Source organism: Macaca thibetana, chromosome 4, assembly GCF_024542745.1.
Source record: "Macaca thibetana thibetana isolate TM-01 chromosome 4, ASM2454274v1, whole genome shotgun sequence".
NCBI lineage: Eukaryota > Metazoa > Chordata > Mammalia > Primates > Cercopithecidae > Macaca > Macaca thibetana.
The window spans coordinates 79,446,585-79,518,673 of NC_065581.1; the positions used below are offsets into that span (position 1 = coordinate 79,446,585).

At 39.0% G+C, this 72,089-nt stretch overlaps 1 pseudogene; it reads right to left on the reverse strand.

Moving 5' to 3' along the window:
* Positions 1-6,613: 6,613 nt before the first annotated feature.
* On the reverse strand, positions 6,614-7,616 carry LOC126953411 (single-stranded DNA-binding protein 2-like; annotated as a pseudogene).
* Between the last annotated feature and the right edge of the window lie 64,473 nt (positions 7,617-72,089).

Below are 72,089 nucleotides of genomic sequence, written 5' to 3' on the forward strand. Positions count from 1 at the left end.
TTTCCTGATTCCTTAGGCCAGGTAAATGGGGTAAACTGATAAGCTTAAACTCGGTTCTGTGTCTCACATTAAAGCTGGAAATTGAATCAATTTCCCTAGAATCACATGGATCTTCAAATGGAAATTAGCTACTGGTAGCTACTGGTAAGGAGGAAATAGATATAATTAACACATGCCCTCCATTTTTATTTAGCTTGGCTGGTAGGTGTTAATAGAAGAAATCAAATAACTCTGTAGAATTCACCAATGAAACTTTATGATCTCCATTGTCTGCAGCATTATTACACTAATTACTCTTCCCTCACTCACTTTTCACTCTCTGCAAGGTATTTTTCCTCAGTTTATTAACTCGATCAAGCATTTCTCTTCATAAAAATGAAAAATAAAGGTCACTAAAACCAATGCCTTTTTTTTTTTTTTTTTTTTTGAGACGGAGTCTTGCTCTGTTGTCCAGGCTAGAGTGCAGTGGCGTGATCTCAGCTCTCTGCAACCTCTGCTTCCCAGGTTTAAGTGATTCTCCTACCTCAGCCTCTTCAGTAGCTAGGATTACAGATGTGTGCCCCCATGCCCGGCTGATTTTTGTATTTTTAGTAGAGATGAGGTTTCACAATGTTGGCCGGGATGATCTCCAACTTTTGACCTCAGCTGATCCATCCGCCTCGGCCTCCCAAAATGCTGGGATTACAGGCATGAGCCACTGTGCCTGGTCACCAATGCCATTTAACTGCTATCCTGTTTACTTCACCTCACAGCCAAGCCCTTGCATTCTATATACAATGTAAACCATGTTAAAGTGAGACAAAAATAAGATCACTGTGCAACCCACAAAACATTGAACAACCTTCTCTCCCAGCTAATGTAAGTGACTGGTACTTCTTTACTAATCCTTCCTCTAGTCTCCCTTTTCTATAGATAAGATTTATTGAAATACTAAATCATAGAATTGCCTTTACTTTTTGATAGTGAGTAACTCTGTTTCCTCAGACTCTCCCCAAAATTATCCAATGGAAGGTCAAACCCTTTAAATAGGTTCTAACATCTTCTAACAGAAATGCCTCTCAGTTCCCCATGATAAGAGTTTTTCCCATTTACAACAGTAATAAAACCAACTTGTTCAACCAAAGGTGTATTCCCGATGGTCTTTGGCTAGAGGGCGTTTGCAGTCCTCACTGTATTTGTCGCAGTATCCATTTAAATCCATTGAAGTATCCTTCATTTCTCTTTGAATTATTCCAGCATCCTCCAAATGGTTTTCCCTGTCACCAGTCTTATTTTCTCCAATTGATTCCCAGACTCCTTGCTAAAGTGATCTTTTCAAAACTCTGATCTGATTATGTCACTCATCGCCCCCATATTCCTAAGAATAAGGTCCAGATACAATAACCTGGCCTGTGACATTCTCCTTGATCTAGTTTCTCAGCTACAGCAGTCTTAACAATCACCACCACCTCCCTAACTCCAGTTCCATGCACCAGCCTTGATGAACTTGCTTGCAGCCCTTCCAAAACATTTGTCTGAACTCTAGAATGTCCTTTGGACCTCTCCTGATGCCTAGAAATTTTCATCTAGCTAACTTTTACTTGTTCTTAAAGACTTAACCTCAAGCATTTCTCACTCAAGCATTGAGAAGCCTTCTAGAACATTCCCAGAAGTCACTAGTTTGTGTGTGATACTCACATTGCACTGTATTTACTTATTTGTTTTTGTTATGAGGTTATCAATTTCTTGAGGTCTAGAATTTTGTTATTCATCCCGATGTTCTCTGGCAGCGGACTCTACTCAAAGTTCTTCTCCTGCAATGTTTGAGAACATAAATTGTGATGTGAGACATTCTTCTGCTATTCCCGGAAATGGAAGTGGCGGTTGGGAGTTAGGATGCTTAGGGATTGAGGACTGCTTTGTGGGTGAAGCCCAGAAATAATAAATGTTTTGCAATATACCGGACAGCTCTGCACAAAGAATTATCTCACCCAAAATGCCAATAGTACATCCATTAAGAAACACCATAGGTTTTCAATAAGTGTTTGCTTAGGAATGAATGAATAAGTAAAATAAAGTAAAAATGAAAGAATACATTAATGAATAACCAAAAGAGGAAAAGCAGCCTGACCATTTACAGATGAAAGTGTACCCTAAGGAGAGACACCGATGGGAAATTCATGCCTTGACAACTTAAAATTTTGTCTTGGTTATATTCTTAGCCTTTCCCCCTAGAGCTGTGAGTGCAAGGTGCAATCTGAATTGAAAGAACTAATTAAAGTGAGGTTGGGCGTGGTGTCTTACGCCTGTAATCCCAGCATTTGGAGAAACCAAGGTGGGCGAATCACTTGAGGTCAGGAGTTCGAGACCAGCCTGGCCAACATGGTGCAACTCTGTCTGTACTAAAAATACAAAAATTAGCTAGGCATGGTTGTAGACACCTGTAATCCCAGCTGCTCGGGAGGCTGAGGCATGAGAATCGCTTGAACCCAGTGTGTGGAGGTTGCAGTGAACTGAGATTGTACCACTGCACTCCAGCCTGGTCAACAGAGCAAGACTCTGTCTGAAAACAAACAAACAACAGAACTAATTAAAGTGAAAAGACCACATGACAATATCTGGGGTGGAGGAAAAATCAGGCTATCTCACTGTGAGAGGGGAGGCATTTCTACAAGGCCTCTGAGACCATTTGGCCTATGACATCTACCTCACCATTTTTAAGACAAGACCTTCCAGTTGTGACTTGAATTTGATGTTCAGTCACTTAACCTAAGGCCCATTACTTGAAGTTTATTGTTGCTGCAAATTAAAATCCACAGGGAGCAGACAGGCACTATGGTTTTATTTGCCAGTGTAAGTACAGTGTGACTCACATCCTCCCTTCAGGGGGATCTTAGCTAGATAAAACTTTTCCAGGGCGCAACTTTTCCTGGAATAGCTTTGTTATTAAAGACATAGGCACTGAATCAAAAGCTAATTGAATCAAAACGGTGGACAATTTAATCTGGAATTTTAGACCCATTTAGTGCATAAATAATTGACATCGAGTGTCTTTCATGCAAGGATGCCAACTGTCTCTGGGTGCCACAGCAATCATTGCCAGTTTTAAAGACAGTGTTTTAAACCTCTTCAATCTGTTTCCACATCCAGCAACATAAATATTTCAATGTAATGCCAACCCATAAATATTAGCTGATGATCATGATCTAAACTGTATTTCAAAAAATAAGAGGCATCCATTAAAAGGGATTCAAAATATTTTACTGACACTTTTCAAGGAAATCTTTTTCTAAACTTCTAATTGCACTAGAGAAAATACCAGTAAAGTCTTCTTGTAAGGATGACCTTCATGAAGGACTTCTGTTCATCTTTATTAAATGTAGACCCAACACATCCCCAACTACAAGTGTTCTACTTCCTCATTTCCTATTTAAAAGAAAGGAAAAAAACTCACTTCCTTTTCTTTACCATTCTTTTGAGACCTATCAAACAGGTAAACTACTCCATACTGATCTATTAATAGCAACTAATGGCTAGTGAGGCACTGTAATTACCTTTTAGTGATGATGCATTAATTCACTAAATTCATTATTAAATCTAGTACTGGAAAGGTTTGCAGGCACTCATAGTAGTTCAAGAGAGAGAGATTTGGAAACAGACCAGATCTAAAGCAAGTATTGCCTGGAGTTCTTCAATTTATATTAATGCTGTGGAATATGATTCTGTGAAAGGAAAATAAATTTTGGGACCCCACCCCCTTCTCCCCAAATCACTAAGCCAAAGGCAAAAGTCAAACTAGGAACTGCTTAGGGCAAACCTGCCTTCCATTCTATTCCTAAAGAAGACAGCTACTAAGAGAAAAAGGTACATACCTCTCTCACAAGAAATTTCCTTGTAGAGAAAGGACAGAGAGAACTGGGTCATCTCTCTGCTCACTGAGATAAGTGCATATCTAATTGCCTCCATTGGAAAGGCTAATCAGAAACTCAAAAGAATGCAACCCTTTGTCTCTTTCCTACTTATGACCCGGAAGCCTCCTCCCCGCGTTGAGTTGTCCCGCCTTTCCACACAGAACCAAGGTACATCTTATACATATTAATTGATGTCTTGTGTCTCTCTAAAATGTATAAAATCAAGCTGTGCCCCGACCACCTTGGGCACATGTCCTCAGGACTTCCTGAAGCTGTGTCATGGGCATATATTCTTAACTTTGGTAAAATAAGCTTCCTAAATTGACTGAGACCTGTTTCAAATAAAGATTGCTCCTCAGATCTTACTTTCCAGGAAGATGCTATCTCTACCTATAATAAGCGAAGCTGATTAAGACTAGTTGAATGCATATAAGAATTACATTAAATCCAATTAAACATATCTATTGAGCATATTATATATGTAGACACTCTGTTAGTTAATGCAGAGGATTCAAGAAAAGCAATTTAAAATCTAGTATGGAGAATAAGGTAGATACATAACTATAACTGATGGTAAAGTGAGACACTGTTATAAAAGAGACAACAGGATTGTGGAGCTACAAAAAGAGAGAGAGACTACAATCAGTTGAAAGGATCAGGGAAAGCTTCTTTTTTTTTTTTTTTTTTTTTTTGAGACGGAGTTTCCCTCTTGTTGCCCAGGGTGGAGTGCAATGGTGTGACCTCGGCTCACTGCAACATCTACCTCCCTGGTTCAGGGATTCTCCTGCCTCAAACTCCCGAGTAGCTGGGATTAAGGCACCTGCCACCACACCTGGCTAATTGAAAGCTTCTAGTGGAGTTACTTGTGAAAGAACTGAGGGATAAATAGGAACATCTGAAGGGAATCTATTTTTTCCATGATTGCTAATGTAGAGAAAAATTATAAAAGACTATGAAATGCATCAAAAAGATTGCTGATGACTTCGATAGAAAATTAGGTGGTTTAGCTGGGGTCATTACACCTTTCATTGTCTCTGAGATATTTTACAACTCTGCAAATTGTAGAAAACGAATAGCAGTGCAAATAGCTTTTATTCACAAACATGCAAATTAATTTTGTCAGGTGGAAATACAACTGATTTCTTTACTTCTATTCCTGTAATAAGCAAGTTTTGTATTTATTTATTTATTTAATATAAACTCTCAAATAAGTGATTTTATTCCTGCCCATGATTGCAGACACTTACAAAAACATAACATCTGAGTTCACCTTAAGAGCTCAGCGGGGCATGGTAGCTCATGCCTGTAGTCCCAGCTACTCGGGAGGTTGAGGCAGGAGAATCACTTGAACCCAGGAGGCACAGATTGCAGTGTGCCCAGATTGTCCCACTGCACTTCAGCCTGGGGTACAGCGAGACTCTGTCAAAAAAAGAAAGAAAGGAAGAAGAAAGAAGGAAAGAAAGAAAGAAAGAGAGAGAGAGAAGAAAGAAAGAAAGAAAGAAAAAGAAAGAAAGAAAGAAAGAAAGAAAGAAAGAAAGAAAGAGAGAGAGAGAGAGAGAGAGAAAGAAAGAAAGAAAGAAAGAAAGAAAGAAAGAAAGAAAGAAAGAAAGAAAGAAAGAAGAAAGAAAGAAAGAAAGAAAGAAAGAAAGAAAGAAAGAAAAAGAAAGGAAGGAAAAGAACTTGCATAAAACAGGGATATAGATAGCACAAAATAGTTCAGGGAGGATGCAGAAGCAACTTTTAGTAATTGAAATGTTAACGTGAATACAAGGATGGAATAAATATCCCTACTTATCTCTACCTAAGATGTTAGGTAATAATATTTTACAATGTCCTGAGGGTCAATGCATGTTTGTGCATATGTCCATGTAATACACATAGATACAGCACATTCTTATTCCCACACATATACATACAAACATAATTATTTGCAGTTCAGTTTAGGGCAACTTTAATATGCCATTTTGTACTTTTTCTTTTCTTTTCTTTTGGGGTCGGGGACAGAGTCTCACTCTGTCACCAAGGCTGGAGTGCAGTGGTGCGATCTTGGCTCACAGCAATCTCTGCCTTCCAGTTGAAGCGATTTTCATGCTTCAGCCTCCTGACTAGCCGGTACTAGACAGGATCTCACTTTTTTGCCCAGGCTGGTCCTGAACTCCTGGGCTCAAGTAATCCTCCCACCTCAGCCTTTCAAACTGCTGGGATTACAGAGGTGAACCACCAGGCCAGGCCACTTTGCACAGTTTTTCCAATTGTGTTTGGACCTGCTTTCTTCACACAACAGGGGAGAGGGCTAGAAATCAAAAGGTTGGTTTGGTATGACTGAGAGTCCTTGTGTGTTTTTTTTAATTTTTATTTTATTTTATTTTTGTGAGATGGATTCTCGCTCTGTTGCCCAGGCTGGAATGCAGTGGTGCGATCTGTGCTCATTGCAACCTCTGCCTCCTGGGTTCAAGCGATTCTCCTGCCTCAGCCTCCCGAGTAGCTGGCATTACAGGCATGTGCCACAACGCCTGGCTAACTTTTATATTTTTAGTAGAGACGGGATTTTGCCATGTTTGCCAGGGTGGTATCAAACTCCCGACCTCAAGTGATTCACCCATCTTGGCCTCCCAAAGTGCTGGGATTACAGGTGTGAGCCACCGCACCCAGACTGATTCCTTTGTTTAAATATACGCTGTGGTGAATCATTTTCCTTTGTGGTAATTCTGTGATGGGCTGGCTCACTGTGGTTTACATGAGGGGACTTGGTAATGAATCACACACTCACTGTTATGAAAGGGAGTAACTCTCTGAAAAGGATTTAAAAAATTTTCCCAAATTTTGCCATCATCCCTGAGCCCAGTTGATTACACAGGCTCATTTTATCAGAAGAATTTTTAGAAATACTGTCCATATTTCCTGAGCATAGAGGCCATTCATGTGATGTGACTCCATTCTTCCCAATCTATCCATGGGACCATCTGACCCAGTCCCACTGGAAAATTAGGTCTGTTAGGTCTAGGACATACTGCATTCATTCATATTTCCAGAGTTGGTTAAATCTGCTAGACTAGACATGACGGGTGTTCCTGTGGACCTCACCTCCTGGAGAGCCCAGGAGATGTTGAGGAGTATGGTACTGAATTGGCATTTGTTGGGTTTGGCCAAGATCTCCCACCCTCCAGACCCATGTTCATTCTAGGCATTGCAGAGCCACCTAAAGCATTCACTGGGCATCTCATTTCTCCTTCATCATTCTGTACTGACAACCAAGGGTCAGACTGTGGCCCTCCGGACACCATTCCTCTTGGAGGAATTGGCCCACCCATACTTAAATGTCCTTGTTGACAAGTTGGATTCCACAGGGGAGTAATGGCTGACTTCCTAGGACACTTCTAAGTGCCTGTTTAGGTATCCTTAATGGGAACCTTGGACCTCCAGGGTACTGAGGTGACATAAAAGGATAATCATGGATGTTTTTTGTTTCATTTGAGCGTTCACATGTTTCCCTTGTCTCTGGAGCTGCAGAGCAGAGATCCCCAAATACACAACACCAGGAATGTAAAAATCCTGGTGGTTCTCCCAATGTGATTTTTTCCCCCATCTTATCTCTGATAAAAATGTTCGGGGTGATTTCTGAACTCCTACATGGAGCAGATATTCATACATGTAAAGTGCTAACTTCAACAAGGTGTGGCTGTCACATGGGTTAATGCTGCTGTTACTCTTACCTTTGCTGTACATGCTTGTGCTGAGAGTAACTCCCACTGTCATGCACCTGTTACCCCCCATAGCCTCCCCAGAAACAGCCCTGTCCCCATGGCGACCCATGTAGCCACCTTCACTATTGGCTGCCCCACATCAACGCCTTTTGCATTTGTTTATACATTTGTTTCCTCATTGCTTATTATATATGAGATATTTTTAATTCTCCTATGAATCAATTGTAGCATGTTACTGCTTCCCTCATTAATTAAAAACTATATAAAATCTTTGACATGTGTGAATTTTATATATGTATAAAAGTTATGATTGTATCCTACTTTTAAAATTATTCTCTTTTCTTTCTTTTTTTTGAGACGGAGTCTTGCTCTGTCACCTAGGCTAGAGTGCAGTGGCGTGATCCTGGCTCACTGCAACCTCTGCCTCCCGGGTTCAAGTGATTCTCCTGCCTCAGCCTCCTGAGTAGCTAGGATTACAGGCGCCCACCACCGCACCTGGCTAATTTTTGTATTTTTAGTAGAGATGGGGTTTCACCATCTTGGCCAAGATTGTCTAGAGCTCCTGACCTTGTGAGCCACCCACCTAGGCCTCCCAAAGTGTTGGAATTACAGGTGTGAGCCACCGTGCCTAGCCAAAAATTATGTTTTAAGACTAACACATTTCATCTACATATAATTTTGAGTAACTCTTTATTAATATACCTTTTTCATTTTTCCCTTTCTTTGACCACTTTAATTATTTTGTTTTATTTTATTTTTTGAGATGGAGTCTTACTCTGTCACCCAGGCTGGAACGTAGTGGCACGATCTTGGCTCACAGCAACCTCCACCTCCCAGGTTCAAGTGATTCTCCTGCCCGAAACTCCCGAGTAGCTGGGATTACAGGCACCCACCACAATGCCTGGCTAATTTTTGTATTTTTAGTAGAGACAAGGTTTCACCATGTTGGCCAGGCTGGTCTTGAACCCCTGACCTCAGGTGATCCCCCCACCTTGGCCTCCCAAAGTACTGGGATTACAGGCATAAGCCACTGTGCCCAGCCTTATTTATTTTTTATTTTTTTAATTAATTTATTTTTTGAAATGCAGTCTGGCTCTGTGGGCCAGGCTGGAGTGCAGCGTCATGATCTGGGCTCACTGCAACCTCTGCCTCCTGGATTTAAGCAATTCTCCTGCCTCAGCCTCCTGAGTAGCTGGGATTATAGGCATACGCCACCAAGCCTGGCTAATTTTTATATTTTTATTAGAGAAGGAGTTTCACCATGTTGGTCAGGCTGGTCTTGAACTCCTGACCTTAGGTGATCCACCTGCCTCAGCCTCCCGAAGTGCTGGAATTACAGACATGAACCACTGAGCCCGTCCTCTTTGAACAGCTTAATACAGACCTAAAACTGTATATTGTATGTATGGGATTATGAAGGTAGAAGTAAAGGATGATATTAAGAATTTTTCTTGTAAAAATCTAGCACTCCTAGAATTTTTCCTACCTCATATGCAAACCAAGGATTACTGAAACAGAAGTTTTGAATCTGGAGGCTGTTCTGTAGTCCTTGGTTCTATATGAAAATAAAGCCTTTACTTGAAAAATACATATTAAATGTAGAATGTATAAATATTTTATATTTTCTTATTCTTTTCTTTTCTTTTCTTTTTGAGATGGAGTCTCACTCTGTTGCCCAGGCTGGAGTGCAGTGGCGCAGTCTTGGCTTACTGCAACCTCTGCCTCCTGGGTTCAAGGGATTCTCTTCCTTCAGCCTCCTGAATAGATGGGATCACAGGTGCATGCCACCACGCTTGGCTAATTTTTGTATTTTTTGTAGAGATGGGGTTTCACCATGTTGGCCAGGCTGGTCTGGAACTCCTTTTTTCTTTTTCTTTTTCTTTTTTTCTTTTCTTTTCTTTCTTTCTTTCTTTCTTTCTTTCTTTCTTTCTTTCTTTCTTTCTTTCTTTCTTTTTTTTTTGAGACAGAGTCTTGCTCTGTTGCACAAGCTGGAGTGCAGTGGCACAATCTCGGCTCACTGCAACTTCCACCTCCTGGGTTCAAGTGATTCTCTTTCCTCAGCCTCCCTAGTAGCTGGGATTACAGGCATATGCCACCATGCCTGGCTAATTTTTGTATTTTTAGTAGAGACAGAGTTTCATCATGTTGACCAGGCTGGTCTTAAACTTCTGACCTCAGGTGATCCACCCGCCTCGGCCTCCCAAAGTGCTGGGATTACAGATGTGAGCCACTGTGCCTGGCCATATTTTAAATTTTCTATAACTAAGTATTTTATATGTATAAATATCTTTATATGTAAATATAAAAAGATAAATATATGTATGTATAGATCTATCTATATACTTCTCTGTTTATTTTTACATATCCCATTAGGGCATAAGTCTTAATTATCATTCAAATACCTCTTCCACTGTGCCAGGACCCTCACTGCTGAGGGTGGCCACATTCTGAGTAGAGAACATCTTTGATGTTTTAGTCTACAGTTGCAGCTGCTGCATTTTTCTTTGATGTCATGTGACCCATTTGTCACTGCTAGTCCTCTGCTGTTCTGCCATTGACACTACATAAGTTTATGGACTCTTCTGGTCCAGCTCCTATTCAAGCCTTTACATACATCTTCCCTCAGACCACTGTCTGCTAGCAGTCTAGTTTCTCCCCACTACCTATGTTCAGCTCAGACAGTTCAATTAGATTCCCCATACCACAGCTCTGGTGCCCAGTTTGTCAGCAGCACTAACATTTCCACACTGAGTTTTCTCCTTGTAGAGGTGTGATGTCCAAGCAGGCTCAGGTCTCTTTCCCGGTGGAACCCATAATATCTGTCCTTCTCAGTTCCTATCAATGTACCTCTCACCCCTGTCCCTAACACGCAGGAATTATTCTGCCCCTATGTTTGAGCACATAGGTTTATTGCTTCTATAGACCTGAATTCTAGATGATAAAATACAAATATCTGTTTATGTTCATCCCTATTAGTTACCTTCTCTTTAGTACCTGAAGCATAAAAAATTTCTTTAAAAATAAGGAGAACTCTAATATGAGAGGTCATTAGTCTCTTAGAGCTCTCGGCAGCATTTGAGTTTATCTTATAAGATGGAATGTCCTTTGGTCTCTTAATTATGTCCATAAAACGAATGAAACTTTAATAAGCAATCTAGATTCCATAAATAGGTTTTGGACATCACAGACATATTTGCTTGTTTGTTTCTAAGTGGGGCAGAGAATAAAGCCCAACCTCCAACATGTATGCCTGCTCTATCTGCATGACATTGACAAGAGCAGAGGCCAGACATCAGTGGACAGATTCCACGAGGAGGTTCCTCTCACGCACAGCTACTCTCCCGTCTTACTGTTGGGTCTCATGCCACTTAAGAGCAACGCAAAATAGTGTCTTACAGGCTACTAGAAAGCCAGAATAAATAAAAGGAGGGCTTTATTAAAAACACCATATTCCCAGGAAAACTCTGGGTTAATACCTACTCAGAAAGGAAGGAAAAAGAGAGATGCCCAAACAGATTATGTATTACTTTAACTGAATCTCTGTATTTGATTTGATTAAGGTTTTTTTTTTTGTTTTGTTTTGTTTTTTTTTTTTTTTTTTTTTTTTTTTTGCCATACTTAAAGTTACAAGAGAGTGTATTCATCACCACTTTATATCATATTATGTTCTAGTTAGGTAATTATAAAATAATTAAATTGCCCTCATAAAATTATATGAAAATTCAATGATTACATTTTAGAAATGAGCCACTTAATCCTGTTCAGTTTCTAACCCACAATAAACTTGGCACCCCTAGAGAGCATTGGAAGTGAGACATAAAGTGAGCATTGCTTGGCATTCTTCCACAAAAATTCCTGCTGTGGAAGATTGGCCCTTTCAGATAACATCAAGTACTAAACTAGTATTTAATTTAAAACTCTTTAATCAACAAAGATCCCAACAACTGCTTAAACTTCACTGCATGCCAATTGTAACTACCAATTATTAAATCACTGCTAATGCCGTCAATAAAATAGGAGCCTTTGAATTGGGGATGAGGAGAGAGTACTGAAACATACAGATTAGGAGATCACTATCTCGTTTCTTAAAGAAAATTCTGTAGTAATGTAGCTGAAATTAAGATCAGAGGTGTTGGCCAGGCGCAGTGGCTCACACCTGTAATCCCAACAGTTTGGGAGGCTGAGGAGGGTAGATCACAAGGTCAGGAGTTCGAGACCAGCCTGACCAACACAGTGAAACTCCATCTCTACTAAACATACAAAAATTAGCCAGGTGTAGTGGTGGGCACCTGTAATCCCAGCTACTCAGGAGGGTGAGGCAGGAGAATCACTTGAAATCGGGAGGTGGCAATTGCAGTGAGCCGAGATGGTGCCACTGAACTCCAGCCTGGGCGACAGAACAAGACTCTATCTCAAAAAAAAAAAAAAAAAAAAAAAAAAAGTTTTAAGTCCTTTTTAACTAAAACTGCTTTAGGCAGGTACATCTCACTCAGTTACTCTTATTCTTATTAACACGGTGAAAGTATAGTGTCCTAAAATCTACCATCCTGAAAAAGTGTTTATTTTTGTTTCTTTTTTTCTTTTCTTTTCTTTTCTTTTTTTTGAAACCATATCTTGCTCTGTCACCCAGGCTGGAGTGCAGTGGCGCAATCTCAGCTCACTGCAACCTCCGCCTCCTGAGTTCTATTCTTGGGGCCTCAGCCTCTGGAGTAGCTGGTAATACAGGTGCCTACCACTATATCCGGCTAACTTTTTGTACTTTTAGTAGAGACGGGGGTTTCACCATGTTGGCCAGGCTGGCCTCAAACTCCTGACCTCAAGTGATTCACCTGCCTCGGCCTCCCAAAGTGCTGGAATTACAGGCGTGAGCCACCATGCCCAGCCTTTCCTATCTTAATGGTGAAAAGATCAAGACCAAAGAAACCCTTTCATAACTAAGCATCAGGCAACCATGAGAAGATCAATGTATTGAAGGGAATCTTCCAAGTGATGGGTGGTATTGGGAAATCAGAGATTTGACCCTTGAATCAGCAGATATATGATATCTCAGCAGACATCAGGTGAGGTTTGAAAGTCATTCATTTAATTACCTCCTATCATTCAAAGCATTTTAGACTTACCCAGCATGTTTTACATTTCAGTTCACTTTCACATCTATTCGTTTAGCTGCAAGATCATGACAATGCACAACAGGAAGAGGTCCTGAGAAAGTCAAGTCCTCTGAGTAAATTTGGTAGGAATCTATCTCTGTCACCAGCTGGGAAGCAGGCAATGATTGACACATGCAGGTTTGATCAGCTTGTCAGTGCCTGTACAGGAGGAGAGCCCCCTAGGGAAGACAGAAGTGCTTTGGAAATAGAGCAGCCGGTGAGTGGGATCAGAATGGAGACCTGATCTTGGAAGTATCTCACAGTCAGAGCAAAGCCAGTCTCAAGTCAGAGATCAGCCTTTAAAAGGACAAGCTGATTCTGGGAAACATGACTCATTTAAGTTAGACAGCAGTTTCTGATTTAGCGATGGTTTTGTAAATTTTTGTTTCTTTCCATATATGTAGGGGTTGTTTATTCATTCTGAACTTTGCTAACAGTGGGCCAACTTCTAAAACTATGATTATTGTTCTCATAGATGTATATTTTTAATATGCATAATTGAAGACATCTTTGTTTTTTCATGTCCATATATTTAAAATTTGAGAAAGATAAATTTGAGTGAGAAGACTTGGAAGATGGGAGCAGTATTATGGTTTAGATGACGTGATCTTTTCCATTTTCTTAGATTATTAACATTTTCCTATACCTAGAGGAATCAATGTTTTATTTTAGTGTGACAGACAGAACTGGGATAGCAAGAAAAAGTTCAAAGTTAAAATACCAATGCAGCAATTCCTCTGGATACTGAGTTCTCATCATTTTTGGCTCTCCACAAAGCAGATTCAAGCTTAAAACTTTCAACAAAAACAAAGAGACCCCAGGATTGAATTATCCCCATAGAAGGTTAAACAAAAAAAAAAAAAAAACCCCAAAAAAAACAAAAACTAGAATTAAACCTAGAGATTCCAAAGCAGACCCCAGTAGCAAGATTTTGTTTTCTGTGGTTAAGTGCAATCACTAAATGATGCAGAGCTTTTTTAGGTATCTGTCGCTAGATGGCACTATATAAACACCTTCATTTTCACTTTTCACATCTTCCCAAAGTAGTCAGGAAGGAGGCAAAGTATCAGGTAAGGCAATCCTTTTAGTCTTCATGAAATTGCTGCTGTTTATTAATTTAACTGAATCTTTAATTATAAACCTAAACACCTTGTAACAGATTTGCCAATACCTTAATCCTCTATCAGCAAGTACAGTTCCATTGACAGGAGATTGGCTCAAAGGCAGCTTTGGGTTTGCTATTTGACAGATAGGAAACTGAATAACAAGAAGGCAAGAAAACTGATAATATGTGAAAGAGAAGACAGGAAAAAGAAATACATTTACAATAAAATGTATCATCTTGAATTTTCTTTGGTTTCCATTAAACTGCCGGTGCCTCAGAAGACTGTCAGTTTGATGTTCTATCAGTAGTACCATAATTTATTCTTTTGTTACACCATGAGGATTGAAGACAAAAAGGCCCATGCTAGCAGGAGGCACAAGAAGAGATTATATATGCAAATAATTCTGTAGCTCTTGTACCAGGAGAGGGTTTGTCTTGTAATATTTCTTTGAAGTCACACATAGAAATCTTTGATTGGTCTCCAAAAAGCAAAATTGTGAGTTTAGAAAGAAGAGGGAGAAAACAAAAGACTATTTGAAAAGAGTATGCAAAGCTATGATAAAAAGTCAGAAGATGGATGATAACTGCAGCATCTTTTTTTTTTTTTTTTTTTTTTTTTTTGAGCTAAGAATGGAGGGGATGAGGGGGTGGGTAAGGCATGCAAAGCAATTTGGAAAAGCAAGGGTAAGTGTGTTCAAGCCTGGGGAATTGAGGACATCTGGTCATATCCGGACAAAATGTTTCATCTGTGTGACTGGCAGTGGGCAGGGGTAACCCAGCTAGCCTGCCTTCCAAGCAGGTCAGCTGCTCCTTGACTCTGCTTCCCAGGAGTGGTGGGCCGTGTTCCATGGATCTGAGGTGCCATATGCTGCTTCCTGCCCCCAGGAAAGAAGCAGACACTGCGGGAGAATTTTAAAGACTTCAAAGAGCCCGAGTGGACTACCACATCCCTGGAGCTGGCAGTCCTATAGCTGGCGGTCCTGCTTGTCCCGTAAGGTTAGGGAGGAATGGAGAGATGCAGGAGTTGGAATATGTGGGTAGGGGTGGGGTTGGGGATGAGTGAAGTGGAAGAGGGCTGGTTAAATGAGCTCTCCTCTTCCAGCACACAGTCATTCAGTAAACGTTCTCCCTTCCTCTGTATTTTAGCTTACAAACATTGGCTCCTCTCTGAAAAGGTCACCCTGCTTTGCAGACAGAATTTGTGACTCTCAGCAGCTGGAAATACCTTGGAAGATAACCTACTAGGAGAGAGAAAAAACAGAGTCATTATTAAGCACCCCCCCAAAAAAAAGAGAAAAGATTCACCTCTAAATTTTAATGACAACAAAAACACACAACATTTCTCTTTGATTCATAACGTTAATAAATTCTACTTATCGTTTGCAATAATTCCAAGGTGTTCTAAAGACACTTTTGTATTAGAAAAGAGTTTCATATTAGTTTGAATTGCTTAGAAAAGAAATGCCTTATTCTACCACTACAAGTTATGGGGAAATCTATAGCAGAACATTTTTTACTCTCACTAATGAAGAAAGAACCCAATAAGGATTGCTGAATTTTGGAGATTAGGGAGTTGTGTTTACACCCACAATAAAATGTTAAGCTACTACATCAGAGAAGGCTTGGTTCATTTATTTTGACACAAGTATTTGAAATAATTTAGTTTCCTTGGTAAATGATCTGTAGACTCTTCCAAGTGTTGTTAGCTAAAAGATTATTAATGTGAATTCATTCAACACACTTCATAATTTTGCTGAGAAATGAGACGTGAACACTGCATGTTATAGTCCCAAGAGCTGGAGGAGGGGAGCAGAGAGAGAAACAAGGATGAACAGTGTGAGTGAATTTATGGGAGTTCAGAATGAGAGACTGGGAGGCACCAGCAATGGAAAAACGAAATCATGAAATTTGAATTTTGCTATTGTAGGAGTGGAAAGGTGTGATACTTTCCTCGCTCATCATAAAGGTCACAGCCGACACTTGATACTCCTAACAAAAAGGCAGGTTAACAAGAGAAAAGCATAACACATTTTTAAAATCAAAGTTTTACATGACACAAGAGCCTTCAGAAATGAAGACCCAAAGACATAGGGGAAGCTGTCTGTTTTTATGCTTAGGTTCTATGAAGAATGAACAGCTACATATATAGGTAACTGGACAAAGGGGTATAACCCAATGGTAACAGATGAAGATGGAAAGCTCAGCAAGGCCTGTCCAGCTTCATCTTGGCCTCACTGTGTAGTAAAATTTCCTCCCTGCCAACAGGGCAGGACCCCTTCTGAAATGAGGATCTTCAAGGAAGGAAAGAGAAGGGAGACAGTAACCTTTCTAGGTGTTATGGCTTGCTTTGAGGGAGAAGGGTTCTAGTTTTTATGACTCACCTTGAAGAAGAAGAATTCTGGTTTCTATGACTCGCTTCAGGGGAGAGAAAAGGACAAGAGAAAGTAGGGTGGGAGACAGTCAGAGAGAGGCTTTGCTTCTGAGGCTATTTCTGAAGCCTTGCAATCTCCTTTAGTTTTATGTGCTCAGCATGCCAAAGCACCATACTTTGGAGTATTGTGTTCTGAGCCCCAACACTATCAATTATCATTCAGTTTCAGCTTGAAAAATGAACTCTGTGGTGAATAAGCACATTGGAGTAGTCAATGAAGTGTCTACATCCTGCTCAACTAAACTGTTAGCATTGTGAAGAAAGCTTTTGGAAAACAAAATATTGATATATTGACTCTAATTACAAAAAATGTATAGCCACAGTCCTACTAACTCCAAATGGGCACATTATTGCAGAGTCCCTGGGAAATATTTTGCGGAAGTAGGGTTTTGAGGGAGAGGCCTGGTGGGGTGGCTCACGCCTGTAATCTCAACACTTTGGGAGGGTGAGGCAGGTGTATCATGAGGTCAGGCATTCAAGACCAGACTGGCCAACATAGTGAAACTCCGTCTCTACTAAAAATACAAAAAATTAGCCAGGTGTGAGGCCAGCGCCTGTAATCCCAGCTACTTGGGAGGCTGAAGTAGGAAAATCACTTGAATCTGGGAGGCAGAGGTTGCAGTGAGCCGAGATTGCACCACTGCACTCCGGCCTGGGTGACAGTGCGAGACTCTGTCTAAAAAAAAAAAAAAAAAAAAAAAAAAAAAAAAAAAAAATTTCAGGGAGAAAAAGTCAAGAAAGCTTGGAATGAGTCACTCCATCCCACAACTTCAACAGTTCTGTCCAGAGCCCGAGGTGCCAGGGGTTTTTTTTGGCTTTGCTTCTGTGCAGGAGCTCTTGCTTCTCCACCTGAGCACCTTCTTTCTCATCCTTCCTGTAATTCTCCTTTGTTCTCCCACACTGTTATTCCGTGAAGTCATTCCTGGACCCTCTAAGACACCCCTGCTCCCAGGCCAGAATAATAACATCCTCTGAATCCCACTATCCTTTATCTGAATTGCTTTCAGGTTGTTCTATAACTTACTTCATAATAATTTGTATATGTAGCTTTATTCTTCATTGAAATATAAGCTCCTCGCAGGCAGTGGCTTTGTCAGAAATACCTTTTCAGGTAACAGACACCCAAATATATTTCAATCACTTAATCTTCATACAGCTCTAGGAGTAACGTTCCACGTGAACTGTGGGCACATTACTAGGATTTTCCCCATCAACCAATGTAATCTAGTTCACATGTGCTAAATGCATTCACTTGATGAATGTTTCTAATGTCTTCATCCATCAGTATTTTATTAAATTTATGCTGGGAATCATTTCTAACATGATTATACTCTTGCCCCCATGCCAGGCTGCATTAGGAGAGCCTACGCTGTGTCCCAGAGCTGTGATGACCAATTGTCCCAATTTGTGCAGAACTAAGGAGTTTTCCAGGATGTGGGATTTTTCAGTGCTAAATTGGAGACAGTACCAGGTAAACTGGGATGATTGGTCACCCTAACATTGCTCCCCAGGCCCCTGAATATTCTAATATTCTTCTGTTAGAGTTCTCATAAATGTAGAGTAATCTTTGATTTTCTTGTTTATGTCTCTCACTAGACTAAGTTTCTTTTATCTCTGTATCTCTAGCATCTAGCACAGTGCCTAGTACTAAACTGGTACCCTATAAATGGCTGTGGAGTGGATAAAGAATGAAAGAATATGTGCATGAAGAAGAAGTAGAAAGGCTGCAGTGAGCCATGATTGCACCACTACACTCCACACTCCAGACTGGGTGACAGAATGAGGCCCTGTCTCAAAGAAAAAAAAAAAAAAAAAAGCAACTACAATTTTTCCTCTTTATTTCCCCACAAGGACAAGAAATGTATCCTTTCTGTGTCTCAATCCTATTGTAGAGGGTTTTCAGAAAAATAGGGCAATGTGAAGAAAGCAGAGTTTCAAACTAAAGCCCAGAGGTTCATGGTAAACCTTGGCATCCTCTTCATAAGGAAGAGGCCCAAGAGACATACCACGAGTAGCCTGCTCCCTCCTCTCTTGTGCAACTCAAATGTTTTCTCTTTTGAGAAGGCTTCTTTCACCCTCCTCCCACTCTGGACAGAGTCATTTGCTTCCCACTCTGGGCTTCTATAGCATCTGTCTTCTCTGCTACTCTGAGGGCATCTTGAACCATCTGTTCCTTATTCATTTTTGGATCACCAGAAGCTGGCATTATATCTGGTCTATAGTAGGTGCTTGTTAAATGAATAAAAGAAAATGTTGAAAGCACAGGGAAATTTATTCACAAGTGTTCCATAAGACAGAGGTAGAAATGAGAGGAGCTTCACTGAACTGAGTTGGGGAAAACATAAAACAAGAGGCCAGGCACCTGTGGCTCACATCTGTAATCCCAGCACTTTGGGAGGCAGAGGCCAGTGGATCGCTTGAGCTCAGGAATTTGAGACCAGCCTGGGCAACATGGTGAAGTCCTGTCTCTACCAAAAATACTAAAAATGAGCCAGACATGGTGGCACATGCACCTGTGGCCCCAGCAACTGGGGAAGCTGAGATAGGAGAATCTCTTGATCCCAGGAGGTGGAAGTTGCAGTGAGCCTAGATCAGCCACTGCACTCCAGCCTGAGTGGATGGAGTGAAACCCTGTCTCAACAAAACAAAACAAAACAAAGAAAACAAAAAACAAAAAATAAAAAGAAAGAAAGAAACAAATGAAAGGGCTAAATTTAAGAAGACTTTCATCACAGCAACTTAGATTGAGTAAGCAGTTTGCATTCATTATTTCATTTAATCCTAACAACAAACCTCTGAACGTTCAAGTTATCCTTATTTTATAAAGGAGGACACTAAAGATCAGAAAGCTTAAATAACAGTCACGGGTCACATACTTCATAAGTGGCACAGACCAAGCTAGTTTCATATTCCATTTCATTTGACTTGTTTTAAGGAGTCTGGGAAAGCAGCTCCAAGCCTACATTAGAGATAGAGAGGGGATGGGCAGGAAATACTGAGGAGGATATTACTAATACTATTTTAAAAGAGTGGTGGAATGACTCACTCCCAAAATTCCCTTTGGAATATGATAAGAACACATGACTTCCTCAAAGCTCTCACTTCCTCAAGTACTATAGATTTTGAGATTTGGAGGAGGACAAGTTAATGCGCAGGGCTTGTAATTTTATATTTATGAGTGAGATGTGACTGAATATGATTATGTGATCTTCAGGGGACGCAAAATTCAGTCTTAGATCACATCTGAAACCCAAAACCCAAAACCCTGGAGGAATGCCACTTATGAAAAGGAGAACCCTTAAAAGAAAGGAAAGTTTGAAAAGGATCCTAGGGCTGAAAGTCATAAATTTTCACAGAAAGTGTGTGTGTGTGTGTGTGTGTGTGTGTGTGTAGGTGGGGAGGTGTTCAAGATTAGATTTAGATATATTAGATGTGCAAAAGAAAAAAAAACCTTCAAAACCTTCTTTACTTCCTATACCTGCAGTGGTGTTAGAGGAAAGTGAAGAAACAAGAGACACTTATTTTTTTAAATTTTGCTAATATACATGTAACACCTTAACCATCTTTAAGTGTATACATTTCAATGACAGAACAACAAAGACTTTAACTTGCCAATTCAAGTAACTTCTGGATTAAACAATTGTGTTCTGATAAATATTTCATCAATTCCAGGGTCATCTCTGTATTAGTCCATTTTCACACTGCTATGAAGATACTACCTGAGACTGGGCAATTTATAAACAAAAGAGGTTTAATTGACTCACAGTTCCACATGGCTGGTGAGGCCTCAGGAAACTCACAATCACGGCAGAAGGCGAAGGAGAAGCAAGTATCTTCTTCACAAGGTGGCAGGAGAGAGAGAGCGTGAGTGCAGTGGAAACTGCCACTTTTAAACCATCAGATCTTGTGAGAACTCCTTCACTATCAGGAGAACAAAATGGGGAAATTGCCTCTGTGATTCAATTGCCTCCCACCAGGTCCCTCCCTCCACACTTGGGGATTACAATTTGAGATGGGATTTGTGTGGGGACACAGAGCCAAACCATATAAGCTCCGTACTGGGGATGTTCGTCCCCTCTTTGTTTATCTACTCAAGTTAGCATTTGTAGGGGAAGTTCTCTCAGCAGTGCAGGCACTGAGCATTCATAAATGATTTTCTATTGGTCTTTGTGACCTGGTGGATAGTTAGAAGGGGTCTCTAGACTAGTATCCACTGAAGTGTAACTGGAAAGTCCATTTTGCCTCTCTGGCTGTTTCTACCAGCATCCTTCCTCAATGCTCCACCCTAAGAGTGGCACATCCAACTTCTGACTATATTTTTCTGGAAGGGGAGAGACGTTGTTTTCTTTCTCTCTGGAAAATACTTCCTTTATATCATATCCTTCTTTTTCCTGGTAGCACTAAGCAGAATGGCTCAGCCTTAATGGTAGATGAGTTATCTTCTCCACATGTTGAAATAAGCTGATTTGCGTTTGCCAGGTATTGCTCTTGATAAGGGCGCCTTAAAAAGAGGAATTACTGTGGACCAAACAAAATATTACTCTTGTCACATATATAAATAAAACTTTGAAATTAAAAACCTTAGATCAGTGATTGTTAAACATCTTCACTAGATTTTATCTAAATTCAATCTTTTTGTTTTTATATTATTATACTTTAAGTTCTGGGACACGTGCAGAATGTGCCATTTTATTACATAGTTATACACGTGCCATAGTGGTTGGCTGCACCCATCAACATATCACCTACTGTCGCTCCTGTGGCCCCTACCCCCAAACAGGCCCCGGTGTGCAATATTCCCCTCCCTGTGTCCATGTAGTCTTATTGTTCAACTCCCACTTATGGGTGAGAACATGTGGTGTTTGGTTTTCTGTTCTTGTGTTAGTTTGCTGAGAATGATGGTTTCAAGCTTCATCCATGTCCCTGCAAAGGACATGAACTCATCCTTTTTTATGGTTGCATAGTATTACATGGTGTATATGTGCCACATTTTCTTTATCCAGTCTATCACTGATGGACATTTGGGTTGGTTCCAAGTCTTTGCTATTGTTAATAGTGCCATAGTAAACATATGTGCGCATGTGTCTTTATAGTAGAATAATTTATAATCCTTTGGGTATATACCCAGTAATGGGATTGCTGGGTCAAGTGGTATTTCTAGTTCTAGATACTTGAGGAATTGCCACACTGTCTTCCACAATGGTTGAACTAATTTACACTCCCACCAACACTGTAAAAGTGTTCCTATTTCTCCACATCCTCTCCAGCATCTGTTGTTTCCTGACTTTTTAATGGTTGCCATTCTAACTGGTGTGAGATGGTATCTCACTGAGGTTTTGATCTGCATTTCTCTAATGACCAGTGATGATGAGCATTTTTTCATGTTTGTTGGCTGCATAAATTTCTTCTTCTGAGAAGTGTCTGTTCATATGCTTTGCCCACTTTTGATGTTTTTTTTCTTCTTGTAAATTTGTTTAAGTTCCATGTAGATTCTGGATATTAGCCATTTGCCAGATAGATAGATAGCAAAAATTTTCTCCCATTCTGTGGGTTGCCTGTTCACTTTGATGATAGTTTCTTTTGTGGTGCAGAAGCTCTTTAGTATAATTAGATCCCATTTGTCTATTTTGACTTTTGTTGCCATTGCTTTTGGTGTTTTAGACATGAAGTCTTTGCCCACGCCTATGTCCTGAATGGTATTGCCTAGGTTTCCTTCTAGGATTTTTATGGTTTTAGGTCTTATATTTAAGTCTTTAATTCATCTTGAGTTAATTTTTGTTTAAGTTGTAAGGAAAAGATCCCATTTCAGTTTTCTGCATACGGCTAGCCAGTTTTCCAAATACCATTTATTAAATAGGAAATCCTTTCCCCATTGCTTGTTTTTGTCAGGTTTGTCAAAGATCAGACGGTTGTGGTGTTATTTATGAGGCCTCTGTTCTGTTCCTTGGTCTGTATATCTGTTTTGGTACCAGTACCATGCTGTTTTGGTTACTGTAGCCTTGTAGTATAGTTTGAAGTCTGGTAGTGTGATGCCTCCAGCTTTATTCTTTTTGCTTAGGATTGTTTTGGCTATGCAGGCTCTTTTCTGGTTCCACATGAAGTTTAAAGTAGTTTTTTCCAATTCTGTAAAGAAAGTCAATGGTAGCTTGATGGGGATAACATTGAATCTATAAATTACTTCGGGCAGTATGGCCATTTTCATGATATTGATTCTTCCTATCAAGAACATGGAGTATTTTTCCAATTGTTTGTGTCCTCTCTTATTTCCTTGAGCAGTGGTTTGTATTTCTCCTTGAAGAGGTCCTTCAAATCCCTTGTAAATTGTATTGCTAGGTATTTTATTCTCTTTGTAGCAATTGTGAATGGGAGTTCACTCATGATTTGGCTCTCTGTTTATTGGCTCTCTGTGTATAGGAATGCCTGTGATTTTGCACATTGATTTTGTATCCTAAGACTTTGCTGAAGTTGCTTAACAGCTTAAGGAGATTTAGGGCTGAGATAATGGGGTTTTCTAAATATACGATCATGTCATCTGCAAACAGAGACAATTTGACTTCCTATTTTCCTATTTGAATACCCTTTATTTCTTTCTCTTGCCTGATTGCCCTGGCCAGAACTTCCAATATCATGTTAAATAGGAGTGGTGAGAGAGGGCATCCTTGTCTTTTACTGGTTTTCAAAGGGAATGCTTCCAGTTTTTGCCCATTCAGTATGATATTGGCTGTGGGTTTGTCATAAATAGCTCTTATTATTTTGAGATACATCCCATCAATACCTAGTTTATTGAAAGTTTTTAGCATGAAGTTGTGTTGAATTTTGTTAAAGACCTTTTCTACATCTATTGAGATAATCATGTGGTTTTCATCATTGATTCTGTTTATGTGATGGATTATTTTTATTGAATTGTGTACATTGAACCAGCCTTGCATCCCAGGGATGAAGCTGACTTCATCGTGGTGGATAAGCTTTTTGATGTGCTGCTGGATTTGGTTTGCCAGTATTTTATTGAGGATTTTTACATCAATGTTCATCAGGGATATTGGCATGAAATTTTCTTTTTTTGTTGTGTCTCTGCCAGGTTTTGGTATTAAGATGATGCTGGCCTCATAAAATGAGTTAGGGAGGATTCTGTCTTTTTCTATTGTTTGGAATAGTTTCAGAAGGAATGGTACTAGCTCCTCTTTGTACCTCTGGTAGAATTTGGCTGTAAATCTGTCTAATCCTGGATTTTTTTGGTTGGTAGGCTATTAATTACTGCCTCAATTTCAGATCTTGTTATTGGTCCATTCAGGGATTCAATTTCTTCCTGCTTTAGACTTGGGTGGGTATATGCATCCAGGAATTCATCCATTTCTTCTAGATTTTCTAGTTTATTTGCATAGAGGTGTTTATAGTATTCTCTGATGGTAGTTTGTATTTCTGTGGGATCAGTGGTGATCTCTTCTTTATCACTTTTTATTGCATCTATTTGATTCTTCTCTCTTTTCTTCTTTATTAGTCTTGCTAGTGGTCTATCAGTTTTGTTGATCTTTCCAAAAACCAAGTCCTGGATTCATTGATTTTTTTGAAGGGTTTTTTTTTTGTGTCTCTATCTCCTTCAGTTCTGCTCTGATCTTAGTTATTTCTTGTCTTCTGCTAGCTTTTGAATTTGTTTGCTCTTGCGTCTCCAGTTCTTTTAATTGTGATGTTAGGGCGTCAATTTTAGATCTTTCCTGCTTTCTCTTGTGGGCATTTAGTGCTATAAATTTCCCTCTGCACACTGCTTTAAATGTGTCTCAGAAATTCTGGTATGTTGTGTCTTTGTTCTCATTGGTTTCAGAGAATATCTTTATTTCTGCTTTAATTTCATTATGTACGCAGTAGTCATTCAGGAGCAGGTTGTCCAGTTTTCATGTAATTGTGCGGTTTTGAGGGAGTTTCTTAATCTTGAGTTCTAATTTGATCGCACTGTGGTCTGAGAGACTGTTTGTTATGATTTCCGTTCTTACTCATTTGCTGAAGAGTGTCTTACCTCCAATTTTACTTTCAATTTTAGAATAAGTGCAACGAGGTGCTGAGAAGAATGTATATTCTATTGATTTAGGGTGGAGAGTTCTGTAGATGTCTTTTGGGTCTGCTTGGTCCAGAGCTGAGTTCAAGTCCCGAATATCCTTGTTAATTTTCTGTCTTGTTGATCTCTCTAATGTTGACAGTGGGGTGTTAAAGTCTCCCAATGTTATTGTGTGAGAGTCTAAGTCTCTTTGTAGGTCTCTAAGGACTTGCTTTATAAATCTGGGTGCTCCTGTATTAGGTGCAGATATACTTAGGATAGTTAGCTCTTCTTGATGCATTGATCCCTTACCATTACGTAATACCCTTCTTTGTCTCTTTTGATCTTTGCTCCTTTAAAGTCTACTTTATCAGAGATTAGGATTGCAACTCCTGCTTTATTTTGCTTTCCATTGCTTGGTAAATATTCCTCCATCCCTTTATTTTGAACCTATGTGTGTCTTTGCATGAGAGATGGGTCTCCTGAATTTAGCCCACTGATAGGTCTTGACTCTTTATCCAATTTGCCAGTCTGTGTTTTTTAATTGGGGCATTTAGCTCTTTTACATTTAAGGTTAATATTGTTATGTGTGAATTTGATCTTGTCATTATGTTGCTAGCTGGTTGTTTTGCCTGTTACTTGATGTAGTTTCTTCATAGTGTCGATGGTCTTTACAATTTGGTATGTTTTTGCAGTGGCTGGTACCAATTGTTCCTTTCCATTATTAGTGCTCCCTTCAGAAGCTCTTGTAAGGCAGGTCTGGTGGTGACAAAATCTCTCAGTATTTGCTTGTCTATAGAAGATTTTATTTCTCCCTCACTTATGAAGCTCAGTCTCGGTTGAAACTTCTTTTCTTTAAGAATGTTGAATATTGGCCCCCATTCTCTTCTGGCTTGTAGGGTTTCTGCAGAGTGGTCTGCTGTTAGTCTCATGGGCTTCCCTTTGTAGGTAACCTGACCTTTCTCTCTGACTGCCCTTAACGTTTTTTCCTTAATTTTAACCTTGGTGAATCTGACGATTATTTGTCTTGGGATTGCTCTTCTCGAGGAGCATCTTTGTGGTGTTCTCTGTATTTCCTGAATTTGAATGTTGGCCTGTCTTGCTAGGTTGGGGAAGTTCTCCTGGACAATCACCTGAAGAGTGTTTTCCAACTTGGTTCCCTTCTCCCCGTCACTTTCAAGTACACCAATCAGACGTAGATTTGATCTTTCACATAGTCCCATATTTCTTGGAGGCTTTGTTCATTCCTTTTTATTCTTTTTTTCCCCTTATGTTTTCTTCTCTTTTTATTTCATTAAGTTGATCTTCAATCTCTGATATCCTTTCTTCCACTTGATCGATTCGGCTATTGATACTTGTGTGTGCTTCACGAAGTTCACGTGCTGTGTTTTTCAGCTCCATCAGGTCATTTATGTTCTTCTTTAAATTGGTTATTTTAGTTAGCAATTTGTTTAACCTCTTTTCAAGGTTCTTAGCTTCCTTGCATTGTGTTAGAACATGCTCCTTTAGCTTGGAGGAGTTGGTTATTACCCACCTTCTGAAGCCTACTTCTGTCAATTTGTCAAACTCATTCTCCATCCAGTTTTGTTCCCTTACTGGCGAGGAGTTGTGATCCTTTGGCGGAGAAGAGGCATAGTGATTTTTGGAATTTTCAGCCTTTTTGTGCCGGTTTCTCCCCATCTTTATGGTTTTATCTACCTTTAGTATTTGATGTTGGTAACCTTTGGATGGGATCTCTGAGTGGACAAGCTACTTTTTTTTTCTATTTGTTAGTTTTCCTTCTAATAGTCAGGCCCGTCTGTCGCAGGTCTGCTGGAGTTTGCTGGAGGTCCACTCCAGACCGTTTGCCTGGGTATCACCAGTGAAGGCTGCAGAACAGCAAAGATTGCTGCCTGTTCTTTCCTCTGGAAGCTTCCTCCCAGAGGGGCACCTGCCAGATGCCAGCCAGAGCTCTCCTGTATGAGGTGTCTGTTGGCCCCTACTGGGAAGTGTCTCCCAGTCAGGATACATCGGGGTCAGGGACCCACTTGAGGAGGCAGTCTGACCCTTAGCAGAGCTCGAACACTGTGCTGGGAAGTCTGCTGCTCTCTTCAGAGCTGTCAGGGAGGGACGCTTAGTCTGCTGAACCTGTGCCCACAACTGCCCCTTTCCCCAGATGCTCTGTCCCAGCGAGATGGGGGTTCTATCTATAAGTTCCTGAATTGGGCTGCTACCTGTTTTTCAGAGATGCCCTGCCCAGAGAGGAGAAATCTGGCAGTCTGGTCAGAGCAGCCTTGCTGAGCTGCCCTGGGCTCTGCCCAGTTTGAAGTTCCCAGCGGCTTTGCTTACACTGTGAGGATAAAACCAGGTACTCAAGCCTCAGTATTGGCGGATGCCCCTCCCCCAGCCAAGCTCCAGCGTCCCAGGTGGATCTCAGACTGCTGCTGTGCTGTCAGCGAGAATTTCAAGCCAGTGGATCCCATCTTGCTGGGCTCCATGGAGGTGGGGCCGGCTGAGCCAGGCACCGGAGGGTATTGCCTGGTCTGCCGATTGTGAAGGCCCTGAGAAAAGTGCAGTATCTGGGCCAGAGTTCACCATTCCTCTAGGTATAGTTTCTCATGGCTTCCCTTGGCTAGGGGAATGAAATCCCTGACCCCTTGTGCTTCCTGGATGAGGTGATACCCTACCCTGTTTCAGCTCGCCCTCCGTGGGCTGGCTGCACCCACTGTCAAGCCAGTCCCAATGAGATGAACTGGGTACCTCAGTTGGAAATGCAGAAATCACCCGCTTTCTGCGTCAATCTCACTGGGAGCTGCAGACCGGAGCTGTTCCCATTCAGCCATCTTGGCCAAACCCCCACTAAATTCAATCTTAAAAAAGAGTAGGAACCCATTCTTTTTTTTTCAGAAAATGAACTGAAGCAAAACAATTCATTTATGTAAATATTTAATGGGTCTCTTCTATGTGCTTGCCATGCAGCTTGTTGGCTATATGTCCAAGAAAAAGATTTAGGAAATCGGGGACACACAATTTGACTTTAAATAACATGTGATGCTCCTACTTTTGACTTTGTTTTAACCAGAGAAGCAATGGAAGGCTATAAGTAAGTCTGTAGGTTTTGATTCAGAACCATAGATTACATGTTCTTTACTTCTGTAAGAAAAACTTTTGAAAGGCAAGGGAAACATTTTACCTCACTAGTCTATAGAATAATTATGGAAGTTTTGTTCATTTCAAAAAGAATATTCAATTATATTTTGAGTCTTTGCCTTCAGAAATTTCCATGAGAGTTTTCGTTGACAATGAATTCATTATGTTCTAAGGTTTTTAAAAATTATTAGCCTTCTATATTTGATAATTACATACTGATATATACTGTATTAAGTATATTAAGAATAAAAGCTCTCTTAATGTTTAATATCCACTTTTGACATTTTTGTCTTTTCTGGAATGAAATCGTGTTAACCAAAGATAGCTATCAATTTAATTAAAACTGCACAATGACTGAGTTTTTAGTATTGAGATTAGTTGGACATTGATATCTCAGGCATAGCTGTTTAATTTTCATTAATACCAGGACAAGAACAATTTTTACAAACGACATTTATATTTTCGGTTTTCCAGAAGTCTTTTAATATGGAAAAGGAAAAATCAAAAGATGATAGAAAGAACATGAGTTCTAACAGAAAGAATTCATCTGAAAAGAACTGAAAATACAAAGACATAGCTAACCCCAGCTACACCAAACCAAATTGAATGGAACAAACGTTAACTGGAACATTGTCTTAACCTTATGCATTTTCTCCTGGTTGCTCTGATTTATTTTGCTGCTGGTATGCTTAATACATCATTTTTATTTAACTTGTTTGTTTTATCCTTATTCAAGTAGAGTACCAATCAGGTAAGGAAATGGGCAGTGCAACTTTCTAAGAACTAGATTAATTTTTATGGTAGTTGCCTGTCAATTTCAAATTAATCTGTATCAAAGAGCTTAAGTGTTCCTCTACTTCCTCACATTCTCTGCCTGATCTTAGTCACTTTACAACAGACCACAGAAAAGGGGGCAAAGTCCCTCATCCTTTTCAAATCTATTTTAGGCTCTTGGATAGGAAGAATCAATATCATGCAAATGGCCATACTGCCCAAGGTAATTTATAGATTTAATGCCATCCCTATCAAGTTACCAATGACTTTCTTCACAGAATTGGAAAAACTACTTTAAAGTTCATATGGAACCAAAAAGGAGCCTGCATTGCCAAGACAATCCTAAGCCAAAGGAACAAAGCTGGAGGCATCACACTACCTGACTTCAAACTATACTACAAGGCTACAGTAACCAAAACAGCATGGTACTGGTACCAAAACAGAGATGTAGACCAATGGAACAGAACAGAGCCCTCATTAAAAAGTCAGGAAACAACGGGCTGGAGAGGACGTGGAGAAATAGGAATGCTTTTACACTGTTGGTGGGACTGTAAACTAGTTCAACCATTGTGGAAGACAGTGTGATGATTCCTCAAGGATCTAGAACTAGAAATAGTATTTGACCCAGCCATCCCATTACTGGGCAGATACCCAAAGGATTATAAGTCATGCTTCTATAAAGACACATACACACGTATGTTTATTGCAGCACTATTCACAATAGCAAAGACTTGGAACCAACCCAAATGTACATCAATGATAGACTGGATTAAGCAAAGGTGGCACATACACACCATGGAATACTATGCAGCCATAAAAAAGGATGAGTTTATGTCCTTTGTAGGGACATGGATGAGGCTGGAAACCATCATTCTCAGCAAACTATTCCAAGGACAAAAAACCAAACACTGCATGTTCTCACTCATAGGTGGGAATTGAACAATGAGAACATTTGGACACAGGAAGGGGAACATCACACACCAGGGCCTGTCATGGGGTGGGGGTAGGGGTAAGGGTTAGCATTAGGAGATATACCTAATGTAAATGACGAGTTAACAGGTGCAGCACACCAACATGGCACATGTATACATATGTAACAAACCTGCACCTTGTGCCCATGTACCCTAGAACTCAAAGTATTAAAAAAAAAAGAATGTGTTTTCCCCTGAATTTTCATAAATGAATGATCTAGCTTAAACATTCTAGTAAACAACCCCTGAAACAGGATAAATAAAATTTGAGTAAAATCCCAAGTATGAAGAGAATATATTCTAATTTACCAAATAGTTTATTTCTACTGTTTAAAAAATGACTGTCTTAAATGATCATCATTTACTTCAGTTTTTTCACTGCCTTTTCAGGAAAACCATTTCCTCATTCATTAGACATAATCACAACCAGCATCTCCGGCTTTGAATATCATGGAAAACAAAAGCTACAGATCCAATATATCAGGTGATGCTATGATTTCAGGGCAATTTTGTACAACCAGTTATCATAATCAGTGCAGATCTCAGTCTGTGCAAACAAGGAACCCAGTGCAAGAAATGTTAACAAAGAAATGCCTTCTTCGGGAGTACCCTTTGCACCTGGATCACTCCCCACTTTCCTCTCCATCTATTTCTTCCTCATCCAAAACTAGGTAGCAATTATCACTGTCGCTCTATTATTGTCCCCTCTTCTAAGGTTTTCCTTTCTTGGTTTTTCAGTTGTTTTCAAACTTTAGAAGAAATAAGGATCATCAAGGAACTCATTAGACATACATATATACACACACCCACATATATATAAACATTATATGTCATTAGACATATAAGTATATCTATTTAATATATATATTTAAATTGACAAGTAATAATTGTATATGTTTATGGGATACAATGTGATTTTTTCCATAACATGTATACATTGTAAAATGATAAAATCCGACTAACATATCTATCAAGTGCTTATCATTTATTTGTAGTGAGAACATTTAAAATCCATTATTTTAGCTATTTTGAAATATACAATATATTATTAACCATAATCACTAGACCACCAGAACCTATTTCTCCTGTCTAACTAAAACTTTGTACCCTTTATCTTAGTCTGTTTTGTGTTACTATAAAGAAATATCTGAGGCTGGGTAATTTAGAAAGAAAAATAGTTTATTTGGCTCACAATTCTCATGGCCAGAAAGTACAACATTGGGCATCTGCACCTGATGAGAGCCTCAAGCTACTTCTGCTCATGGGGGAAGGCAAAGGAGAGCAGTATGCAGCGATCACATGGTGAGAGAGAAAGCAAGCGGGTAGGCAGGAGCCAGGCTCTTTTTTTTTTTTAATTTTTAATTTTGCGTGTACATAGTAGGTGTGTATATTTATGGAGATATTTTGCCACAGGGATACAATGCATAATAATCATATCAGGATATATGGAATATCCATCACCTCAAGCATTTATCCTTTTTTGTGTGTGTTACAAAAATCTACACTCTTTTGGTTAATTAATTAATTAATTTTGAGACAAAGTCTCGCTCTGTCACCAAAGCTGGAGTGCAGTGGCATGATCTTGACTCACTGCAATCTCCACCTCCCTGGTTCAAGTGATTCTCCTGCCTCAGCCTCCTGAGTAGCTGGGATTACAGGTGCATGCCACCAAGCCTGGCTAATTTTTGCATTTTTAGTAGAGATGGGGTTTCACCATGTTGGCCAGACTGATCTCGAACTCCTGACCTCAGGTGATCCGCCTGCCTCTTCCTCCCAAAGTGCTGGCATTACAGGTGTGGGCCACCACTCCTGGCTTCTTTTGTTATTTTAAAATGTGCAATAAATTACTGATGACTGTAGACACCTTCTTGTGCTATCAAATAGTAGCTCTTAGTCATTCTACCTAACTTTATTTTTGTACCATTAACCATGCCGCCTTTCTCTTCACTACCCTTTCCAGTCTCAGTAATCATTGTTCTACTCTCTATCTCCATGAGTTTAATTGCTTTAATTTTTAGCTCCCACCAACACATGAGAACATGTGAAATTTGTCCTTTTATGCCTGACTTATTTTACTTAACATAATGATCTCCAATTCCATCCATGTTGTTACAAATGACTGGATCTCATTCTTTTTTATGGCTATTACTCCATTGTGTATATGTACCACATTTTCTCTATCCATTCATCTGTTGATGAACACTTACGTTGCTTCCAAATCTTGCCTATTGTGAATAGAGCTGCCAAATGGGAGTGCAGGTATCTCTTCTATATATTGATTTCCTTTCTTTTGGTTATATACCTAGCAGTGGAATTGCTGGATCATATGGTAGCTTTATTTTTAGCTTTTTGGGGAACCTCAAACTGTTTTCCATAGCAGTTGTACTAATTTACATTCCCACCAACAGTGTGTGAGGGTTCCCTTTTCTACACATCTTTGCCAGCATTGTGATAGCTTGTATTTGGGTAAAAGCCCTTTTAACTGGAATGAGATGATATCTTCTTGTAGTTTTGATTTGCATTTCTCAGAATATTAATGATGTTGAGCACCTTTTCATACATCTGTTTTCCATTTGCATATCTTCTTTTGATAAATGTCTATTCGGATATTTTGCCACTTGTTTAATTGGATTATTAGATTTTTTTTCTATTGAGTTTTTTGAGCTCTTTATATATTCTGGTTATTAATCCCTTGTCAGATGGATAGTTTGAAAATATTATCTCCCATTCTGTGAGTTGTCTTTTTCACTTTGTTGATTGTTTCTTTTGCTGTGCAGAAGCTTTTTAAGTTGATGTAATACCACGTGTACATGTTAGGCAACCAAGCTAACATTTAGTTGGTTTGGCTTGCTCTTTACTTTTCTAGTTCTATAAGATACATTCTTAGGTTGTTTATTTAAAGTTTTTCTACCTTTTTGATGTAGGCATTTATAGTACTGCTTTTGCTGTATCCTATAGGTTTTGATATGTTGTGTTTCCTTTATAATTTGTTTCAAGAAATTTTTAAATTTTCTTCTTAAGTTCTTCATTGACCTACTGGACATTCAGGAGGATATTGTTTAATTTCCATGTGTTTGTATGGTTTCCAAAATTCCTCCAATTGTTGATTTCTAGTTTTATTATATTGTGGTCAGAGAGGATGTTTGATGTAGTTCCTTTTTTTCAAGAAAATGTTAAGACTTGTTTTGTGGCCTAACATATGGTCTATCCTTGAGAATGATCCATGTGCTAAAGAGAAGAATGTGTATTCTGCAGCCATTGGGTGAAATGTTCATTAAACATCTATTAGATCAATTTGGTCCATAGTGCAGATTTAGTCCAAAGTTCTTTGTTGATTTTCTGTCTGGATAATCTGGTCAATGCTGAAAGTGGGGAGTTGAAGTCTCCAGCTATTATTATATTAGGGTCTCTCTCTCTCTTTAGCTCTATTAATATTTGCTTTGTATGTCTGAGGGCTCCCTTGTTGGATGAATATATATTTAAAATTGTTATATCCTCTCTCTGAATTGACCTTTTGTCATTATATAATGACCTTCTTTGCCTTTTTTAAAATAGATTTTTGTCTTGAAATGTATTTTCTCTGATAAAGTATAGCTATACCTGCTCTTTTTTGGTTTCCTTTTGCATGGAACATCTTTTCCATCTCTTTGTTTTCAGTCTATGTGTGTCTTCATACGTAAAGGATGTTTCTCATAGCAAAGGATCATTGGGCCTTCTTTTTTAATCCATTTAGTCATTCTCTGCCTTTTGATTGGAAGATTTAGTCCATTTATATTCAATGTTACTATTGATAAGTAAAGACTTTCTCCTGACATTTTGTAATTTATTTTCTTTTTTTTTATTATTATTATACTTTAAGTTCTAGGGTACATGTGCATAACGTGCAGGTTTGTTACATATGTATACTTGTGCCATGTTGGTGTGCTGCACCCATCAACTCGTCAGCACCCATCAACTCGTCCTTTACATCAGGTATAACTCCCAGTGCAATCCCTCCCCCCTCCCCCCTCCCCATAATAGGCCCCACTGTGTGATGTTCCCCTTCCTGAGTCCAAGTGATCTCATTGTTCAGTTCCCACCTTCCGGGTGAGAACATGTGGTGTTTGGTTTTCTGTTCTTTGCAATAGTTTGCTGAGAATGATAGTTTCCAATTGCATCCATGTCCCTACAAAGGACACAAACTCATCCTTTTTTACGGCTGCATAGTATTCCATGGTGTATATGTGCCATATTTTCTTAATCCAGTCTGTCACTGATGGACATTTGGGTTGATTCCAAGTCTTTGCTATTGTGAATAGTGCCGCAATGAACATACGTGTGCATGTGTCTTTATAGCAGCATGATTTATAATCCTTTGGGTATATACCCAGTAATGGGATGGTGGGATTGTAAACTAGTTCAACCATTATGGAAAACAGTATGGCGATTCCTCAAGGAGCTAGAACTAGAAGTACCATGTGATTTATTTTCTGATTGTTCTGTAGTCTTCTTTTCTCCTTCTAAAAAGTAAACGTTATTTGCTCTCATGGTATGATTTAATTTCTTGCTTTTTATTTTTTGCATATCTGTTGTATGTTTTTTGATTTTAAGTTGCCATGAGGCTTGCAAATGGTGTTTTATAACCCATTATTTTAAATAGTGACAACTTAATATTCATTGCATAAAACCAAACAAATAAGCAAAGAGAAAACTAACAAAAACTCTACACTTTAACTCTGCCCCCTCTCCCTTTTTAAATTTTTGTTTGTTTGTTTGTTTGTTTGTTTTTGAGATGGAGTCTCCCTCTGTCAACCAGGCTGGAGTGCAGTAGCACAATCTCAGCTCACTGCAACCTCCATCTCCTGGGTTCAAGTGATTCTCTTGCTTCAGTCTCCAGTGTAGCTGGGATTATAGGCACCGGCCACCATGTCCAGCTAATTTTTGTATTTTTAGTAGAGATAGGGTTTCACCATGTTGGCCAGGCAGGTCTCGAACTCCTGACCTCAGGTGATCCACCCACCTTGGCCTCCCAAAGTGCTGGGAATGCAGGCGTGAGCCAAAAGTGGTTGTAGTCATTATTTTTGATTGGTTCATCTTTTAGTTTTTTACTCAAGATATGAGTGGTTCACACACCAAAATTATAATGTTATACTATTCTGCGTTTTTCTATGTACTTACTATTACCAGTGAGTTTTGCACCTTCACATGATTTCTTACTGCTTATTAATGTCCTTTTCTTTTGGGTTGAAGAACCCCTTTAGCATTCCTCGCAGGTCAAATATGGTGTTGATGAAATCCCTCAGCTTTTGTTTGTCTGGGAAAATCTATTTATTCTTCATATTTGAAGGATAGATCATTCTAGGAGAAAATGGGGTTTTCCTTCAGCATTCTCTCCTGTCATGCCACTCTCTCCTGGCTTGTAATGTTTCCACTGAAAAGTCTGCTGTCAGACATAGTGGACCTCCATTATATACTAGTTGTTTCTTTTCTCTTGCTACTTTTAGGATCCTTTATCTTTATGTGAATTTAATTATATAAATACCTTGAGGTAGTCTTCTTTGGGTTAAATCTGCTTGGTGTTCTATAATCTTGTACTTAAATATTGATATCTTTCACTAGTTCTGGAAAGTTCTCTGTTATTACTCCTTTGAATAAACTTTCTACCCCAATCATCCTCTCTGCTCCTCTTTAAGGCCAGTAACTCTTAGATTTGTCCTTTTGAAGCTATTTTCTACACCTTATAGGTATGCTTTATCCTTTTATATTCTTTTTTCTTTTGTCTTCTCTGTCTACTTTGAAACAGCCTGTCTTCAAGTTCATTAATTCTTTCTTCTGCTTGATCAATTCTGTTGTTAATAGACTGATGCATTTGTCAGTATGTCAATTGCATTTTTCAATGGCAGAATTCTTCTTGATTATTTTTAATTACCTCAATCTGTTAAATTTATCAAATAGGATTCTAAATTCATTCTCTCTGTTATCTTGAATTTTGTTGAGTTTCCTCAAAATAGTTATTTTCAGTTTTCTGAAAGGTCACACATCTCTGCCTTAAGAATTGATCCATGATGCCTTATTTAGTTCGTTTGATGTGTTCATATTTTCGTGGATGGTCTTAATGCTTGTAAATGTTCATTAGTGTCTGTGCATTGAAGAGCTAAGTACTTACTGCAGTCTTTGCAGTCTGGGCTTATTTGTACCTGTCCTTGGGACTGCTTTGCAGGTATTTGAAGGGGTCTGAATATTGTAATCTAAGCTTTTGGTCACTGCAGCCATATGTGCATTAGATGCTTCCCAAGCCCAGTAATGCTATGGCTCTTGCAGTCTTGTAGGATTATCACCTTTGTGGTCTTGGATAAGATCTGGAAGAATTTCCTGGATTACCAGGAAGAGACTCTTATTCTCTTCCCTTACTTTCTTCCAAGCAAATGGAATCACTCTCTGAGTTGCCTGGAGCTGGGGGAAGGGTGACACAAGCACCCATGTGGCGACCCCTGTTAGGACTGTGCTGGGTCATATCTGAAATCAGCAACGTACTGGGTCTTACCCAAGGCCCCCATTAACCACTTCTTGGCTACCAGTATATTCATTATATACTACATTGGATATATTATATACTATATTGGATATACTATATACCTTATTGGATACATACCCAGGAGTGGGATTTCTGAGTTATGTGATAATGCTATTTTTAGTTTTTTAAGGAATCTCCATACTGTTTTCCAAAATGTACTAATTTAGAATACTACAACAATGTACAAGGGTTCCCCTTTCTCCACGTCCTCACCAATACTTGTTATCTTTCATTTTTTTATAATAGCCAATCTAATAAGTGTGAGGTAATAACTTATTGTGGTATTAATTTGCATTTCTCTTGAAAATGGTGGATAGGAGTCATGACTAACACGCAGCTCCCACTTGGATGGACGGAACAGTGTGTGGAGACTCATGCTATGAACTTTTGTTCTAAGAACCACCACAGGAACATGCCAGGAAGACTGAAAAAGTTCACAGGTACTGTGGAAGAAGCAGCTCACCACTGAAAACTCTGAGAGGCAGCTGAAAAACTGAGTTCCCAAAGCATGAGAGGGAAAAACCTGCCTCCAAACACACATCTCCAGAGAGGAACCTGAAAATTCACATAATCGGAGAAGGATATAATAGACTTAGGGAGTCAAGCAAAACATTAAAGTAGAAGAAGCAATAGGAAGAGCCTTGTAGGCATGCTCATTTCACAGCTTCAGCCTAGGGAAGCCACCCCTGACTTTATCTCACAGGGCTCCTTGAGGAAGGCAGCCAGTGGAACTAAGGAGAGGTCACAGGGTGAAAGAAGTTTCCAACTGAACTTTGTAATAATTTCAACCAAGCTCAAATTTTCTTGAGCCGAATCCAGGGGGTGAACAGGAAATGCTGCAGATATAAGCACTGGAGCTACAGCCAACATTGTGTGCAGACAGGGAGAGGCAACGCCTGAAAGCCATGATAGCTTTCTCAGCTGGGAGGCTTCTTGCCTGGGGCAAGATCCGAGTCCTGTGCATGGGCTACCTGAATATAAACTATTAGGGAGGCATGGCAAGAGTGAGACCAGCCTTGCTGGCTGTGTGGGAGCTGGGTGAGGCCTGTCACTGTTGGCTTCCCCCAACTTCCCTGGTGACCTGTATGATGCAGCAGAGGCAGCCATACTCCCTTTTGAACATAACTCCGTTGGCTTGAAAACCATGCCCCACTGCCCCCCACAGTGGCTGCTGCAAGTTCTGACCAAGAAGAGTCTGAGCTCAGACCCCACCTAACCCCGCTCCTACCTGATGGTATTTCTCTACCTCTTCTGGTAGCCAAACACAAAAAACATATACTCTTGTTGGGAGCTTTATGGTCCCACCCATTGCCTGAGAAACCTGAATGCTTATCCTGGCCAACTTAGGGCAAGCTTCTGTCCCCCTTCTACTATCACAGCTGGGGCTTTCTTAAAAGTGCCACCTCCTGGATACAGGTCAACCAATTCCAGCCATTAGAGCAACTCATAACAGAATAACCCTGCTCCAAGGAAAGAGAAAACTACAGTTAATTCCACTTCCTGCAACATCCTGACTAAACAGAGATCCTGAGTCTGTCCACGTGACAACTTCACTGCTAACATAACCAGTATTCAAGAAAAGCAGCATATTAAACAAAACTACAACCAAGGACTCTCACAGAGTCTACTTCACTCCCCTGTCACCGCCACCAGATCAGGTGCTGGTATCCATGGCTGAAGATGGATCACATCACAGGACTCTGCAAAAATTCCACAACACCAGCCCAGAGCATGATAGCCCCACTGGGTGGCAGAAGAGCAGTAACAATTACTCCAGTTTGGCTCTCAGGAAGCCACATTCCTAGCATAAGGAGGAGAGCACCACATCAAGGGATCACCCCATGGGACCAAAGAATTTGAACAGCAGTCCTTGAGTTCAAGATCTTTCCACCAAAATAGCCTACCCAAATAGAAGAAATCAGAAAACTAATTCTGGAAATATGAGAAAACAAGATTCTATAACATCCCCCAAAAGATTATACTAGCTCCCCTGCAGTGGATCCAAACCAAGAAGAAATCCCTGAATTGCCAGATAAAGAATTCAGAAGGATGATTATTAAGTTACTCAAGGAGATACCAGAGAAAAGTGAAAACCAACTTAAAGAAATTTAAAAAACATATAGAATATGGACGAAAAATTTTCCAGAGAAATAGACATCATAAAGAAAAAACAATCAAAACTTTTGGAAATGAAAGACATACTTAGAGAAATAAAAAATGCACTGGAAAGTATCAACAATAGACTAGAACAAGTAGAAGAAAGAACTTCTGAGCTTGAAGACAAGGCTTTTGAATTAACCCAATCCAAGAAAGACAAAGAAAAAAAGAATTTTTAAAAAATGAACAAAGCCTCCAAGAAATTGGGATTATGTTAAATGTCCAAATCTAAGAATAATTGATGTTCCTGAGAAAAAAGATAAATCTAAAAGTTTGAAAAACATATTTGAGGGAATAAGCAAGAAAAACTCCCCTGGTCTTGCTAGAGAACTAGACATCCAAATACAAGAAGCTCAAAGAACATCTGGGAAATTCGTTGTGAAAAGATAATCACTTAGGCACATAGTCATCAGATTGTCTCAAGTTAAGACAAAGGAAAGAATCTTAAGAGCTTTGAGGCAAAAACATCAGGTAACCTATAAAGAAAAACCTATCTGATTAATAGCAGATTTCTCAGCAGAAACCCTTCAAGCCAGTTGGGACTGGGGTCCTATCTTTAGCCTCCTCAAACAAAGTAATTATCAGCCAATAATTTTGTATCCAGCAAACCTCCTTAAACATAAATCTCATGCAAGGCCTGTAAAACAATAGCACAATGATAAAAACAAACCAAGGTATTCAGTCAACAATGAGCATGATGAATCGAATGGTACCTCACATCTCAATACTAATATTGAATGTCAATGGCCTAAATGCTCCACTTAAAAGATACAGAATGGCATAATGGATTAAAAAAAACCACCAACCAAGTATTTTCTGTTTTTAAGAGACTCACCTAACACATAAAGACTCACACAAACTTAAAGTAAAGGGATGGAAAAAGATATTCCATACAAATAAAAAACAGAAATGAGCAGAAATGGCTATTCTTATATCAGACAAAACAGATATTAAAAAAACAACAGTTAAAAAACATAAGAAGGAACATTATATAATGCTAAAAAGATAAGTCCAACAGGAAAATATTACAATCCTAAATACATATGCATCTAACACTGGAGCTCCCAAATTTATTAAACCTTACTGCTAGACCTAAGAAATGAGATAGATGGCAACACAATAATAGTGAGGGACTTCAATACTCCACTGACAACACTAGACAGGTCATCAAGACAGAAAGTCAACAAAGAAACAATGGATTTAAACTATACACTATAAGAATTGAACTTAGCAGATATTTATTGGACATTCTACCCAATAACTGCAGAATATACATTGTTTTCATCAGCACATGGAACATTCTGCAAGATAGACCATGTGATAGGCCAAAAAAAGGTCTCAATAAATTTAAGAAAATTGAAATTATATCAAGTACCCTCTCAGACCACAGTGGAATAAAATTGGAAATTAACTCCAAAAAGAACCCTGAAAACTATACAAATACATGGAAATTAAACAATCTGCTCCTGAATGATCTTTGGGTCAATAATGACATCAAAATGAAAATAAAAAATTCTTTCAACTGAATGATAATAGTGACACAACCTATCAAAACCTCTGGGGTACAGCAAAAGCAATGCTAAGAGGAAAGTTTATAGCATTAAATGCCTACATTAAAAAGTCTGAAAGAGCACAAATAGACACTTTAAAGTCACACCTCAAAGAACTAAAGAAACAAGAACAAACCAAACCCAGACACAGCAGAAAAAAGAAATAACAAAGATCACAGCAGAAATTAAATGAAATTAATTGAAATTAAAACAAAAAATACAAAAGATAAATGAAACAAAAAGCTGATTCTTTGAAAAGATAAACAAAATTGATAGACCTTTAGCAAGATTAACCAGGAAAGGAAGAGAGAAGATTTAAAAAGGTCAATTAGAAATGAAACAAGAGATATTACAATTGATACCACAGACATACAAAAGATCATTCAAGGCTACTATAAACAACTTTATGTGCACAAACTAGAAAACCTCAAGGAAATAAATAAATTCCTGGAAATACATAATCCTCCTAGATTAAAACAGGAAGAAACAGAAACTCTGAACAGACCAATAACAAGTAGCAAGATTGAAACAGTAATTTTAAAATTGCCAACAACAACAACAACAACAAAAAAGTCCTGGACCAGATGGATTCACAGCTAAAATCTTGTTTATTTATTTATTTTTTCGGACAGAGTCTTGCTCTGTTGCCCAGACTGGAGTGCAGTGGCGTGATCTTAGCTCACTGCAACCTCCACCTCCTGGGTTCAAGTTATTCTCTTGCTTCAATCTCCTGAGTAGCTGGGATTATAGGCATCCACCACCATGCCTGGCTAATTTTTGTATTTTTAGTAGAGATGAGGTTTCACCACGTTGAGTAGGCTGGTCTCAAACTCCTGACCTCAAGTGATCCACCCTCCTCGACCTCCCAAAGTGCTGGAATTACAGGTGTGAGCCACCATGCCTGGCCTCATAGCTGAATTCTATCAAACATTCAAAGAAGAATTGGTAGCAATCTTACTTAAACTATTCGAAAAGATAGAGAAAAAGGGAAACTCCCTAATTTGTGCTATGAAGCCAGTATCACCCTAAACCAAAACCAGGAAAGGACATAACAAAAACAGAAAACTACACATCAATATCCCTGATGAACATAGATGCTAAATCCTCAACAAAATACTAGCTAACTGAATCCAACAGCATATCAAGAAGATAATACACCATGATCAAGTGGCTTTCATACCAGGGATGCAGGGATGGTTTAACACACGCAAGTCAACAAATGTGATACACCACATACATGGAATTAAAAACAAAAATCATATGATCATCTCAACAGATGCAGAAAAGCATTTGACAACATCTACTATCCGTTTATGATTAAAACTCTCAGCAAAATCGGCACAGAAGAGACATATCTTAACGAATTAAAAGCCATCTATGACAAACCCACAGCCAGCATTATACTGAACAGGGAAAAGTAGAAAGTATTCCCCGTGAGAACTGAAACAAGACAAAGATGTCCACTTTCACCACTTCTATTCAGCATAGTACTGGAAGTCCTAGCCAGAGCAAACAAATAAATAAAAAAGAGATAAAAAGCAACCAGATCAGTAAAGAGAAAGTTAAACTGTCGCCGATGATATGATTGTGTCATCGTATACCTAGAAAACCCTAAAGATTCATTCAAAAAGCTTTTAGATCTGATAAATGAATTCCGTAAAGTTTCAGGATACAGAATCAATGTACACAAATCAGGAGTGCTACTATAAAACAACAAAAACCAAGCTGAGAATCAAATCCAGAATTCAACCCTTTTTACAACAGCTGCAAAAAATAAAATAAAATAAAATAAAATAAAATAAAACAAAACACTTAGGAATATAGCTAACCAAGGAGGAGAAAGGCCTCTACAAGGAAAACTACAAAACACTGTTGAAAGAAATCATTGGTGACACAAACAAATGGAAATACATCTCATGCTCATGGATGGGTAGAATCAATAGTGTGAAAATGACCACACTGCCAAAAGCAATCTACAAATTCAATGCAATTCCTTTCAAAATGCCATCATCATTCTTCACAGAACTACAAAAAAACATTCCTAAAATTCATATGGAATCAAAAAGGAGCCCACATTGCCAAAACAAAATCAAGCAAAAGGAACAAATCCAGAGGCATCACATTACCCAATTTCAAACTATACTACAAGGCTATAGTCACCAAAACAGCATGGTGCCGGTGTAAAAATAAGCACATAGACCAACGTGACAGAATAGAGAACCCAGAAATAAAGCTAAATACCTACAGCCAACTGATCTTCAACAAAGCAAACAGAAACATAAAGTGTGGAAAGGACACTCTATTCAACAAGTGGTGCTGGGATAATTGACAAGCAACATGTAGAAGAATGAAACTGGATCCTCATCTCTCACCTTATACAAAAATCAACTCAAGATGGATCAAAGACTTAAATCTATGACCTAAAATTGTACAAATTCTAGAAGATAACATTGGAAAAACTCTTCTAGATATTGTCTTAGGCAAAGGGTTCATGACCAAGAACCCAAAAGCAAATGCGTCAAAAACAAAGATAGACTTAATTAAACTAAAAAGTTTCTACACAGCAAAAGAAATAATCAGAAGAGTAAACAGACAGCCCACAGAATTGGAGAAAATATTCCAAAACTATGCATCAAAAAGGACTAATATCAGAATCTACAAGGAGCTGAAACCAATCAGTAAGACAAATATCAAATAATCCCATCAAAGAGTGGGCTAAGGACATGAATAGACAATTCTAAAAAATAGATACACAAATGGTCAACAAACATATTAAAAAATACTCAACATCACTAATAATCAGGGAAATGTAAATCAAACCTATTGCAATACCACTTTACTCCTGTACAAATGGACATAATTAAAAAAATCAAAAAAATAATCAATGTTGACGTGGATGTGGTGAAAATGGAACACTTTTACATTGCTGGTGGGAATGTAAACTAGTACAACCAGTATGGAAAACAATATGGAGACTCCTTAAAGAACTAAAAGTAGAAATATCATTTGATCTAGCAATCCCACTACTGGATTTCTATCCAGAGGAAAATAAGTCATTATATGAAAAAGACACTTGCACACACATATTTATTGCAGCACAATTTGCAATTGCAAAAATATGAAACCAGCCTAAATGTTCATCAACCAATGACTGGATAAAGAAAAAATAAATATATACACATACTGTGGAGTACTACACTAGCCATAAGAAAGGAACAAAATGATGGCATTCACAGGAACCTGGATGGAATTGGAGATCATTCCTCTATGTGAAGTAACTCAGGAATGGAAAACTAAACATTTGTATGTTTTTACTTATAAATGGGAGCCAAGCTATGAGGATGCAAAGGCATGAGTTCATTACATACTTCTGGGGAAAGGTGGGAGGCTGGTGAAGAATAAAAGACTACAAATTGGATACAGTGCACACTGCTCAGGTGACAGGTGACACACAATCTCAGAAATCACCATTACACCATTACTAATCCATGTAACCAAAAACCACCTGTTCCCCCAAACTATTGAAATTAAAAAATTTAAAAATAAGATAAAATTTACTTTGTGAGATAGTTGAGATAGTTCTTAAAAATTGTATTTCTCTGATGATTAGCAATGTTGAACATTTGAAAATATATCTGTTGGCCACTTGTTTGTCTTATTTTGAGAAATATTATATATATACATATGTGTGTATACACATATATATACACACATACACATACATACATATATACACACATACACATACATACATATATTCTTGAATCCTCCCTCTCTTCCTAAAGATTTTGGATCTTTAGGCTTGGGCAGGTCCTAGAATCTGCATTTTTAATATAAATTCCAGGTGGGTTCTGTTAAAAGGAAGTTTGAAGACCACAATTTGAAAAACAGTGTTAGTAGCAGTGAAATAATTTTTCAAGAGAGGATCTACATAAAATTTTAGATATATTCAGTGTAGAATGAAGGTTAAACTTGAGAAATGTAGAAATGCAGCATTATGAAATGTTCAGGCAGGGAGGGAAGATCATTCTAGCCTAATGCCTTCATTTCACACATGAGGAAATACGGGCTCTGAGAACTGCCCAAAGGTTATATAATAAGTTTGTGGTGGAATCAGGGCTAAAAATAAGGTCTTAACTCCCCGTTCAAGCTCTTCCCCTCTTCATTTTACATTCTAAAAGGAAATAGCATTCAAAGAATTAATTAGACATGTTCTTGTAGCTTTTTAACATTTTATACGGCTCTAGCGTTTCTCATTGTGTTTCAAACTACAGCTCCGGTCTATTTAAACATTTTGGGAGAATAACAAAGGAGTTGATCTCCACAAAAGTAGAAAAGAGCGTGGAAAAAATACAGCTGGTAGCAGACAAGCTTTTCTCTGTGAAGAGATTTTAAACAATTATTTTATGTTTTAAATACCTGCAATTAGACGCCTGTATATAACCACTCCAGTCTCCTTCTGGCTTTTCCAAAATAAAATCTTTCTTTTTTCTGCACAGGAAGGTCAGATTGTGTCTTGTTGATGCACATCTGATGAGCAAAGTGCATGTATCATGAATGCTAACACCCATTGTTATTATTTTCAAGAACCAGGTATTAAGTGCCTAAGATGCCAACATGGAAAAACAATCCTTTGACAGACTCTTCTTCATTTTTGTTAAACTCTTCTGCATTTCTATAGGATAAAAATCTATTTCAAAGCTGTGCTGCTGGCAGTTTTACATGAAATGTATTTTAAGCATGACCAGTTGTTTTCATGTGGAAGAATACAAACATGACTAACATATAAAATGATTATACAAATTGCACAGGTCTGATTGCTTAGAATATTCACTATTCCAAATGTTCTGTTTCTTAAAGGGAGATATTCATCAGAAAATAAATTGCATATTTAGAACTTGAAATCTGACTTTTTTTAAAAAAAGAAATAAGTTTCTACTTCTTTGCAAAGAAGACAGTGAACATATTGGAGTAGAAAAACACTAATGTTGCAACCAGGTGACAGAAAGTCTAGTGTAGCTGCTCTGAACAAATTTTAACTTCAGTTTGCTCATGTGCAAAATGCAGGTGATATTCCAACCTATCTGACAGACTATTAAAAAGCTCGTACGAATTTATCATTGTGGGATGATTAATAAAAAATTATTATTTAGTAGCGGATATGTTTATTTGCAGTGCAAATAGCATGAAGAATATTATAATGTGATATTAGGAGGAAATGGTCACAATATTTAACATAAATATTACCTATTTCTGGTGAAAGGGCACTACAATCTTTTGCAAGTACAGCATTACAGAAAGCATTTCAGTAATGTTATTCAGTTTGCTTCCCCAGGGTCTTGAAACCAGCTCATAGGTGATGACTTGTTCCAACCTCAAAATCTTCATTCTAGGCAGAAATTAAACCAAGTCAAAGGAGACCGGCATACTGCAGAGAAGGGGGAAATACCAAGAGATAAATGATTATGATATACTCTCTCATAGCCCATCAATTCCTTATATACAAATCTTAGGTGATTCTGATACCCAACTAGGTTTGGAACCAAAGCTGTAGATGGTCTAATCCAGTAATTCTCAATCTCTGATACACATTAAATTCAAGAGGAGAATTTAGAAAAAATATATAGAGGCTTCACACACCCAGATATTTTACTGACTTGAGCATCAGAATTTGTTTTAAAAGTCTCCAGTGATTTTATTAATAATGTGCAACCAGGATCAAGAACAACTGAACTAAGGAATTAAATGAGGAAGAATTATTCCCTTCTGGAGGAGAGGGGCTCAGTTTCCTTAATTCCTTATTCATTGAGGAAACTGAGCTCCTCTCCTCTAGAAGGGAATAATTAAATTTCTATAAGCATGTATAAATATGAACAGTCAATTCAATTCAACAAATCTTTATTGAGGACCCACATGTTTGTGGTATCCATGCCTATTAAAATTGCCTTATTGATTCATAAGAATGAAAGCAATTAAAAATTATACAAGGCAGGCTGGGCATGGTGGCTCATGCCTGTAATCCCAGCACTTTGGGAGGCCGAGGTGGGCGGACCACTTGAGGTCAGGAGTTCAAAACCAGCCTGGCAAATAGGAGGAAACATCGTCTCCACCAAAAATACAAAAATTAGCCGGGCCTGATGTCATGCACTTGTGGTCCCAGCTACTTGGGAGGCTGATGTATGAGAATCACTTGAACCCAGCAGGTGGAGGTTGCAGTGAGCTGAAATTGTTTCACTGCACTCCAGCCTGAGCAATAGAGTGAGACTCTGTCTCAGAAAAACAAAACAATTATTCAAGGCAGAATAAGGTAAATGCCACAGGAAGAAAAGCAAGGTGTGTTGGTACTTCCAAGAGCTGAGAAATCGCTTGAGGTCTTTATCAGAAATATGGTATATAATCTGGTTTTAAAACCAGAAAATGTTGATTTCTGAATCTGTAGAACTGGAGATACTACTATGACATCATACTGCAATTCTACCTCATGCTTCAAAAGTTGCCCTGTGTACCAAAAAACTGTCAAGACTGCTCATTATGGACACTAAAACTACAAAAGCATTTTGAAAGGAATATCGCAATAAATAAGAGTAACCTTGGATTTCTTTTAACTTGTGTTTGTTTTAAATTACAGAATGGTACTCATTATTGCAAAAGTCCTGAAAAATTACTTGAGAATGCCTATTAGTGATGGTTATGGAATATGCAGTCTTTCCTGGATATCTTTTTAGTTACTTTTTTAACTACCAAAATATATTCTAATATGTCACTACTTCTCCAATTTCAGGGATACCCATCCAGTTCAGGGCCTCAGCATCTACCATCTGAATTAGCTCAAAGTCTCCTTTCTGGTTTCTTTTCTTCTAATCTCTTACCTCATGCAATTCATTCTGCACATTGTGAAATCAGTCATTCTGAAACACTATTGTGAAATGTTTTCAATGTCAAGTGTTATCAATTTTGCTATGAATAATTTTATAGTATCCATTTATTTGTTTCCTTTTCAAAGTTTGTTCATCAAAGTACTACATGGAAATAATTTAAGAATCAAAAACTATTATAAGGCTTACAGTTGTCTCTTAAATCATCTCTTCACATTCTTAATTTCTGCTTCCCAGAGGACATCTCTTTCAACTATTTTGGTTAGCTGTTTTCTCCTGGTATTATTTGAATTGATATGTTTATACCACTACTTCTAGATTTCTCAGTATTGGACATTGCCTATTGATTTCTACTATAAAGGAGTGGACATTGCCTATTGATTTTTTCCCTAAAGGGCAAAGATTTTGCTCAGCTATACACTTCGCCTCTTCCTTCCTGCAATAAATGTTGTAGGGACTGGGGCTATACCCGTGAACAAAACAAAGTCCCCAGTACTTGTGAACTTACATTGTGGTATAAGAAGGTAAAAACATAATAACTAAATAACTGAATAACATAATTCCAGAAAAATGACCCATAATATGAAAAAAAGGAAAGAAAGAAAGACAATGAGAAAGGACACAGGTCTTTTTTCCCCCTCTAACCAATATAGTTGTAATAAAACGTTTGATGTTTTCACTGATGTGACTAGATAACTACTTGACACTGAAGCATATATTGTACTATAATTACCTCTCATTTATTGTACAACTATTTCTTTTCTCTCAGACTGTAATTTTCTTTGCCTTTGGTTTGTTTTTCATTTACTGAGAACTAATTCATTCCTACCATTCTGCCAAAACTATAAAACTTCTCTCTATATGGTCAAACACAACAGTTTTGTTTTTCTTTTTTTCTCCTCCTCTTCTTCCTCTCTCATCAGTCCTCCCAGGGACCTCTGTCCTCCTGTCCCCCCCGGGACCTCTGTCCTCCTGCTCCAGCCTTTTTCAGTAACTTTGCAGGCCTGCAGCATAACTGTCATGTGCAAGCCCCGCTTCATTATCTTCCTAGGATTTCCCTCTGCCTCTCCCCTGGGTGCGTCTCCTTTACCAGCTCCCACATCTTCCTGTTTCTTGATTTAGCCCTCCAGTGGACTGCTGAGAAAGGGTGCACAGGAAGTAAATTTCTGCAACCTTGAGTGACTGAAAATGTTTTTATTCTACTCTTACCCTTGATGGGTAGACTGGGTATAGGATTCTAAGTTGGAAATAATTTTTTCTCAGAAATTAGAGACATTGCTTTGTTGCTTTCTGGATTTCAGCATTGGTATTTGGAATTCTGATGTCATTCTTGTTCCCATTCCTTGGAATGTGACCTAGATTTTTTCCACTGGTAGTCTTAGTGTTCTAAAATTTCAAAATAATTTAGCTTGCACAAGGCCTTTTTTTTTAAGGAGAGGCAGAAATGTGTGTGAGGTGTCAATCTGCCCCTACTGGAGGGTTCCTGCCAGTTAGGCTACTTGGGGGTCAGGGACCCGCTTGAGGAGGCAGTCTGTCCCTTCTGAGATCTCAAACTCCGTGCTGGGAGACCCACTTCTCTCTTCAAAGCTGTCAGACAGGGACATTTAAGTCTGCAGAGGTTTCTGCTGCCTTTTGTTGGGCTATGCCCTGTCCCCAGACATGGAGTCTATAATAGAGGCAGGCAGGCCTCCTTGAGCTGTAGTGGGCTCTAGCCAGTTTGAGCTTCCCAGCTGCTTTGCTTACCTACTCAAGCCTCAGCAATGGCAGGCACTCCTCCCCCAGCCTCTCTGCTGCCTTGCAGTTCTATCTCAGACTGCTGTGCTAGCAATGAGCAAGGCTCCGTGGGTGTAGGACCCTCTGAGCCAGGCACCGGATATAATCTCCTGGTGTGCCATTTGCTAAGACTGTTGGAAAAGTGCAGTATTAGGGTGGGAGTGACCCAATTTTCCAGCTGCCTTCAGTCACTGCTTCCCTTGGCAAGGAACGGGAATTCCCTGACCCCTTGCACTTCCTGGGTGAGGCTATGCCTTGCCCTGCTTTGGCTCACACTCGGTGGACTGCACCCACTGTCCTGCCCCTACTGTCTGACAAGCCCCTGTGAGATGATCCTGGTACCTTAGTTGGAAATGCAGAAATCACCCCTCTTCTGCATCGCTCACACTGGGAGCTGTAGACTGGAGCTGTTCCTATTCGGCCATCTTGAAACCACCAACCCCCAATTTTCCATGTTATTTCTTTAATAATTTTATCCCCTTCATTTTTTTAATACTTTTTTTCTGGAATCATTATTAATTGAATTTCCTCAATGTCATGCTTCAACCTATCATATTTAAAATACCAGTATCAGGCCAGGCATGGTGGCCTGGTACTGAAATATCCGTATCAGGCCACACCTGTAATCCCAGCAGTTTGGAAAGGAGGCTGACGTGGGTGGATCACCTGAGGTCTGGTGTTTGAGACCAGCCTGGTCAACAGAGCAAAACCCCATCTCTACTAAAAATATAAAAATTAGCTAGGCATGGTGGTAGTAATCCCAGCTACTTGGGAGACAGAGGGAGAAGAGTCACTTGAACCTGGGAGGCAGAAGTTGCCCTGAGCCGAGATCACACCGCTGACCTCCAGCCTGGGAGACAGAGTAAGACTCTGTCTCAATAAATAAACAAATAAAATCAATATCAGTATTTTTGTTTTATTTTTTGAATATGTGTATTTATAACATTCATATATACACACATATATATGTTTATGTATTTATACACAAGTATAGATACAAACATTTTAAACTGGATGCATGTTTTTCTCTTTTCTCTCTGAGGATATTTATTATAGGTTTGTACGTTTTGAAGTTTTCCTCTGTGTTTTTCCCTCTATTTTATTTTATTTTAATTTTTTGAGACAGAGTCTCACTCTGTCACCCAGGATGGAATGCATTGGCATGACCTCGGCTCACTGCAACCTCTGCCTCCCAGTTCAAGCAATTCTTCTGCCTCATCCTCCCAAGTAGCAGGATTACAGGTCCCTGCCACCATGCGCAGCTAATTTTTGTATTTTTAGTAGAGATGGAGGTGTGGTGAGGGAGGTGGTAGGTGAGGTGAGGGGAGGGGTTTCATTATGTTGGCCAGGCTGGCCTCGAACTCCTGACCTCAAGTAATCTGCTCACCTTGGCCTCCCAAAGTGCTGGGATTATAGGCGTGAGCCACAGTGCCCGGACTTTCCCCCTATCTATTATGTTAGAGGGTTTTCTCAAGTGATTCTTACCTGGTAATTCTTGGCAGTTTATTCATATATAAAAAGGAGGCTTTTAAGCTATGGGATTTCTCAGCTGGTGAGACTTGCTTTAAGAAAGTTGAGTTAGGTTAAGGATCCCCTGAAGAGGCAGCTGGGCTTCCCTAACTATCAATTTCTGTGTATCTTTGATTTTGAGCTTGTCAGTTATTTCCAGTTTACTTCTTGCCTAGGGGTATTACATTTTGCTACCAGTGTTTTGTGAGCAGAATTAGGATAGAGGGTAACTGTTTTTCATGCAGACTCACTCAATCCCCTTGTGTTCAATATGGTGTCCCCTAATCCCAGCTCTCTGCTCTGTCTAGGGTGAATCCAGGTTTTGTGGGGCCTAAAGCTTATAGTCTTTGGGGGGCCCTCTTCTAGACCAAAAAAAAATAAACAAACTATGAATGCAAAATTAAATACAGGAACTTGGAAGGGACCCATGCAAGTGGAGGGCCTATGCTTCATTCGCTTCATGGTAAATCTGACTCTTCATCCTGATTCCTACCAGGGTCCCAGAGGAGTGGTACCTGACTTTGTTGGCTGAAGAGGGGATCTGGGATTTCTGTACTGCTGCTTACAGTCTTTTCATTAATTCTCTTCCTTTTAGTACTATCCCATATCCTGGTACTTCACGACGAACGAGTGTCTTCAAGTCCCAAAGCTTTATGGCCCTTACAGTTTAATAGGTGTACTTCTGTTGGGGCATCTGACACCGCAGGCAGTTAGGCTTCAGTGATCTCTGCTGAGCTATCTTTTATCACTCATTCATCTATTTCTCATCATCTAAAATGTGTGGCTATCTCTTAGCTGCTGTTATTGCCCACCCTGTTCTCTTTGTTCTCACAGTGGTTTTATTCCTTTGCTGCCATTTAAGTGGGGATTTTAGGAGAGCACAGAACTAACCAAACAGGTTCAATTTACCATGTTTAATCAGAAGTCTCATTGTATTTTTGAATATTTTTATGTTTGTCATTAAATCCAATATTTTATTGCCACCTGGATGAATTCATTATACAACTCAGCATTTGTTGTACTACATATTTTAAAAATATCTACAGTACTTCAATATTCTCATAACCTGTTTTTTGTTCATTTTTAATATCAATAGCTTAAGGGATACATGTGGTTTTAATTATATGGATGAATTGTATAGTGGTGAAGTCTGGGCTTTTAGTGTAGTCATCACCTGAGTAGTGTATATTGTACCCAATAGGTAATTTTTCATCCCAGACTCCTTTCCCACCCTCCCTTCTTCTGAGTCTCCAATGTCCATTATAGCACTCTGTATGCATTTGTGTAACCATAGCTTAGCTCCCACTTACACATGCAAACATTCTGTTTTTCGTTTTACATTCCTGAGTTACTTCACTTAGGATAATGGCCTCCACTTCTTCCAAGTTGCTGCGAAAGACTTTATTTCACTGTTTTTTATGGCTGAGTAGTATTCTATGTGGTGTGTGTGTGTGTGTGTGTGTGTGTGTGTGTGTGTGAATGGACACTTAGATTGATTTTTTATCTTTGAAGTTGTGAATTGTGTTGGAAGAAACATATGAGTTGCAAGCATCTTTTTGATATAATGACTTCTTTTCCTTTAAGTAGATACCCAATAGTGAGATTGCTGGATTGAATGGTAGATCTACTTTTAGTTCTTTGAGAAATCTCCCTACTGTTTTCCATAGTGGTTGTACTAATTTACATCCCCACCAATAGCAGAAAAGCATTCCCTTTTCACTGCAACCACATAGATATCTATTGTTTTTTGTCTTCTTAGTAATGGCCGTTCTGATTGGGGTAAAGTGGTATCTCATTGTGGTTTTAATTTGCATTTTCCTGATGATTAGTGTTGTTGAGCATTTGTTCATGTTTCTTGGCTATTTCTATATCTTCTTTTGAGAAATGTCTACACCTGTCATTTATCCACTTTTTAAAGGGATTTTTTTTTCTTGCTAATTTGTTTCAGTTCCTTATAGATTCTAGAATTAGTTCTTTGTCAGATATATATAGTTTTTCAATGTTTTCTCCCATTCTGTAGGTTGTCTTTATACTCTGTTGATAATATGGTGTTTCTTTTTCGCCAATAAACCAATACTTACTAGATCAACAACCTAGTGTGTTCTCATATTAATCATATTTTAGAAAGAGGAATATTCAAGAAAGTGTCTATATTTTTTAAAAACAAAATTACAAAATAATGCGTGTTAGTAAAAGACTTTGTAAAAAATTTCCTATGTTTCGTGGAAAAAATTTTGCCTAGTTTATTCTTCTAGATAATGTTTGATAAATGTTTGTTAAATATGTAAATGTGCCCAGAAATAGTCCTATTTCATCTACTATGCTTCTTGGAACTGCAGATTTGCAAGAAAACTTCAATAAGTACAGTGTAAAAATCAGATATGTAGTCAAGTGTGTTTTGTAAACTCCGAGTTCAATGAACCAAACAGTTTTTTTTTACATCAAGGCTTCTTAGAGCCTTAACTACAATATTCATAGTGAGTCTTTAAAGAGGTAATAATTATTAGTATTTTCCAAACTTATTGTACTACCAATCCTATTTAGACAGCGTACTATCAACTCCTTACAAAACAAATTACATCAAGGTACAGTTTGAAAATTTTTGTAATCAACAGCATATTTTCTAATTCTGTTGAAAGACCTAATTTTCATCCTATGAAAGACCTAATTTTCATCCTGCAGGGTAATTGTAGTTCTTCCATTATCATTTCCATTCTAGATCCTGATCTCTTATGCTTACTCACACTTGAAACCCTTAGGAATATCAGTTTGACCATATTCCTCGAGGATGTAAGTAATACAGGAGGAAATGAAAAGCTTGTGTCAGAGAAATTTTAATATTAGAGTTATTAGGGAGAAGCAGGGATGAATAAAGGATAACAATAGGATAGTCAGGCAAAAGCTAGGTCACCCAAATAGTCCTAAGCTGAAGAGCTTGCTTATGCTTTAGGATCAGGGTTAATTTTAAGGCAGAATCAGGTAGAGAAAGAGATAACACCAAAGATAGTCATTAAATCTCTCTCCTCCCTCTGTTCTCTCTCTGATCTTTAGTGTTTGCCAAACTTTCTCTCTGCACATATTAAACATTCAGATTTTGTGGCCAAGGCCTCAGACTGTTGGAAGCAGAGTATGTGGAAAAGATGATTCTTAGGACTGGCAGCGTTAGAAAATACTGCCCACTAAGACACCACTGTATGTGTGACTTGCCTTGCTATTTCTGACCTTGGCCCTCACATCCATAATTATCCTGCTGGAGAATTTGAACTCAACTTCTGTCCTATGTGTTTGCTTAGCTTTGGATTCTGATCACACAGTTTCTGAGCCCATTATCTCATCTTGGTTCTGGTTTTTCTCTCTACTTAATATTTCAGACTGGTATTAAACTGAGTGAATTCCCTTTCTGATTAATCTTGCCGGAGCAGCTCAGAAAAAAATTATCTCAATACCTTCTCCTAATATTTGAGGGAATTGGATGTTAAATAGATGCACAGTGACTGAAGAATAGTTGTTCAGGGAATTTTTAAAAATAGTTAACATAGAATTCAAAAAGTACAAAAAAAAAAAAGCAATAACTAAGAAGTATAATTCTTCTGTCCTGTTTCTGCCAGCTACAAAGTTCTCCTGCATGAAGGCCACTGGCATTTTATGAATTGTTCTGGAGATACTCTGAGTTTACAAACATTTGTGTAATATGTGTGCATATATTTCTTTTACACAAATGTATCATGCCATCTACTCTGCTCTGCATGTTGTTGTTGTTGTTGTTGTTGTTGTTTTGCCTAATTTATCTTGGAGATTGTTATAGATTGAATTGTATCCCCCCCAAAAGTATCTTCGAGTCCTAATCCCTAATACCTCAGAAAGTGACCTTGTTGGAAATAAGTTTGCTGCAAATGTAATTAGTTAAGATGAGGTCATACTGGAGTAGGATGGGTCTTCAATCCAATGTGACTAAGTGTCCTTATAAGAAGAGACAGAGACATACAGGAGGAGTGCCATGTAACAACAGAGGCAGAGATTGGAGTCAAGCAGCTGCAGGCCAAGGAACCCCAAGGCTTGCTGGCAAATTACCAGAAGCTAGGAAGAGGCAAGGAAGGATTCTCACCTACAGGTTTCAGAGTGAGCCTGGCACTACCAACACCGTGATTTGGGACTTCTGTTACAGTAGGTAGCTGGTCAGGCATGAAAAGGGCAGGAGAGGGCCCCCCACCACCATGAATGTCAGACGACCATCAGGTGATGATCAGGCAGTTGTTAACTGTCTCTCTCAAATAATAACAGCTTACAGCCAGTCCCAGGGAAAGACAGTCTCCTTATGCATAGAAAAAACCTGAAACTGGTGATCAGCAGCTTCCTGGTACGTATCAGGAGTTGGGCAAGCAGGCTCAAGCATGCACATTAAGAGGCAAAATGGCGGCGGGGCACGGTGGCTCACACCTGTAATCCCAGCACTTTGGTAGGACGAGGTGGGAGGATCACGAGGTCAGGAGATCGAGACCATCCTGGCTAACACGGTGAAACCCCGTCTCTACTAAAAATACAAAAAAAAAAAAAAAAAAAAAAAAATAGCCGGGCGTGGTGGCGGGTGCCTGTAGTCCCAGCTACTCAGGAGGCTGAGGCAGGAGAAAGGCGTGAACCTGGGAGGCAGAGCTTGCAGTGAGCCGAGATTGTGCCACTGCACTCCAGCCTGGGGGACACAGAGAGACTCCATCTCAACAAAAAAAAAAAAAAAAAAAAAAAAAAAAAAAAAAAAAAAAAAGAGGCAAAACGGTGAAGTTTAACTGGTATATATGACCTTCCCGGGACATTCCACTAGTAAGAGAAGAATGCCTCAAATGAGCATGTTCACCTCCCGACTGCTAGCAGACCGCTGTGCATGGGACAGCCCACCCCAAAGGAGGAATCGGGGAGAAGGGACACAAGACCCCAGAAGCATGCCAACGTATAAAACCCCAAGTCAAAAGGTCAAACCACACACTTGTTCTTCAAGTCGCCCCTCTTGGCCATCTTCCAGGTGTACTCTCCTTTCTTTTGTTCCTGGTCTAAAGCTTTTTAATAAACTTTCACTCCTGCTCTAAAATGTGTCTTGGTCTCTCCTTCTGCCTTATGCCCCTCAGTCAAATTCTTTCTTCTGGAGTCAAAAATTGAGGTTTCAGCAGACCCATATGGCTTAATCACCAGTATCACTTCTAGCCTTCAGAACTATAATGCAATAAACTTCTGTTATCTTATGTGATACTTTGTTTCAGCAGCCTTAGGAAGTGAATACAGAGATCTTTCCACATTAATAGAGAAGTATTTCAGTCTATTTGACAGCTGCATAGTATTCTATTGTATGGTTGGGCCATAACTTATCTACTTGATAAATAAATTATGAACATATACGTGATTTTTATTTATTTATTTATTTATTTATTTTTATTATACTTTAAGTTCTAGGGTACATGTGCATAATGTGCAGGTTTGTTACATATGTATACTTGTGCCATGTTAGTGTGCTGCACCCATCAACTCATCAGCACCCATCCACTCGTCATTTACATCAGGTATAACTCCCAATGCCATCCCTCCCCCCTCCCCCCTCCCCATAATAGGCCCCCGTGTGTGATGTTCCCCTTCCCGAATCCAAGTAATCTCATTGTTCAATTCCCACCTATGAGTGAGAACATGCGGTGTTTGGTCTTCTGTTCTTGCGATAGTCTGCTGAGAATGATGGTTTCCAGCTGCATCCATGTCCCTGCAAAGGGCATGAACTCATCCTTTTTTATGGATGCATAGTATTCCATGGTGTATATGTGCCACATTTTCTTAATCCAGTCTGTCACTGATGGACATTTGGGTTGATTCCAAGTCTTTGCTATTGTGAATAGTGCCGCAATAAACATACGTGTGCATATGTCTTTATAGCAGCATGATTTATAATCCTTTGGGTATATACCCAGTAATGGGATGGCTGGGTCATATGGTACTTCTAGTTCTGGATCCTTGAGGAATCGCCATACTGTTTTCCATAATGGTTGAACTAGTTTACAATCCCACCAACAGTGTAAAAGTGTTCCTATTTCTCCACATCCTCTCCAGCACCTGTTGTTTCCTGACTTTTTAATGATTGCCATTCTAACTGGTGTGAGATGGTATCTCATTGTGGTTTTGATTTGCATTTCTCTGATGGCCAGTGATGATGAGCATTTTTTCATGTGTCTGTTGGCTGCATAAATGTCTTCTTTTGAGAAATGTCTGTTCATATCCTTTGCCCACTTTTTGATGGGGTTGTTTGGTTTTTTCTTGTAAATTTGTTTGAGTTCTTTGTAGGTTCTGGATATTAGCCCTTTGTCAGATGAGTAGATTGCAAAAGTTTTCTCCCATTCAGTAGGTTGCCTGTTCACTCTGATGGTAGTTTCTTTTGCTGTGCAGAAGCTCTTTAGTTTAATTAGATCCCATTTGTCAATTTTGGCTTTTGTTGCCGCTGTTTTTGATGTTTTAGACACGAAGTCCTTGCCCATGCCTATGTCCTGAATGGTATTACCTAAGTTTTCTTCTAGGGTTTTTATGATATTAAGTCTAACATTTTATGTGATTTTTAAACTTTTGTCATTAAAAGCAATGCAGAAAGGGAGCAACTTCATGCATGCGTCACTTCACATGAGTGAGATTATCTTGAGCTAAATACCTAGAGGCAGTGAATAATCAAATTGAAATAAGTTGCTTTGTATGTGAACAAGTGAAGAATTATTGTGACTTAAGTAACCATAAGTTTCCACAGAGGGTATAGTAAAATTGTGTGCCAGCCAATAATGATGCTAAATAGGATGATTTTGTCTTGACTCCTCTCCCATCCCTCTCCCAAATTGTTCACCTGCTATGTAACTTTTTAGACAAGCCTCTGTTCTGTCCAGATCTCTGCTGCAGTTGAATTTCTAATGTTCTATTACCTCACATCTTAGGGTGGTTATTATAAGGATCAAATTTTTTAAAAGTTTGTGAAAGCAATTTCCCTACATAAAGACAGGGATTTGCCATTGTCTTTGGTGTAAAGCAATGTTTGATAACTTTATTATGCCTTTCATCCACATCCTATCCACAAACACTTGTTCTGGGTTATAGACCTGCTTCTCATATTTATGTTTACTATGTTTCACTACATAGTAATTTATTAGTCTTTTCCTTTATATTTCCCCACAACAGTATAGTATCTTTTCTACAAATGATACAACCTAATAAATATTTATTCATTGTTGTTTTAGACTAAAGTTTTCATCAGCAAAATTTCTTTTTTCCTAAAGATGGCCTTAGCATTTACTTTTATAGAGTACAGTTTCCATGAACCACTTTCTTCCTCTTTCTTCTCTTTTCAGATTAGAATAACTGTTGGGAATACATTTTTAACCAATGGACTGAAAAGAATTAGTACAAGATCTATTTAATTGTCACAGCAAGTCCATGATGAGGGCTGCACAAAGGAAGGAGGTAATTTGTTTTCCTGGATCACGAAGGCTTTTCTTTTCTAGGCAGGGTTTAGGATTGGGAACCGTGGTCACAGGATTATTATTTTCAGTATCCTCAGCCCTCTAGCCTGTCAAGAATTGTCAGAATTAAGAGTATGCTGTTGTTTATACGATATAATTGGTGAAGTGCTAGGAAGAGTTCTAAGTCTTCATACATCTCTCCTAGATCATTCCTAGGTACTTAAAATTCCTATCTTCAGAGTCAATGCTTTTGTGAATTCTCTCCCTCAAATGTAAATAGCCTGAAGGACTATCATAATCAACCATTTTCAGTCATCAGTAACTGTGTGAATTGGCCCATTAGATTCTTTTCCTGCTGACAATGGATGGCCAAGAAGAAAGTGTAAATTCAACAGAGAAGTTTTCACAGAAACGAGCTGTGCCCAGCCTTTGCCATGAGGGGGCAAAGTAAGTCCAATGACATGCATTTCACTCCGTCTTCTCCTCTTGCTATTGACTGAGCCGGGAGCCTTTGAGCCAGGAATCCCGGGATTGGAGAGGTCTAGAGATTGCACTAAAAGGACCTTCTTCATTGGCCTGCAGGGTCAACTCTTAGGCAAAATTGTGAAGTAGCTGTTACATTTTTCTAAACTTTCAGTTTGACAAGCATAAGGATTATTTTGGCAAAGCTCGAAATGATCCCTGGCAGTCAAAATGGTTCATCACACTTCTTTAAAACATAATGTTGGGAGTGGTTGTTTTCTGAAACAAGTTACTTACTGAAAGTATTCTGCACTTTTCCTGCCATTTTCCCTTTTTCCCATTTCTGTGGCCATCGTGGGGCTACCGATCTCCATGTACTCTGGGAGGGGCGAATTTTTTTTTTTTAAAGGAGTCTTTCTTTATTTTTTTTTTTTTATTGAGGTAAAATATACATATATGATTTACTACTTTTACTTTTTTTTTTTTTTTTTTTTTTAAGACAGGGTTTCACTCTTGTCGCCCAGGCTGGAGTGCGATGGCGCGATCTTGGCTCACTGCAACCTCTGCCTCCCAGGTTCAAGCAATTCTCCTGCATCAGCCTCCCAAGTAGCTGGGATTACAGGCATGTGCCACCACACCTAACTAATTTTTGTACTTTTGGTAGAGACAGGGTTTCACTATGTTGGCCAGGATAGTCTCAATCTCTTGAAGTCGTGATCCACCCACCTCGGCCTCCCAAAGTGCTGGGATTACAGGTGTGAGCCACCGCGCCTGGCCTGTCTTTACCATTTTTAAGTGTATAGTTCAGTGGTAATAAATACGTTTATATTCTTTTTCCCCCTTCTCCCTTCTTCTTCTCTACCCCCTCCCCTTTCCAGTCTCTGGTAGCTACCAGTCTACTTCCTATCTTCAGGAAATCCACTTTTCAAGTTTCTACCTGTGAGTGAGAATGTGCTATATTTGTCTTTCTGTGCTTGGCTTATTTCACTTAACATAATGGCCTCCAGTTCCATTCATGTTGCCACAAATGACAAAATTTCATTCTTTCTTATGGCTGAATAATATTCCATGGTGTATATATACCACATTTTCTTTATCCATTCATCGTTGATGGGCACTGAAGTTGATTCCATATTTTGGCCATTGTGAATAGTGCAGAAATAAACATGAGGATGCAGATATCCTTTGATATATTGATCTCCTTTCTTTTGGAAATATACACAGTAGTGAAATTGCTGGATCATATGATATTTTTAGTTTTTTGAGGAACCTCCATACTGTTCTCTGTAAGTGGCTGTACTAATTTGCATTCCCATCAATGGTGGATTAGGGTTCCCCTTTTTCCACATCCTCAGCAGCATCTGTTATTACCTGTCTTTTTGATATAAGCCATTTTAATTGCAGGAAAAGGATATTTAACTTTGCTGAATATTTTAAGGCCAACAGGATAATCAGTAGTTTCCATTGTACCCTACTGGTAGCTTGAGATTTGCTTGAAGGATTGACGGCCTGCCTTGTTCTCTCTCTCTCCCTGCCACTCCCCTAGCCCCGCTACCGCCCCACACACACACACACACACACACACACACACACACACACACACACACACATATATGCTTTTCTGATTCTCACATGACTAGAAAAACTGTTCGAAAGAACTGAGATCCCATCTAGGTAAACCTGCCTGGACTGTTGGCTACATTTTTCAGGAATTAGCTTTCATTTCAGAAGTAATAAAACATTATAAATTGAAAGCACCTCATGGAAGAAGCATTCACTTTTCTTGAGAACAACCAACAAAGTGTAGGTGGTTTCATAAATTAGATTCACCCAAAGATGTTTCAATCCAAATATTACTCTCTGTTATTGATTTATTAAACTTGTCATATTATCTCGTTGTGAAATTTTTCCTTTATGAAAATATTTTCTCTAAATAAAGAAGCCTCCTTTTTCAGTAACAGTATTATTTTTATTAAATTACTGACTCCTTCTCCTCTGCCTAAAAAACCTGTTCAAGCCTCCCTCTATCACATATATATATATATCTTTCCTTGGACACTGTTTTCTACTCAAGTGAATGCTTTATGTCTTTCCTTCCTTTCCTTATAGACTCCATGTCCTAACCTCTCATTTTCTCATTAATCAACTGTAATAATACCATTATATATAATAGGTAATATTTGTTGAGTGAATAATATGTGCCAGGCACTGTGCAACTTACATTTCTTCCAGGAATCAAATAAAGTAGATATGATTAGTAGCTTTGTTTATACAGATGAAAACACTGAGGCTTAAAGAGTGTGAGTAGCTTGCTCAGCAAGTCAGTGAGTAGATGGCAACAACAGAAACACTCAAGTTTTGTCCTATAGGTGATATCTAAATCATTGCCATTATCCACAATGTGTACTGTCTCCACCAACTTACTGTAACCCAATCACTGAATCTTGAAATACAAGGATCTATCTCTAGTCTTCATCATATTCAATCTCCCAGCCTCAGTCACATTGGGCATCTGGTACCTTCTTCCAGCTTTTATTTCCACAATATTATACTTTTTTGGTGTCTCTACATTTCCAACTATTCTTTCTGGCTTTGCTGAGTTAGCCTCTTAAATTGTCTCTTAAATGTTTGCATGATCTAAATTTCCTTTGCCCTTTGAATGTCTTCTCTGAAATCTGAGTGATTTCAGTGACTCCTACGGCTTCTACAATGATCTCAACTCTAATTCCAGGACCCCTTTCTCCTGAGCTCCAGATTTATCTCTACTTTTATAGGTACCACAACCTAGAAATATCCAAATCAACCTCATTGTCTTTCATCTGAAGTCTGTTTCTCTGCATTTCCTCTCTCATTCTACAATATATTTTATATAAACATACAAGCTAACAGACGGAGTAAGAGATATTTTTTATCTCCCTTTTCCTTTCATTCCCACATTTAATCAGTCATCATGTCTTATGTTTTCTTTCTTTTTTCTTTTCTTTTTTTTTTTTTTTTTTGAGACAGAGTTTCACTCTTATTGCCCAGGCTGGAGTGCAGTGGTGTCATCTCGGCTCACTGCAACCTCTGCCTCCCAGGTTCAAGCAATTCTCCTGCCTCAGCTTCCCAAGTAGCTGGGACTACAGGCATGAGCCACCACACCTGGTTAATTTGTAGTTTTAGTAGAAACGTGGTTTTGCCATGTTGGCCAGGCTGGTCTCGAACTCCTGACCTCAGGTGATGCACCCAACTCAGCCTCCCAAAGTGCTGGGATTATAGGTGTGAGCCACTGCGCCCGGCCTTGTTTTCTAATTTATAAATTTATCCATGCATCTTCATCATCATTTCTGTTACTTTAGCTCAGACTCTTATTTCTTCCCTTTTGGGATCTGGTATTCTGTACTAGACTTTATTATACTCCCTACAATGCCTAGCACAATTTTTTTTTTATTATACTTTATGTTCTAGGGTACATGTGCACAATGTGCAGATTTGTTACATATGTATATGTGTGCCATGTTGGTGTGCTGCACCCATTAACTCGTCATTTGCATTAGGTATATCTCCTAATGCTAACCCTCCCCGCTTACCCCACCCCACGACAGACCCCGGTGTGTGATGTTCCCCTTCCTGTGTCCAAGTGTTCTCATCGTTCAGTTCCCACCTATGAGTGAGAACATGCGGTGTTTGGTTTTCTGTTTTTGCGATAGTCTGCTGAGAATGATGGTTTCCAGCTGCATCCATGTCCCTATAAAGGACATGAACTCATCCTTTTTTATGGATGCATAGTATTCCATGGTGTATATGTGTCACATTTTCTTAATCCAGTCTGTCACTGATGGACATTTGGGTTGATTCCAAGTCTTTGCTATTGTGAATAGTGCCACAATAAACATATGTGTGCATGTGTCTTTATAGCAGCATGATTTATAATCCTTTGGGTATATACCCAGTAATGGAATGGCTGGGTCAAATGGGATTTCTAGTTCTAGATCCTTGAGGAATCGCCACACTGTCTTCCACAATGGTTGAACTAGTTTACATTCCCACCAACAGTGTAAAAATGTTCCCATTTCTCCACATCCTCTTCAGCACCTGTTTCCTGACTTTTTAATGATCATCATTCTAACTGGTGTGAGATGGTATCTCATTGTGGTTTTGATTTGCATTTCTCTGATGGCTAGTGATGATGTGCATTTTTTCATGTGTCTATTGGCTGCATAAATGTCTTCTTTCTTCTTTTGAGAAGTGTCTGTTCATATCCTTTGCCCACTTTTTGATGCGATTGTTTGATTTTTTCTTGTAAATTTGTTTGAGTTCTTTGTAGATTCTGGAATCTGAAATCTGATATTAGCCTTTTGTCAGATGAGTAGATTGCAAAAATTTTCTCCCATTCTGTAGGTTGCCTGTTCACTCTGATGGTATTTTCTTTTGCTGTGCAGACGTTCTTTAGTTTAATTAGATCCTATTTGTCAATTTTGGCTTTTGTTGCCACTGCTTTTGGTGTTTTAGACATGAAGTCCTTGCCCATGCCTATGTCCTGAATGGTACTACCTAGGTTTTCTTCTAGGGTTTTTATAGTTTTAGGTCTAACGTTTAAGTCTCTAATCCATCTTGAATTAATTATCATGTAAGGTGTAAGGAAGGGATCCAGTTTCAGCTTTCTACTTATGGCTAGCCAGTTTTCCCAGCACCATTTATTAAATAGGGACTCCTTTCCCCATTTCATTTTGGTCAGGTTTGTCAAAGATCAGATGGTTGCAGATATGTGGTATTATTTCGGAGGGCTCTGTTCTGTTCCATTGGTCTATATCTCTGTTTTGGTACCAGTACCATGCTGTTTTGGTTACTGTAGCCTTGTAGTATAGTTTGAAGTCAGGTAGCATGATGCCTCCAGCTTTGTTCTTTTGGCTTAGGATTGTCTTGACAATGTGGGCTCTTTTTTGGTTCCATGTGAACTTTAAAGTAGTTTTTTCCAATTCTGTGAAGAAAGTCATTGGTAGCTTAATGGGGATGGTATTGAATCTATAAATTACCTTGGGCCGTATGGCCATTTTCACAATATTGATTCTTCCTATCTATGAGCATGGAATGTTCTTCCATTTGTTCGTGTCCTCTTTTATTTCACTGAACAATTGTTTGTAGTTCTCTTTGAAGATGTCATTCACATCCCTTGTAAGTTGGATTCCTAGGTGTTTTATTCTCTTTGAAGCAATTGTGAATGAGAGTTCACTCATGATTTGGCTCTCTGTTTGTCTGTTATTGATGTATTAGAATGCTTGAGAGTTTTGCACATTGATTTTGTATCCTGAGACTTTGCTGAAGCTGCTTATCAGCTTAAGGAGATTTTGGACTGAGATGATGGGGTTTTCTAAATATACAATCATGTCATCTGCACACCTAGTACAATTTTGTATACAGAAACAGACCATTGGACATTTGTCAATTCAATAGATGCATATCTATACAACAATTATGTTTTGTGAAGATCCTCTATCTTCTAATACTTACATAGTGCTTGCTATTTACCAGACATTATTCTAAAAGCTTTAGCTATATTACCTAATTTAATCATCACAATCTTCCAAAGTAGATGAAGTTATTATTCAGATTTTATGCTGCTAATAAATGGTAGTGCTAGAATTAGACTCAGGCATTTTGGCTTTAAATCCATGCTCTTAACCACTGCACTTCCTTATGTTTTCTTTTGCTCTACTTCTATGTATTACACTCACGTTCTAATTACTTTTTCCATTATAGCTATAAAAATATAGCAGATACTAAATTCACAAACTTATAGATGTGAATCTGGAACTAAATTCATTTCTCTGCCTCATCCAACCCCTCATCTAATTATAGAGCACTACAGAATCAAAATTAACTTAGAGTTTGAGGAGAAACTGAATAGTTCATTAGGGTCTACTGATCCAATGGTATGTGAGATACAACAAGCATGGCTCCTGTAGCTTGAAGCCAAATAGGCCTCTGGAGTAGGTTCTGGACCACTTGGAGAATATTAGCCCTGTCATTTTGGACCATGGGCAGTATTGAGTTGAAAAGACAAGGCTGTAAGGCAGGACAAAACATAATTTGGAGCTGCCATATAGGACAAGGCAAGAAGATGGTCTGGACTCCATGAGTGAAAGTGAAAGAGATGTCCACGTGGAGGAATTAAAGTCAGCAAACAAAGGGATCAAGCATATAAAGACACTGAGAGTCAACATGGGTCACGAGAGCAGATAGAAGCAGAGAATGTGTGCCAAAGACAAATGTGCCCTCAAAATCATGATAAACACATGTCAGATGTCTTACAATCTGTGGTAGAGTGGAAAGGTTTTTAAAATGGGTGTCAGAAAACCTGCATTATAACTTGGTTCTACCATCAATTAGAAGTGTGATCTTTGAAAAGCTATTTAAACTATGTGGAGCTCACTTTTCCCATCTTTAAAATTAGGGGTTTCAATGTGGTGACCTCTGATAGAGAGTTGCAAAGCCTATTATTCTTCACACAGTGGTCCTAATGATTTTTAATCATAGACTCATCAGTGAAGAAACCTTTGCAAGTACCTCTATTTGGTAAGGTGCTGCATGGGCAAATTTATAAATTATTCACAAATGTATAAATTAGTAGATGTGCCACTTTACTAATATATTACATCATGAAACACAGAAATATAAAAAGAATGAAATAAAGATGAAGCAAATACTATAGTTTAAGTTCTTGTCAATTGTGATGGTATCATATTATCATTAGCATCTCAAGGCACAAACTCAAGGTAGGTTAAGGTTTATCATTATAAATGTAAATGCCTATTTCAAATAGTCCTTGACAATTTTTATTTTCTTGCCCATTTCTTGTCAGATCTGATTAGACAGTCATTATTTTTATATTGCAATTTGGCTGACAAAGAGCTCTTACTTGGATTCAGAGAAGTGTCAGCGATGGCATTTTCTTGTTCACTCGCTCTTACATTATCAGTATAATCTTCAATATAAAGTTTCTTTGCTCAAATCTTTTTGAAACATGTATATATTATGTGAGTTTAACCACATAACATAGTACACAAATCCACTTAACCTGACTTCTTGGGTTTCCTCAATAGTAGACCCTGAATCAAGGTCTTGGGTGCAGGTAGTTTTTCCTTTTCTTTTCTTTTCTTTTTTCTTTTCTTTTCTTTTCTCATTAAAACTTTTATTTTAGGATTGGGGGTATATTTGAAGGTTTGTTTTGCAGGTAAACTCAGGTCATGGGGGTTTGTTGTACAGATTATTTCATCATCCAGGTGAATGTTCATTACAGCACTATTCACAATAACAAACACACGGAATCAACCAAAATGCCCATCAGTGATAGATTGGATAAAGAAAATGTGGTACATACACAGGTCATTTTATTGGGAAGTGATCCGGGGAAGTGAGATAAAGTGTATGTTAACGAGCATGTTGCTTTTGTGGGCCTAATCCCAACAGCAACCCTCTGAGAAGCCATGTGGAGCACCCCTCAAGTCATCCTTTCTTGGATGATGGGGAGGCTGGGGGATTTATCCACTTACTTTCCTTCCCCATTGGTTGATGGGTGTCCCTGGTGGCATGAACCCCTCTCACTTCAGGGTTGCATCTGATTTTGACAGAGCAAACTCCATGATGTTGGAGAATCAGGAGAAGAAGGGAGAGGCTGGTTTAGAGGTGGAGAGCTTTTAGTAAACTGCTTACCACACCTAAGGTGAATTCAGGTGGGTCCCACAGGTATGGGGTGTGGTGTTGACAGGGTCTGCTACACTTGGCAAGGGTTAAGGTTAGAATTAGAGTCAGGATTAGTAAACTCTGATAGGTTGAAGTAAACAAAGAAAAAAGAGCATCAGCATCACCCTCTCCCACTCTTTCCTCAGGATATATTGAGAACCACATTTTGGCAAAGTATGTATTAACTATTAATAAAGTATAATTTATTTCATAGTTTTTGATAAAATATGTAAACTGAAGCTCTAATATTTTCTTTCCACACCTGGAAGGTCATCTTGAATATCTCTTGGGAGCCTGCATCTCTTCCTCATGATCAGTTTCCTAGCACAGCGACTCAGGGGCCTGGTGCGTCAGGCTGCTGAGATATCTACCTGTTCTGACAAAGACTGCCTCAGTGCCATGAAGACACATCACGTGCTGCAAGTCCTGGCAACCTTTATGTCTCTAATGCAAAATTGTGGATTTCTGCCAAGAATTTACCTGCCTCTTCTCCAAGGACCAGTGTCAGAATATCCTGAAAGTCTCTGGAGGGTGCTAAAACTTGAAGCAGCTCACTTACAGGAAGTACTTCAGTGAGCTGCTGATTAAGAAAATAAAAGAGAAGGAGAAAGAAAGGCAATGACATCTTTCTGCAAGTTGATATATAGAGCAAGTTCAATTATTGCATCTTGGATGTTTGTAATTGTGGTGAAGCCAAAATTTTCTCTAAACACATTTTTGGCATCATCCACAATCCTATATTTTAATTTAGATAAATGAATTTCAGCAATTTGATATTGAAAGGACATTGATTAGGTAACTCCTATATGCTAAGCCACTGTAAAAAATGGTATGGGTTCTTTCAAAATAAGTAAAATTTGGTCTCTTACTTACAATCTAGTAGGGGAAATGCATGCTACATATAAGTAACCATAAAACAAGGTGGTCAGAAGAAGTAAGATCTGTAAGAAAAATATCACGGACTGTGAAAATTCTAAGAAATTATTTCTGCAAAAGGTAATTTATTATTTCATATGATACTAGATAAGCTTAGCCCAAATTCCATGCCCTAGCAATTTCCTTAAACCTAGTCTACTTGGGAGCCTACCAAGCTGACATTTAGTAATAAGCAGATTTGGGTTTAGAAAAGACAAAGAGGTCTGAGATAGGCCTTTACCTCAGTGTCAACTATACTGGCCCCTAACAAGGTCTTTAAGAGACAAAACCAAGTATTTCTTCAATGTCCTATGGCCTAATTTTAAGCCATAAATCTTTTTTTTTTTTTTTGAGATGGGGTCTTGCACTGTCACCCAGACCGGAGTGCAGTGGCATGGCGTGATTTTGGTTCACTGCAACCTCCACCTCCTGAGTTCAAGTGATTCTCCTGCCTCAGCCTCCTGGGAAGCTGGGACTATAGGTGCACACCACCATGCCTGGCTAATTTTTATAGTTTAGTAGAGATAAGTTTTCGCTATGTTGGCCGGGCTGTTCTCGAACTCCTGATCACATGTGGTCCACCTTCCGTGGCCTACCAAAGTTCTGGGATTACAGGCATGAGCCACTGTGCCTGACCTTAAGCCATAAACTTTTTAAAATACAAAAGCAAACACTGAAACAAAAATTATGAAATATTTGCATTGACAATATATTGCAGTTTTCTTGAGCATGAAAATATCTTCTCAATAAAGACTTAATCATAAAATAGAATCTATGTGTTGCATCATTTTTTTCTTTTTTTTTCTTTTTTTTTGACAGAGTCTTGCTCTGTTGTTGCCCAGGCTGGAGTGCAATGGCGCAATCTTGGCTCACTGCAAACTCTGCCTCCCAGGTTCAAGCGATTCTCATGCCTCAGCCTCCTGAGTAGATGGGATTACTGGTGTGCACCACCACACCCAGCTAAGTTTTGTGTTTTTAGAAGAGATGGGGTTTCGCCATGTTGGCCAGGCTGGTCTTGAACTCCTGACCTCAGGTGATCCGCCTGCCTCGGCCTTCCAAAGTGCTGAGATTACAGGCATGAGCCACCACCCCCAGCCTACCTCTTTTGTTTCTTAACCAAAAATCAATTTATAATGAGATTACACAAATGGAAAAATTTACAACAGAAATTATTATAGAAAACCAGGTTCAGCAAAGCTATTGAGACTTATACTCAATAATGCTTCATGTTCAAGTAACACAGCATTCTGTACTTTTAATATCAGGTGCAACACATAATCTAATAAGTACACCTTTTCATTCTGTACAAAGACAAAAATATTTTATAATTAATTATGATGAAATCTATTTGTCACATTGACCTACCACTTCATACATTTAAAACATATATTACACAACTCTTAAAAACATATTTATGTTGCAACCTCCAACTGAGTATTTATATATTTTTCTTTGTGTGAGCTTTGCTAAGCTTTCTTTTAATTTCAGAACTTCTCATAACAGCAAACTGCTGAAGTATTAAGTTAAATTCCATTGGTTGATATCCCAATTTTGAATCTCCATCACAAAAAGTGTAGTAATACTTTTTACTCTTTTCTTTCGCAGACAGTGTGTGTTGCAGCCTTAAAACTATATATTTTCCTGCTGCTTCAACATCTCCATAAAAGGGCTGTGAGTTTCCAATTTAGGCAACCAGGTGCACCAATGTGATAAGGTCGGTCCCCGCTAGAGGTTCTCCTTCCTACTTCCTTTCCTGACTGTGACCTAGTGACATTCAAACACACCAATGAAATCCCCTTACTCCTTTTCTTGTGTGTCCCCCGCTGAACCTCAATAAAGGTACTTGCTCACAGGTTCTCTCTCTCTCTTTCTGCTTCCCATCTGCTTGGGTGATCCTGATCCCTTCAGGCTCATTCCCATGTGATTCCCCTCTCAGCATGCAGTGATCTTGTCTCTCTGGGACCTGTGAGCATCATAAATGTTTTTTTCCTGAGCCTCTCCTGTTTCTTCTCATGGCCACACCTGACTTACCATCTCATGAAAGATGCAAAACAGAGTGTCTATACTTTTTTTTCCTTTAGGAAGGAGAGTAACAGAAGGATCAGTTTCTGTTGAAAGTGCTATGATAAAATTTCCAAACTTTAAGTTCAAAAATTATTCTAAAATCCTTGTATTTGTCCATCCTCACATTGCTATAGAAAGCGAAATCATTAGAAAGCACTCCCATGATCCAATCACCTCCCACCCCCCACCTCCAATTCTCAGGATCACAATTCAGTATGAGATTTGGATGGGGATGCAGAGCCAAATCATATCATTCCACTCCTGGCCCTGCCCAAATCTCATGTCCTTCTCACATTTCAAAACACATTTATGCCTTCTCAACAGTCCCCCAAGTCAACTCATTCTGGCATTAACTTAAAATTCCAAGTTCAAAGTCTGAGACAAGGCAAGTCCCTTCCACCTATGAGCCCATAAAATTAAAAAAAAGTTTGTTACTTCCAAGATACAGTGGGCATACAGGCATTGGGTAAATGTTGCCATTCCAAAACTGAGAAAATGGTCAAAACAAAGATGTTATATGCTCCATGCAAGTCCCAAACCCAGCAGGGCAGTCATTAAATCTTAAAGCTCCAAATTAATCTCCTTTTACTCTGTCTCACATCCAGGCCACACTGACACAAAGGGTGGACTCTGAAGCTCTTGGACATCTCTGGCCCCTGTGGCTCTCCAGGGTATAGTCCCCACAGCTGCTTTTACAGGGTGGCATTGAGTGCCTGTGGTTTTTCCAGGTGCATAGCACAAGCTGTCCATGGATCTATCATCTGGGGTCTGGGGGATGGTGGCCCTCTTCTTACAGCTCCACTATGCAGTACTCCAGTGGGGACTCTGTGTGGGGGCTCCAAACTCACACTTCCCCTCCACACTGTCTTAGTAGAAGTTCTCCACAGGGCTCCACCCCTGCAACCTAGACATCGAGTCATTTCCATACATCCTGTGAAATCTAAGCAGAGGCTCCCAAGCCTCAACTCTTGCCCTCTGTGCACCCACAGGCCCAACACCAAGTGGAAGCCACCAAGGCTTAGGGCTTACACCCTCTGAAGCAATGTCCCAAGCTGTACCTTGGCCCCTTTTAGCCACAGCTGGAACTGGAGCGGCTGTGATGCAGGGCTCCATGTCTCAAGGTTGTCCAGAGCAGCGGAGTCCTGGACCTGGCCCGTGAAACCGTTTCTCCCTTCTAGACCTCCAGGCCTGTGATGGGACGGGCTGCCACGAAGGTCTCCAACATGCTCAGGAGGCATTTCTTCCATTGTCTTCATTATTAACATTTGGCTCCTTTTTATTTATGCAATTTTCTTCAGCTAACGTGAATTCCTTCCCTGAAAATAGGTTTTTCTTTTCTACCACATGACCAGGCTGCAAATTTTTCAAACTTTTATGCTCTGCTTCCATTTTAAATACAAGTTACAGTTTGAGATTATTTATTTGTTTATGCCAATGAGCGTAGGATTTTAGAAGCTGCCAGGCACATCTTGAACACTTTGCTGCTTACAAATTTCTTCTGCCAGATACCCGAAATCATCACTCTCATGTTCAAAGTTCCATAGATCTCTAGAACAGGGACACAATGCAGACGGTCTCTTTGCAAAAGCATAGCAAGAGTGACCTTTACTTCAGTTCCCAATAAGTTCCTCATCTCCATCTGAGAGCCCATCAGACTGGACTTCACTATCTGTATCACTATCAGCGTTTGGTCAAAACCATTCAGCAAGTCTCTAGGAAGTTTCAAACTTTCCCTCTTCTTTTTGTCTTCTTCCGAGCCCAGATCTCATGAGAACTCTATCATGAGATAGCACTATAGTGATGGTGCTAAATCATCAGAAACCACCCTCATGACCCAATCACTTCTTACCTCCAACACCTGGGCTCACCATTCAACATGAGATTTGGATGGAGATACAGAGCCAAACCATATCAATCCTATTAGTTAGGAAGATATCAGATCAATTATTTAGATATTTCAAATTACACTAAGATTAAAGTAGATGATGGAGACATTGTAATTAGTTTGTAATTCTTCCAACCATCCCTATAGTTATTCAATCAGTGCTTTTCCTGTCACAGAAGATACAGAGAAGGATTACAGTCTGATATAGAAGTCAGCCATGTAAACAAATAATTACCATACACAAATTAAGTTCAGTAACAGAAGTTTGTACTTCATAACTTGCATGGGTAAAGCAGAAGATGAAGTGGTGTACTCTGAGGTCAACAGTTTCAAGAAGACACCAATGTTGAGCTGAGTATTATAGCATGAATATGAGTTTACCAGGCAGACAAAGAAAAGATGTGCCCAGGAGGCTCTCTGAGGAAAGTGCTGAATGTATTGAACACAGAAAGAAAAAAAGAATATGACATGTATAGGGAACCACTAACTGTTTAGCACTGTGGAAACAATGGATGTAAGGAGTGGTTTAAGGCAAGTGGTGTGAGGGGCTCTGAATGTTAACTAAGGAGTCTGGATTTTATTCTGGAGGTGATGAGATGCCTTTAGTGCTTTAAGGAGCAAGTAAATTGCTCAAAATTTTGCTTTCAGAAAGATCTCTTCAGTGCCAGTGTGGAGGATGAATTAGAAAAATGAGAGCCTGGAAGTACTGGGTTTTGCAGATATACTTCTGTTCTCCATATGGAATATTTTCTTTTCTTCCGTATCAGCCCATTTCAAGGAAAGCTTGTTTTTTTTTTTTTTTTTTTTTTCTCCAGAGACAGAGTCTTGCTTGGTTGCCCATGCTGGAGTACCATGGCATGATCATAACTCACTGAAGCCTTGACATTCTGGGCTCAAGTAATCCTCTGGCCTCAGCCTCCTGAGTAGCCAGAACTGCAGGCACACATCACCATGTCCAGCCAATTGTGACATATTTGTTTTATAGATGAGGATCTCACTATGTTGCCCATGCTGGTCTTAAATTCCTGAACCCAAGTGATCGTCCCACTTCAACCTCCCAAAAGGCTGGAATTACAGGCATGAGGCACTGAGCCCAGCCATATCAAATTCCTTAATCCGTGAGATTTAACATTTAACATAGGGGTGTCCAATCTTTTAGCTTTCCTGGGCTACACTGGAAGAATATTTATTTGGGGCCACACACAAAATACACTAACATTAACGACAGCTGATGAGCTAAAAGAAAAAAAATCACAAAAATATCTCATAATGTTTAAGAAAGTTTACGAATTGTGTTGGGCCACATTCAAAGCTATCCTGCAAAGCCCGTGGGCCACAGGCTGCACAAGCTTGGAGCAGTTCCAGACAGTAATCCCAGGATTCTCTGAATTCTAGTCATTATTATGCATCGTTAGCCCTTAAGACTCACTTGTACAATGGTGTTTTTTAATCCCAATTTTTTTCTTTGTTTTAGTAGTTTTAACAGCTATATTGAAATATAATTTACATACCATATAATTCATTCATTTAAAATGTTCAATTCAATGATTTTGTAGTATATTCAGAGTTATGCAACCACCACCATAATCAATTTTAGAACATTTTTATCTGCCCAAAAAGAAACCCATACCCATTAGCAGACATTCCCCACTTCCAACACCACCAGTTCCAGCTCTAGGCAACGACGAATCTACTCTCTGTCTCTATAGATTGCCTATTCTTGATAATTCATATAAACACAATCATACAATGTATGGCCTTTTTGGACCTACTTCTTTCATGTAACATGATTTTTTCAAGATTTATTCATGTTATAGCATGTATTAGTGCTTCATTCCTTTTTGCTGCCAAATCATATATCATTTCATAAATATACCATATTTCTTTATCCATTCATCTTTTGATGAACATTTGGGTTGTTTCTAGTTTTTGGCTAATGTGAATATGCTGCTATGAACACTCATTTACAAGTTTT